Below are 72089 nucleotides of genomic sequence, written 5' to 3'. Positions count from 1 at the left end.
ACACACACCCACACACACACACACACACACACACACACACACACACACTAAAGTACTGGTTTTTTCTTGCTATATTTCAATTTTCTCCCCCCACTTCGGTTCCCCCCCCCCCTATTGGGATTATAGAGCTTTCTTTGCTCTGCCATTATAAATACTTTCCTTATAGTGGGGCTAAGCCCTTGCATAATCGAAGCGTGAACTTATTGATATCATTATACAGGGAAGGCGGCCCTATCTACTCTCTTCCACTCTCTGACTATGGACCTCCCAGGCAATAGCAATTGCGGGCCGAGTGTGGGATTTTCACAGTAAGGGGCGGCCAGGTGCATTCATCTCCACCTCTCTGGAAGCGTGCACACCTACATATGTAAACAAAGGTGAGGGCACACCTTGGCCCTCACTTAGCCTTGGGTAAGGTTTTTTTTTTCCTCTCTGCTTTGTGTCGTTACTGTCTGAACTTGCTGAGCAATGGAGCTTGCTGCTCAAACATCTTCGGTGTCTTGTTTTACCAGTTTTAGTTTTTCGATTATGGTACTATGCATGGTTGGCTTCGATTGGGAGACGGTTGGTATAAACATTGTTAATTGGTCTTGAATTAACCTACTGTGTCGGGGCATGTTTAGCTTGTGCCTTAAGACCTCTTATGGGGATGAGTTGCTGTCAAACACGTGCACATACTGTTTTTTGCTACTGGGTGTTGTATTGGCTCTATTTCAAGCCGTTGCAGGTTTGTAGCTACTGGTTGTGGTTTTTCTGTTGACTATATTAGTGAAGGGAATGATTGCATAAATTGGGGGATCTCTACAGAATGGTATAAGCGGCTCTATTTTTAGCCGCTGCAGGACTTCACCCTTGCAAAGGTTGTTGTATGTATGAGAGTGTGTGTATGTGTGTGTATATGTGTGTGTGAGTATGATGGTTTGGCTTGATAGCATGGCCGTTCTTAACATCTGCTAAATCTAGACACATATACTGATTGATGGGGAACTGGTTTTTTTTGACTATGTAAAGTGAGGCAACATTTGAGGATTGGTTGGGGTTTTTAGCTCCGTTCTAGCCACTGCAAAACAATGCATAAACCAGTATAAAGACTGGCTTTGTCACTGTTTTAACTGGTTTTTCTCATTAGGAAATAAGGTCATTCATTTGGTACCTTTGGTTGGTACACAATATGGAAAAAATGAACTGATACCTTGCACAAACTTGGTCGGATATTACCTTTCTTTGTTTGAAGGGATGCTAATAGCTGGTATAATGAAATCATGGGTCTATTACTTCTAAAGGTAAGTATATAAACAACTACTTTGGGTTCTTGGCATAATAATCGAGCTATGGTTCTTAATCTATTTTTTGATAAACAACATAACATGAGGCATGACTGGCATGATTGAAAACTACTTGTTTAAAACATTCTCTGTTAGAATGTTCCCACACCTGGGCATGCGTACAATATTGTCCTCGAGAGTTCATATGAGGCAAAAGTTTGGGGTATAATTTTTCTCATCTAGTACCTTTTTGTTGTTGAAACAGTAAGGCATCTTAGTCAAACAGGGCCGGACACTACCATTCTTTATGATGCTAATGACTTGTAGGAATCTTGGGATTTTGAAGGTAAGTATATGGATGACACTTTCGGCTTTGTCATAGCCACTGAGCTATGGCTCGTGATATAAGGTCCCTTTTTGTAAAGATGAAGTCTCGCTACTCTGCTGATGACTGGTTATACTGTCTTTTTGCTGGTTGTAAAAAGGGAGGTAATCTATGTACCATTGGTTAATAAACAATAGGATGATTAGGCATCTTACATTGATAAAGTCGGACATGACCTCTCTTTTGTTTAAAGGGAGGCCTATGAAACCTTGGGATTGCTACTTCTGAAGGTAAGTATATGGTTGCTATTGTAAGCTTAAGAATAAATACCGAGCTATGGCCAACAAATAAACTTCACTATTTTAAATTTTCTAAAGAATAAACTCTTGATATTTGGATTCTTGGTGGACTTCACCACTCAAATTAGAAGGTAGATTGAACCACTCATTTTGGAAGTAATTAATAAAGACTGCTAAACATATAAGTTCTAAATAAATGACCTAGCTTGGCTAAAGTAAATTAAATTCTGTAAGATGGACATGGATACAACTGATATGGTCCATTGATACTTGTAAAACACATCCAAGGCTAACTGAATTGTTGTCTTGTTTGGACGGATGCAGGTAAGAACTCTATCCTATCTTGGAGGGTTTTCTTTTCTTTGGCAAGCAACCTTACTTAAATGAAGTACTCACTGAGGAATGGGGAAGTTCTTTTACTATTGGTCTAACTGAAAGAGGATCGCTTTCCTACAATCATTGTACTTAAATAATTCTGATACTGAGTTATTTTTGTACTTATCTGTTCATTGTTCCTTGGCCAGCTGTCTTTTGAATGTAAAAAATCAATTATGTCTTATTAGTTAAGATTTACACAGCTACACACACATCCTATACATAAGGTTTTTCCTTTCTGGGGGAAACCGGGATGCTGGCCTAGGAAATTGTCTTAGGAATGGAGCTCTAATTTGGACCCACAATCTGTAAATCCTTTATTGGTAGATTGGTGTTAGGTGGCCCCTTTTAGACTCTTTTTCTAGTTCCCTGATCGCGGCTACCATAGTCTCTGACTTTGCCAGTTGAAGGTTTGCAGGACCAAGTATACATTACAATTCGGACACTTTGCTAATTTTATGTCACCTCTTTTTCAAGATTGCTCACGCTATAGAATGAGAGCTCGCATGAGTACTAATCACAACCCTGAGAATCATGCAAAGATTCTGGATCAGATTAAGCTTTACATTAAAGACCATAAACCAAAGAATGCCTTGGCTACTAGAACTAGACCTTTCCTTGCTAGGAAGGCCAAATTATGTATTACATACTATGGCAAGAAAATGTAAACCTGACCTCACTTTTTTTGTAGACTCTTGCTCTCTCTCAAGGATATGAACTAACCTCGGAGCCCCTCTCTGTGGCCTCCTCTCTTGTCCTCAGAGGTATTAGCAGCTTGGATGCTTCACAACTTATTTATGATTCGGCACTTGCCTCTGATAAAAAACTATCTGTCTTGCATATGTTGTCATTTAATGATTGGGTTAAAATTCTGGCTACATTGGACAAAGACTCCTTAGAAGGAGTTAATTTTTTGTCCCAATATATTGCCCAACTTCCTGTCCTAGCTTCACAATATTAGCAAGAGCTTGCCCTGTTCTCCTCCTCTGGTGCTGAGCTGTCTAACTTCCTTAGAAAATTATGTGGGCTTAACTCCTCGTTTGTCTGCACACCAAATACCCCCTCCATCCCTCAAATTGGGGGCATCTTCTGTCGAGATAGTGCAGCACTGGAAGCAGTAAAATAATTTCAAAATAATCTTTGCTCCCTCAATGATGTTAACCTCCTTGAGATGGTACCAAAAATCTCTAAAGTTTTTTCGGTCTTACCAGTAAGACAAATCAAAATTGAGTCCCTCGGAGTTGACCATCAACTGTGGGTTCTGCCAAACAAAGCCTTCTTGGCTCCTATTCTTAGTGAAACCTGGGTGTACCTTGCTAACCTTCCTGCCTCAACTGTGGAAGACTGGAAACTCAAGATTCTTAAAGGTGGACAGTTCCTGGACAAAGGGGAGCTGATTAAATCACCTTTCAACCTTCATCTCATCGACCACTTTAAATGCCCTTCAAATGAAAGATTATACATACGCACTAAGGGGAACATGGAATTTGCTAAAAGTAACCCGGATTTCTACACTGAGTCCATCTGGAATATCTTCCGCCCCAGTGTGAAATGTGCTTGTAGATTTCTTGACCCCAAAGCTTCTTGTGATTCAAGCATCATGTGGTTTGATCATGCAATATGGTTCATCCTCAACCATCTGGATTTATTATTCCCAGAGAAACCAATTGACTTTCATCTGTCCCTAATCTGGTCCTGGCTAGGTGGACAAGCTAAGCAGATTGTGATTGCACAAATTGCCTTTAATATCTTCCGGGGTCTTATGCATGATATTTTGAAAGAGCTTAAAGCAGATGAACCCGGTCTATACCTCACCACTTATGCTAACTTCAAAGGGGTCAAGTTCATTACTAGTCTTCTTAAACCTTGTATTGAAGATGATGATTCTCCTGCTCTAAAAAGAGCTAACTCCCTGGCTACTCCCAACTCTTTCACCTCTTTTTTAACACCTAGCTCCTCGTCTAATCAAGGAAAAACTTGTAGCTTTACAAGAGGGAGAGGCAAAGTTCCTGCAATCATAAACTTCCCTAAAATCTAACCCATGAATATATTGCAGGTCTCAACAAACCCATGTGGAAGAAGAATTCTCTGCAGAGAAGATCCGAAATGTGGTGCTATCTACATACACTGTCTCTTTCACAATGTACTTCTCAATTGGATTCAACCAAAAAATATTTTTGTGAGTGCTTTGACTTATTTTTTGGGAATCACAAACTGCTTGACAAGATTCTCATAGGATGGAAATATCATCATCCTATAAAAGGATTAGTTTTAAATAATGTCTTTCTTCGGCAAGAAGCAATCCCTTATTGTACATGCATTCATTTTGCCACATTCTGCAGGAATTTTGAAGGAATTGGTAACCATGTCTGCACCCCGGATCTCAGCATTATGCCACAATACGCAAGCTATTGGCTAAAGGCCTCAATCATATACCTAAGTTTCCAAAAAACCCCTACCTTGCCCTATCAGCTTTACTTAGCTACCTCACTCACCTTGTCAGTGCTCTCCGACCGGAGATGACAGTCCTACCGGACTTAAAGGAATTAGTGAAGGAATGCTTCCTTCACAGAATTTCTCAACTTCCTAGGAAGTGGCTTTCTTCTGATAGCTCTTGGCTTACATCTCAACTAGCTCTTGATTTTCAACTAATCTCGGATAAATGGTTTGTGGTCGGGCTTGACAAAAGCTCCAACTGTCCCACTATTATGTGCAAATATCTGGCTTGGAAAGCCACTCGAGATCGAGTATCCGGTAAAGAATTTGATCATACTGACAATACCCCTCAAAAGATCTCTAACAAGATTTCTAAACATTTAGGACAGCTTGGGTACTTGGTAAGTAACACTAAGTTACTAGTACTATTTCCTACATATAAATTACACAAGCATAAGTTCAGATGGATATCTGATTCCTCCAACTGTATCTTCTCTGATATCACCAAAGATATTAATCTTTGCCTTGACCTTATCCTCACCGAATTTGAGCTCATTTGTGCAGATAGGCAGAGAATCTGCCAGGATTTTCTAAATATCCAATATAATCCCTTCTGGTTAACTAAAAACGTTACAGAAGTCACACTTAACCTTCCTCAACATATCTTCCACATCTTTCCGCTGATATTACACAATGCTACGAAAACATTCCACTTAATGGGGATCTCGGCCTTAAGACAGTTTTAGACAAGGTTATTAATTTAGCCTTTACCAATGCTAAGAAGAGAAAATATCATTTCATTTCCCTATCCAAGAAGCCTAGATGGATTCAAGCATCTCGCTCCGTGCACCCTCTACACTTCAATGAATCAAAACTTTGCTCCTATATTTCTTGGCTGTTGAATAACTGTACTATTATTTCAGGCGGCTGCTGCTTTAACCAATGCTGTGGCATCCCATGGGCTTCTCTTGCTCACCAATTATGTGCAATATCTACCTTGATTTCTTTGAATACAGATTGTGTCTTAAGAACATGAAAATTGACCACAAAAAACTTCCACTATTTAATCATACTTTTAGATACATGGATGACTTGCTTAATATTAACAATAGGGAGTTCTCTAATGAGATTGGTCTAATTTATTCTCACTACCTAAAAATTGAGCCCACTTCCCTCCCAGATAACTCGTCATTTTTTGGGATTTTTGCAAATCTGTCCAATTCCTTAATCTTTCAATATCCCTTCACTCCCCACCTACAGGTGGATATGACCTTAGGTTTATCTGGAGAAAGGATCTTCTTAAGCTACCCCACATGGATTTCATTAAAAGAAATAGCAATAGGCCATACAAAGCCTCTATTTGATCTTGTATTGGTCTTCTTTACTTAATCTGCTACTCTTCATCTACCCCTTCCTTGGCTTGGGAAGAGATATCTGTACTAATTAAGAAATATTGCTATAATGGATTTAATCAGAATAAGATCCGAAACACTATCATACAAACTCTCATTAGGCATAACTGGCCTGAACTATTGTTTCAGAAAGAGAATCTCAACTCTCTTATATGGTAGTAGGCCCTTACACAATGGGCCTACTACCGACCCATTGTGTGTGGTGCCTGGGTTAGGGTGGGTACACACACACACACACACACACACACACACACACACACACACACACACACACACACACACACACTAAAGTATTGGTTTTTTCTTACTATATTTCAATTTTCTCCCTCCACTTTGGTTCCCCCCCCCCCCCCCCCCCCCCCCCCCCCTTTGGGATTGTAGGGATTTCTTTGCTCTACCATTATAAATAATTTCCTTATAGGGGGGCTAAGCCCTTGCATAATCAAAGCGTGAGCTTATTGATATCATTATATGGGGAAGGCGGCCCTGTCTAGTCTCTTCTACTCTCTGACTATGGACCTCCCAGCGATGGAAATCGCGGGCCGAGTGTTGGATTCTCAGAGTAAGGGGCGGCCAGGCATATTCATCTCCACCTCTCTGGAAGCGTGCACACCTACATATTTAAACAGAGGTGAGGGCACACCTTGGCCCTCACTTAGCCTTGGATTAGTTTTTTTTTGTTTTATCTCTGCTTTGTGTTGTTTCTGTCTGAACTTGCTGAGCAATGGAGCTTGCTGCTCAAACATCTCAGGTGTCTTGTTTTACCAGTTTTAGTTTTTCGGTTATGGTACTATACATGGTTGGCTTCGATTGGGAGACGGTTGGTATAAACATTGTTAATTGGTCTTGAATTAAACTAATGTGCCGGGGCATGTTTAGCTTGTGCCTTAAGACATCTTATGGGGCTGAGTTGTTGTCGAACACGTGCACAGACTGTTTTTTGCTATTGGGTGTTGTACTGGCTCTATTTCAAGCCGTTGTAGGTTTGTAGCTACTGGTTGTGGTTTTTCTGTTGACTATATTAGTGAAGGGAATGATTGCATAAATTGGGGGATCGCTACAAAATGGTATAAGCGGCTCTGTTTTTAGCCGCTGCTGCACAAATTCACCCTTGCATAAGTTTTTGTATGTATGAGTGTGTGTGTATGTGTGTATGTGTGTGTGAGTATGATGGTTTGGCTTGATAGCATGGCCGTTATTAACGTCTTCTACATCTGGACACTTATACTGATTGACGGGAAACTGATTTTTTTCCGACTGTGTAAAGTGAGGCAACATTTGAGGATTGGTTGGGATTTTTTAGCTCCATTCTAGCCACTGCAAAACACTGCATAAACTGGCATAAAGACTGACTATGTCACTGTTTTAACTGGTTTTTCTCATTAGGAAGTAGAGTCATTCATTTGGTACCTTTGGTTGGTACACAGTATGGAAAAAATGAAGTGATACCTTGCAAAAACTTGGTCGGATATTACCTTTCTTTGTTTGAAGGGATGCTAATAGCTAGTATAATAAAATCATGGGTCTATTAGTTCTGAAGGTAAGTATATAAACAGCTACTTTGGGTTCTTGGCATAATAACCGAGCTATGGTTCTTAATCTATTTTCTGATAAACAACATAACATGAGGCATGACTGGCATGATTGGAAACTACTTGTTTAAAACATTCTCTGTTAGAATGTTGCCACACCTGGGCATGCGTACAGTATTATCCTCGAGAGTTGGAAAGTTTGGGGTATTATTTATCTCATCTAGTAACCTTTTGTTGTTGAAACAGTAAGGCATCCTAATCAAACAGGGCCGGACACTACCGTTCTTTATGATGCTAATGACTTGTAGAAATCTTGGGATTTTGAAGGTAAGTATATGGATGACACTTTTGGCTTTGGCATAGCCATTGAGCTATGGCTTGTGATATAAGGTCCCTCTTTGTAAAGATGAAGTCTCGCTACTCTGCTGACTGGTTATACTATCTTTTTACTGGTTGTAAAAATGGAGGTATTCACAACCCTAATCTAGGTACCATTGGTTAATGAACAATAGGATAATTAGGCATCTTACACTGATAAAGTCGGACATGACCTCTCTTTTGTTTAAAGGGATGCGTATGAAACCTTGGGATTGCTACTTCTGAAGGTAAGTATATGGTTGCTACTGTAAGCTTAAGAATAGCTACCGAGCTATGGCCAACAAATAAACTTCACTATTTTAAATTTTCTAAAGAATAAACTCTTGATATTTGGATTCTTGGTGGACTTCACCACTCAGATTAGAAGATAGATTGAAGCACTCATTTTGGAAGTAATGAATATGTAAGATCCCCAACCCACCAATACCGAGATCGGGATGGGATCCTTGACAGGTCTCTAAGTCTGATAAAAATCAGAGTCTCTAAACAAGAAAAGTCCAAGGAATAGACCTTTACCATTGACAATGGCTTGGGTCTATAGCCTTAGAAGAAGACCTAGTCCTGTCTCGCAGCGGAAACAGGACAACGTATTCAAACGGCCTACAAAAAAATTCTTATTCCGGCCCTATAACTTCATCATTCAGATTATGGTTTCCTAAGCCAACACTTTTTTCCCCCTAACATATGTGAGGGCACAGCCGTTGGTGGATTCCTCTTCCAAGTGAAGAAGTTTGTAAAACGTTTTAGTGCTCATGGATGGATAGTTACCTGTAATGGGAATGGCCTATGAACTTAGAGAATAGCGGAATTAAGAGAATTAGAGTGAGCAATTTTGAGAGCATAGAGGGTGAACTTAATTGGTAGTAGCAACTCTATCATAACACTTAATTAACTAGGCATGAACAATACTTTTACAAGAGAGAGAGTGTAGAGAATATGACAACAGTTGAGGACCGGATTTATGTGGAGCCGGTCCCCCCTCCAAAAGGCATTTGTATTATAGATTCTCTCATTAAGAGAGACTTGGTACAATATAATCTTTGTGTTCCTTGAGACCTCCTTGGCAATATGGAGATGGAAGGTTCACACACCAAGCTTTTGCATAATTTCAACAATCAATCTTAGCTTGAAAACAATCAAGAACTTGTGAGCATCATTAATCTTTGTGTTCCCTAAATCATTTGAGTGCATGAAGATGTATACTTTTATGCATCAACTTGTGCTTAAAGCAATAATTAATCTACCTTGCAATACAATTAATCTACTTGCATTAAGTAATCAATCTACTTGCAATAAACCATTAGCCTTCTTGCAATAAGCATAACATGCACTTGTAGAAAGCATTAACTATCCCAAGCCTCAATCCCAAGACCTCAAACACCTTCGAAGGTGGAGAGAGCTAGTAGGGAATGAGGGTAGGGAAGAGGAAGAAGAAACATTTCATAGAAGAAAGAATTAGTTCCTCACTTATCATACTCTTGTTGCTAGCATACATAATAGCATAGTAATGGAGAAGAAGAAGATGGCAAGCTTAAGCATTGAAGCATAGCTCTTGGTTGGATTTGCATTCCATAGCCAAGAGAGTTGGTGTAGGCTCTCAACTTCTCAAGGAGCTTCGAGAAGGAGATGGAGCTCTTGCACTTTGCATAGCACACAATGAGAGTGTTTGTGAGTGTGTGTGGGTGAGTATACCCCCTAAGCACCCCCCTAGCTTGCTTGGGTCGACCCCCCCTTGTAGCTCATGATGAAAGCTCATTGGACCCCTCCAGGCCTAGCCAATCACAAGCAGGAGCCATTACAAGCAACAAGGGTAGCCTTGGGACAAGTGTCCCCCTTTCCCCTTTGAGAGAGAGGACTTGATAAATGAAAAATCAATTAATTAAATATCCTAAATTATCATTGGACCCCTTGGGTGGCCAACCAATAGGCTTCAGGCACACCATGAGGGCAACATGAGGAGGAACTTGACAAGTGTCCTTGCTGCCTCTTCAAGCTGGGGTTTCCCTTGTGTGTGTGTGTGTGTGTTCTCTCTCATCCCCCCCCTTGTAGGCTCGCCCCCCTCCTTGTAGGGATCTTTTTGACTTTGGATGAGCAAGCCCCTTAGTCATCAAGCATGACAAAGCACTTGAACTAGGGGGTGTTCCCACAAGCATCTCAAGCAAGCATCTCAAGGCACCTCAAGCACCTTAATCATGTAGCAAGTCAAGCACCTCAAGCATGGAGCCAGTCAAGCACCTCAAGCATCTTAATCAAGCACCTCAAGCATGTCAAGCACCTCGAGCTTAGGCCGGGTTCCCACCTCAAGCTCAGCCCTAGCTTGCCTAAGGTCAAAGGACTTTTACACACATTATTGGAGGTCTTCAATGAAGCTAACCCTAAGGTCTTATGCTCCATTGGTTAGCCTTGCTCTTTGATAGACCATCTCTCATTTGGGCCCCTTAACCATTGGCCCCGTGTTGAGATAGATCTATAAGCACATGTCTATATCTTAACCCTTGTTCCTGTGTATTCTCCCACATCATTAGGAGAAATATGAACCTTGCATGGGGCTTGTAAGGAATCCTAATTTTTAGGGATTAAGGCTAATGGTGTGTAGGGTTAAGGGGACAAGGGCATTCAAGAAGCTAGTTTTGAGTGGGCTTTTCTAGCCTTTTTTTAGACACATGTAGGATGTGGACCTAAGAGGTCACCTTCTCTCTCTAGCTTTTTGAAAGTGAAGGGAGTAAAGAGGTGTGGCCACATCATCAAAAACGTGGATCGCTAAGAGCCAAAATTTGACATTTTTAAAAAAAAGTTATTTTTACTTATTTTTGACTTAAAACTCCCTCCCAACATATATCCATATAAAAAAAGTATTTTTTGACATTTTTTTAAACTTACAAGCACTAAAAGTCCAATTTTTCAAAAAAAAAACTCCCTCGAAAAAAAAAACCTTTCTTCTCTCTTCCTCCTCCCTCCTTTCTCCCTCTCCTCTCCCTCCCTGTCCCTTCTCTCCTCCTCCTCCCCTCTCTCCCTCTCTCCCACTGTCCCCTTCTCTCCTCCCATGTTCCTCCCTCTCCCTCCCTGCCCCCTTCTCTCCTCCTTCTCTACTCTCTCTCTCTCTCTCTCTCTCTCCCCCACTACCCCCTTGTCTTCTCCCATGTTCCTCTCTCTCCCTCCCCCCTCTCTCTTTTCATCCTTTGCTTCCTCATGCAACAACTACCATGGTGCTCAAGGACATCACAAATCGTATGCATACATATTTGCTTGTTCGCAACGTTTGCATCGAAGGCCGCACGTGAGGGTGAGCAGAGGTCATCCCAGGAACGTCGTAGCATCGGTGAGATGAATGTTGAAGATTCTTCAATATCTTGCCAATACCATCACATATTTGAATAAAACACCCCTTTATGCAAGGTAACAATATACTTCTTACTTTTGATTGTGTTCTTCTTATCATAAACTTTGAAGTCTAAGGTGTTGCCTCTACTTGTTTTGTAGTGCTTGGCACAAAGGTTTCTTTTATGCACAAATAGTGAAAGGCTGCAGGTTAGAGAGGCTAAGTGTCACCACTTTTCCTCTAAAACAGTCTTCTTTGTTACATCTTGCAGGTAGGTGCTTCAAATCCATGCTTATTAGGGGTGGTAGTCTCATCCTAATGTATATTTTTATATTGTTTATTCCCAGCTAGATAGAAATACTTGCAAATTTGTACAACATATACTTAACAAGTGTCTTCATTATATAGCTTGCAAATGTTTAATTCATACATGTTTTTGTTACAAGGTGACCTCTTGCTATGCTATTTGAGTGGCGTTGTTTGCAAGAACGGCTCAAGGAACTGGCATAACATGAATCTTTTACGGTGGCACAAAGCTCTCCTCAGCAGCAATGTGGCTCCCACTACACCAAAAATCATTATGCTGACATGAAGAGATCCCTAGTAGGACAATGCAAAAACTTTTCATCAGCAACAACACACTCTTTCCTAACATGAGGGCACTCCTACCAAAGATATTTTTATGTGATAGGTCACCCCAGGAGCATACCATGTCATGGAATGGATGTAAGAACTATGACCACACTACTCCTTGTAAAGTGTTCACAGATGTATGTTTATCAAAGTTAATGAGAAGAAATTTGGACTTTTTTGTTTGTTGATGTGTAAGAGCACTCTAGGTCTACCATATTTTAGATTGTTTGATAAGTTAAATAAATTCTTTTTTGTCATTTAAAGTGTAAGTTTGTTTTTGTTTGGTAAGATTGTACATGAGAAGACATAATAAAGTATAAGAGATCTTGACGGAATAAGCCTCGATTAGATTCCTACCATGCACTTGTGACACCAGACCTCTCCTTGAACCTTTTGATTTCTATCCATTGTGGGAAGTCTAAGGGTGGTCTATTTTCAAATTTTTAGCAATAACTTTTTTTAAAAGGAAATTTTGGTTATTTTAAAGTTTGTACACAGTCTAGGAGTTCATTCTGATTGTTTTCCTTCAGTTTCAATTTTTGATCGAGGGCACTCCTTGGAAGCCACTTTTGAATGTGTTAGGGTGAGATTTTGAGAAAGTTTTGTATGTAGGAAATGCAGTCCTTAACACAATAAAAAACATTGGTTCTCTGAGTATTTTCAGATTCCATGGTTGTAATGCCCGTTAGAGCCCGTAGATTAAGGAAAAAGTAAGAAATGTCTGTTTTACATCATTTTTTAAGAAATTGCCAACTTGCACGTTGATTTTTGGAAAATCCGAGTAGGATATGATTTTTTTGCATCACACGATAGTCGAAGAGCGCGACGAGATGAACAAATTTATGTGAGACAAGCCCAGACAGATTCAGAGCCAATTGAACACTAGAAGCTCTTGAAAACAGCTTAAACGTCCAACACTTAGCACTCAGAACATTTAGCACTAGAAATCAACCAAACAAGGAGCCAATTTTTACTTCCTTGTGTTCACCTCGTGTTCTTGGAAATATTTTGGTTAAGCCATTTCTTTGGTATTTAAAACCACATGTGACCCCTAGTGTTATAGTAGGGCTATATCACTTTAAAAAAAAAAAAAACTTACCACTTGAATTATGACCATGCATAAAAATAAATCCTGTACTTGTCATTTTAGGGCCCCAGGGACCCTCAACATGAGGGGCCACAAGGGCGCGCAAATCAGCCATCCAAAATGTTTTTTGGATGGCTGATTTGCGCGCCCTTGTGGCCCCTCATGTTGAGGGTCCCTGGGGCCCTAAAATGACAAGTACAGGATTTTTTTGATGCATAGCCATGAGATAGAATTGGGCAAATTGATGTATTCATAGCAAACTCCCCCCCCCCCCCCCCCCCCCCCCCACAATGGCAAATAGCTAGACATTGTATCATGCCATGCATAAAAATAAATCTTGTACTTGTCATTTTAGGGCCCCAGGGACCCTCAACATGAGGGGCCACAAGGGTGCACAAATCAGCCATCCAAAACTTGGCCACAAGGGCGCGCAAATTAGCCATCCAAAACTTTTGATGCATAGCCATGAGATAGAGTTGGGTAAATTGATGTATTCATAGCAAACTCCCCCCCCCCCCCCCCCCCCACAATGGCAAATAGCTAAACATTGTATCAGGGCATGCATTAAAAAAAGCTTGTACTTGACATTTTAGGGGCCCAGGGACCCTCAACAAGAGAGGCCACAAGGGCGCGCAAACTGGCCATCCAAAATTTTGGATGGCCAGTTTGCGCGCCCTTGTGGCCTCTCTTGTTGAGGGTCCCTGGGCCCCTAAAATGACAAGTACAAGCTTTTTTTAATGCATGGCCATGAGATAGAACTGGGCACTTTAATGTGTTCATAGCAACCCCTCCCCCCCCCCCAAATGGCAGATACCTAAACCTTGTATCATGCTTATCAAACATTTTTTACTTCCTTGTGTCCATCCCCTGTTCTTGGAAATATCTTGGTCCCTATTTGTGCCTGGATGGGCATTCTACGCGCCGTTGTGGTCCCTCTTGTTGAGGGTCTCTGGGGCTTCAAAATGACAAATAGGGGCATTGTTTTAATATATGGCCATGAGATAGAGTTGTAGTGTTTGATGTCCGGAGTATTCACTATGTCAAATTTTCCTATATCATGTCCGTTCACCACAATGGATTGAAAGTAGCCCTTATAGGCCTTACCTACACATGTTTCTGTAACTTTACAAGAATATAAATTCCCTTCTGTTGAACACATGTGCTATGTTACATATACTTTAGTGAACTCGCAAGGTCAAAGGCCTCACAAATTTTGTGCACTCAGAACATTTAGCACTAGAAATCAACCAAACAAGGAGCCAATTTTTACTTCCTTGTGTTCACCTCGTGTTCTTGGAAATGTTTTGGTTAAGCCATTTCTTTGGTATTTAAAACCACATGTGACCGCTATTGTTATAGTATCCGACCAAAGGTTTCTTGATTAGCAGTTATATAGGTTCGAGTGATACATATCTTCTATGTTAACAATGCATGTATCTATAATTTATGTTTACACTTTCTCTATCCAAATGAGCTACATAGTAAAAATCAAATCCGCAATTCAACAATTAAGTTCACGAGGTGATAGCTATTGGTATGATCTTTAACAATACAAAATAAATAGCTACCAATAGCGAATGAATAGGGATATTTAAGAAGGTTTGATACCAAAAACTTGTCAACACTACTCAAAAAGGTGGAAACTCAAAGGCTTTATAATATATATGATGAAACAAGAATCAATAATAATTCACCCCTATATATCTACACCTCCATCTCAAGTTGTCATTTCTCTAAGTCAAGCTTGGCATAGGAATAGTATGGAAACAATAACATTTTGGAAAGCAAGAATTTAGCTTTCTCAACTTTTGAAATGTTGCTATTGATATATATTCAACATCCCCAAATGAGGACATCTTGACAAAGGTTATGATCCACTTAATAAGAATAACCATTAGTGATTAAACTGAAATCAAAATATTGCATGAATTTCTTCATGGTGGAATGATTAAGACTTGAAACTTCAAACATCTTACAGACAAATCAGAATATCCAAAAAAATCAACAATATTTCTCAAATCTGTATGAAACTCCAGTAATCTAAATAAAATACTCTCACTCAATGCGACACCATTTAACAAAAAGAAATATTTATATTGCATTTATAGAGGAATCCAGCCTCATAAAAATAATTACAAATGGAGACAATGTTGTTGCTGTTAGGCTTCTCTTACAAGTATTTGTCTTTCTCATCTAGAGATTCATATACACGAGTATTTGTGTGTCTATGACACTAGGGAAGATAATAGTACTATAGGGATGGCTTTTCTAAGAGCTCCTAGAGAGTACCTATTGGTTCAAGATTCTACAAAAATCCTACTATTCTTATCAAAATCTTTTAACGCGGTAGTGAAAGGTTCCTCACGGAACAAAAATAGGGTGATTTCCATCTCTGCACATGGTTGCTTGCTCATGTCCTCTCAAAACAAGTTGACTCTGTAAGTAAACAACAGATTATGTGAGCACAAAGTTATAAAGTACAAAATGATATCATTCTAATAATCTAATGACAACTACACAAAGAATAAATTATAAGAAAAATCTTTGATGACTCTCCATAGATAACACAACTTACTTACATTGTGAGACTCAATCACATGCTACAAAACTATAGATGGCGCACCAAAGCCATCAACAAAATAGCACCACCCAATGTTATGAGGTGTGAAGCCTAAACATTGAAAGCCATAAAGAGGTTAATTCCCTCCAGCATGATAAACTTAAAGATGGAGATGATCTTAAGCTCTGAATGTAAGCTACAAGGGTAGTTTTCTCACCATTCTATCTTTATGTTGGAGATGAATCCTTGCAATGCCCATGCACTATTCACACCTCCTGTTCTTGTGGTATGCAAGTCATGTGAGTTGATGCTTTTTCCACCTTCGGGAGTAGAGGTTTCCATGTAGTGCGAGTGAATGAAAGTAGAAGGAGGAGAATCTTGTTTCATGCTGTAATGGAGGTGAGAGAAGGGAGAGGAGCTAGCTTGGTGTGGAACTATGTGGTGGGCAAGGGGAAGAGATGGGGAAGAAGCTTGCTTGGTGCTACAATGGAGATGGGAGAAAGCTAGTAGAGAGATAATGTTGGACTATAGGGGGTGCATGTGGTTGTTGCAGCCATGGAGAGCTTGGAAAAGGGTTTGTAGAGAGAGAAAATCACTTTTAGCTATAGAATAGGTTTGGAAAGACTTTGGAGGGTGGAAAATGATGTTTTGAAATTTTTTGAAAAAAATTTAATTTTTTGGAATTTTTTAGTGCACGTTTTTGACTTTTGGAGGTCAAAAATACTTTTTTGACCATGAAATAGGTTAGTGGACCTTTTAAGGAGGGAAAACTTGAAATTTGAAAATTTTTGAAAATTTGAAATTTTTAGTGTATTTTTAAATCCGGGCGAAAAAGTGGGGCAAAAAAGGTCAAAGTGGTCCCCCCCCCCCCCCCCCCCCCCCTCCCCCCCCTCCCTTTTCCCTAGCCACCTCCCTTACCTTCTCACTAGGTAAGAGGCCATTAAGAGGTGTAAGGCTACATTGTCCCCCTACTTTTTTGAGGGTATAGAGTGTGTCCACCACCCTCTTCCTATTGGCTGGCCTAACCTTAATCCCAAAGGGCCCCTAGAGGATTCATATTTTTCCTAATGTAAGTGATCAGTTTAATATGAGAAAATCATTTGGGTTGGATAGATATTAATTTTTATGACATTACCTCTCTCTTGAAATCATACTCGTCCTCGACTATGAGGTAGAGATGGTAAAGTCTCACCCATTAGTCCATTGGTCTTAGTAGGTAGAGGATCCATTTTTACCCTACGACATCATTCCAGAGTGGATGACTAATCCACTTGGTGCTTGAGAGACATTGTCTGCCGCAAGCATGTCTGCTCTTTTTAGTCCATATTATACTTCCAAAGTAGAGTGACAAGTTCTACTTGGTGTTTGGGAGACGTAGTCACCACAAACATGATCCTAAGTATGCATACTTTAAAATTTGTGCACAAAACATGAAAAGAGAGTCTTATAAGACAAAAACATTGATCATTTAAAATGCATTTCTTTTACATTTGCTTACTCTTTTGTGTCATTGTAAGCATCATTAACAAGGTTCATATTATCCTTAAGCCATGTTCTTTGCATGCATTTAGTATCTTTGAAAGGATAATTAAATAAGATACTGTCAGTAATCTTACCATTTCTTAATACCTTGTCTTCTTGTTGAAGGATGAACTTGGGTTGGAGCTCCTCTGCTTCATCCTCGATCTGTGGCGGGTCTTCATTTATGTGTAATTTGCCTTAGATGAGCCTTGGGAAAATTTAGTAAGACCCAACTTTTTTTTTTATAAAGGATAAGGCTCTTTTGTGCCTAACGGCAGGAGCCTCTTTTGCCCAGCTAATAAATGGATATAGCCTATTTAATCTTGTAAAAAGATTCTTTTTTATCTCGGCTATACTCCTTTGCAATGAAGATCTTCCCAAGTATCTTAAGCTACAAGGGACTTTCGGATCTTATGTCTTTAGCCTTGAAAGGTAGTTTCTTCTTAGAAGTATGTTCACGTTATTAGAGACATATTGTTGTTAAGATAAGTACTTCTCTCATTTTGAGCATTGATCTACTTCGAATCGCAGGCTTTTAGTAGATCAAGGATTATTAGTTTTGTATCTTTTGGCCATCCATTGGAATAGTAGGCCGACATAAGAGGGTTGCTCTAGTTCTGATAGAGATTCTATCAAAAATTAATGGTCATGGTAGGATTTCTTTCCAACACTATTAGATGTTGGCAAGCCATGGTCCTTTTTTCATACTTCATCTTTTGGTATACCATACATTTTGAAACATTCTCTTGTATGTTATTGTTTCTTGGTAAGCCAATACAAGTATGCTTTTACTCCTAGCAGAGCAAATTCGAATTCCTCTTTGCCCCGCTTATGGAAGGAGCATGGGAAGCAAGGAAGATATAGCCTATTGAGGTATGGAAGATAACCATCCTTTTACGTGAGTGGTTCTTTTTCTTCCATTTGTAAGGTTATTATCATATCCCTAAAGCCTGGGTTAGAAGCATATTTAACTATCATAAAACATAGCTCATTGTAAGTTGCTATTGATATCCTATCTACCCTTGGCCATTGGGAAAGTGCATCGGCTACATGATTGTGCTTGCCAGCAATGTGAGCAAAGTAGAATTTAAATTGCAAAAAGAAATTTTCCTACCTGATTTGATTGTCCGAGAGCTTGGTTTGCATCATGAATGGAGTCCGCAAGAAGTAGTTCCATGTGTCTAGAGCATTTAAAACACTTCATAGGTCCTTTTGTATATGACCAACATTCGCTCATTGGAGTTGAGTCTTTGAATCTCGTATGCTACGGTATTCCCTTCTTGAAGCAAAGTTTTGCTCAAAGGCAATCATCCAGGCATTACATTGGACCTCAAATAGCTTGGAGAGATCCCATAAGTTGAGAAATAAGTTTCTCTTTAAACTTTTTAGAAGTATTTTTCTCTCTTTGCGGTCCATGTATACTTAACGTTCTTTTTTTTGTTAAGTTATGTATTGGACCTGCTATAAGCATGGATTTTTTCTATGAAGCATCTTTAGTATGCACTCATACCTTTAGAGCTTTGCAACTCATGTAGATTCCTTGGATTAGGCCATCTTTTATTACCTCTACTTTTTGTGGATCCATAGAAATACCACCTTTAGAGATAATGTGACCTAATTATTGAATCTCTCTCGAAACTTACCAGTCCATGTTATTGCCTTTTTGAACTCCTCTTGTGGAGCTTGTAAAGCTCAATAAGGAGGCTTATTAGGCAATGAGCTTCATGGTAAAAGCTCCATTGTATGGCCATTGTCCCCTCATTGTGGAGATAGCTCACGGGGGTATCATCATTAAAAACATTTTGGAATCCATTTAGGAATTTAGACAATTCTAATTTCTCTTGATTCCCGTTTTTTTTTTAATTTAATAATATTGTTATTGGTTGAAACATTAAATTCATGTATAGACTTTCTAACAGAAATCATGTATATGAAAATATAAATTTTCATTAACTTGTGAAAGCATGCATATTTACAAGGGATAGGATACTACCCGACTCATAAACATGTATGTACATATCTTCTAGCATAGGAAAAACAAAAGCCTTTTTCTATAAGCATCCTCTTTTGGAGTTTCCAACATAGAAACTCAAGGTGGCTTGTTGCGTGCATTTCTTTGGGGACAAGCACGATAGACATGCCCTTGTTGTACACACTTGTAGCATTTGTTATCCTTACGATAACACTCTAGCTCTATTGCAGAGAGTTTATTCTTACCTTTATAGACTCCTTTCTCCTTAGCTTTGTTATCGGTGTTGCTAGAGTTGCCTTTGGAGGAAGTTTGAGCATTAGTCCTCCCTCTAGGTTCATTTTGATCCTTCACTTCTATGGGTTTAGAGTTTTTCTTAACCCCTTGTTGGGAATCGATTTGAGAGGCGACCATAGTATGGTGTATGACCGCCGATATGGTATTAGGCCTTTGTGAGTTAATATACTCGGCCTTCTCTTCAGAAATACCCGCACATAATTGTTGCTCTTGCTCCCCAAAGTCTATCTTTTTGTAGATAGTGGCTTTGAGAAATAAATCCCAAAACTTATCTACATACTTTTGGATAGACTCGTAGGGAGAGAGTTTCAAGTTTTTCCATTCTGTGCGGACATTTTCTTGAGCGTTGCTTGCCAGAAACTGTTTTATGATGGAGTCTCTTAAAGCCTTCCATGTCTTTGGAGCTTTTCTTTGGGCTTGTAGGCTATCCCACCATTGTCGAGTGGAACTTTGGTAATGCATAGATACTTGACGCAGTTTAGAGGACTCTATGAAGCCCTCATCACCAAAGGCCGCATCAAGCTGTTGGATGAAGGCCAAGACCTTGTCCATAGCACCAAAGGTGTCAGCATAGGCAAGGAAAGTGGTGTTCTTCCCTCCCTCTTTGAACTTCTTTAGCTTCTTGGACCTTCTCCATACCGGATAGAGCTTGCGATGGCCTTTCCTCTTGGGCTCTTTGAGAGAAGAGCCGCTACCTTCATTGGAATGTGAGGAAGTTGATGAAGATGGAGAAGAGGGTAACCTCTTTCTCTCCTTTTTCTTTATTTGGTACCTCTCTTCACTTTTGTGATAACGAGGAGGAGGACTTTGTAGTGATCTTTCCCTCTTGGGGGAAGTTGGAGATCGTTGAGGCTGCCGTCTTCTTGGAGCCGTATCTTTGGAAGTATTGGAAGACTCACTTCCTTCTCCTCCTCTTGGTGAAGGCTCTAAAGTAGAGACTTTATCTTTCTTCTTGGATGGAGGTAAGCCCGCTAGTAAACATTTAAGCACTTCGTATGGGTTCTCCTCTTCTCTCACCGTAGAGAGCCCTCTCTTGGAAATCTCATGAAGAGACTTCTCAGGTGCTCTCTCTTTTGGGGGAGTTTGGAGAATCCCATAACTATGAAGTTGTTGGAAAACTTCACCTTGTAGGAATGGGTTTGCCATAGCTTGTTGCAGCTTAGAAACAAGACATTTGATAAACATGGGAGCATCATCATTAGCACTTTCATGTGCAAAATCAAAGTTATCAATGTTCATTCTACTCTCTTGATTATTGTCAGCCATGTTAACAGAATTTATGTATGTACTTAGTGTATGCTTTGGCAATTCAAAACCTTAGTTGCCACTCCTCTTAGCCTTTGAAAATCGGCTCTTAAGTATCTACACCCACGGCTCAAAGTGGTTAATTATAGAGAGTAGAGGAGTAGGTCTAACATAGAAAAATTGCCAAGGGCTAGCTCCTTTCGGACTTCTTATGGCTCAATAATGGTAAAGCCATAGGCAAATCTAAAAAGACTCCATTATTAAGTCCAAAGCTCCCGAGGTGTGCACCATCCCCCACATAGTGGGCTTAACAAAACCGATATTAGATCCCAGTTCCACTTACCCTATTGTAATTAACAATATCAACCATTTATAGGCTACTTAAGGACCCCTCTTCTTAAGCAAGAAAAGAGAAACCAAATGCTCTGATACCAATGTAATGGGAATGGCCTATGAACTTAGAGAATAGCGGAATTAAGAGAATTAGAGTGAGCAATTTTGAGAGCATAGAGGGTGAACTTAATTGGTAGTAGCAACTCTATCATAACACTTAATTAACTAGGCATGAAAAATACTTTTACAAGAGAGAGAGTGTAGAGAATATGACAACAGTTGAGGACCGGATTTATGTGGAGCCGGTCCCCCCTCCAAAAGGCATTTGTATTATAGATTCTCTCATTAAGAGAGACTTGGTACAATATAATCTTTGTGTTCCTTGAGACCTCCTTGGCAATATGGAGATGGAAGGTTCACACACCAAGCTTTTGCATAATTTCAACAATCAATCTTAGCTTGAAAACAATCAAGAACTTGTGAGCATCATTAATCTTTGTGTTCCCTAAATCATTTGAGTGCATGAAGATGTATACTTTTATGCATCAACTTGTGCTTAAAGCAATAATTAATCTACCTTGCAATACAATTAATCTACTTGCATTAAGTAATCAATCTACTTGCAATAAACCATTAGCCTTCTTGCAATAAGCATAACATGCACTTGTAGAAAGCATTAACTATCCCAAGCCTCAATCCCAAGACCTCAAACACCTTCGAAGGTGGAGAGAGCTAGTAGGGAATGAGGGTAGGGAAGAGGAAGAAGAAACATTTCATAGAAGAAAGAATTAGTTCCTCACTTATCATACTCTTGTTGCTAGCATACATAATAGCATAGTAATGGAGAAGAAGAAGATGGCAAGCTTAAGCATTGAAGCATAGCTCTTGGTTGGATTTGCATTCCATAGCCAAGAGAGTTGGTGTAGGCTCTCAACTTCTCAAGGAGCTTCGAGAAGGAGATGGAGCTCTTGCACTTTGCATAGCACACAATGAGAGTGTTTGTGAGTGTGTGTGGGTGAGTATACCCCCTAAGCACCCCCCTAGCTTGCTTGGGTCGACCCCCCCTTGTAGCTCATGATGAAAGCTCATTGGACCCCTCCAGGCCTAGCCAATCACAAGCAGGAGCCATTACAAGCAACAAGGGTAGCCTTGGGACAAGTGTCCCCCTTTCCCCTTTGAGAGAGAGGACTTGATAAATGAAAAATCAATTAATTAAATATCCTAAATTATCATTGGACCCCTTGGGTGGCCAACCAATAGGCTTCAGGCACACCATGAGGGCAACATGAGGAGGAACTTGACAAGTGTCCTTGCTGCCTCTTCAAGCTGGGGTTTCCCTTGTGTGTGTGTGTGTGTGTTCTCTCTCATCCCCCCCCTTGTAGGCTCGCCCCCCTCCTTGTAGGGATCTTTTTGACTTTGGATGAGCAAGCCCCTTAGTCATCAAGCATGACAAAGCACTTGAACTAGGGGGTGTTCCCACAAGCATCTCAAGCAAGCATCTCAAGGCACCTCAAGCACCTTAATCATGTAGCAAGTCAAGCACCTCAAGCATGGAGCCAGTCAAGCACCTCAAGCATCTTAATCAAGCACCTCAAGCATGTCAAGCACCTCGAGCTTAGGCCGGGTTCCCACCTCAAGCTCATCCGTAGCTTGCCTAAGGTCAAAGGACTTTTACACACATTATTGGAGGTCTTCAATGAAGCTAACCCTAAAATCTTATGCTCCATTGGTTAGCCTTGCTCTTCGATAGACCATCTCTCATTTGGGCCCCTTAACCATTGGCCCCGTGTTGAGATAGATCTATAAGCACATGTCTATATCTTAACCCTTGTTCCCGTGTATTCTCCCACATTAAGTGATCAGTTTAATATGAGAAAATCATTTTGGTTGGATAGATATTAATTTTTATGACAGTTACCTGACTAATCAGGTCCACCCTTCCTTGATTGACAACCTTAGTCAATCCCCACTTACCACCCCGCACTCACACATGATTCATTTAATTTCTAATTACTATCACGTTGTTTCAACATTTAAAATAATGGTTTCTTTTACGTTCCGTCACAGTAATTCCTTCAATCACTTATTAAAGACAACATTGAAAGCATTCTTTTAGAAAACAGACATCTTTAAACTTAAGACAGGGTACTGTCAATCAAAACATTGTCCATAATAACCATGACCAGTACTCTTCTTGTCCCAAGACCACCTAAGGGTGAAAAACGGCACCCATTCCTTATTCAAATCCGGAGTGGATAAACCCCCACCCAAGGTTCCGGGTGCCCATACACCAAACCAGTTGCCCATACAACCGGGCGGCTCCCCTAGGATAAAAAACGGTAGCTAACTTATGTAGAAACATCAAGACATGACACGGAGTAGAAACTCAACGTTCATGGGGGTAACCGACTTATCCGTGGCTAGAAAGCCAATCATTATCATCAATTTATACTAAGGAGTCGGAGGTGTCTTGAGACAAGCTGTCTTAAGGATGATCAATCATATCTTTCCTATTTCAACCAGTTTAACCCAAACAATTCTTTCCTACCTTATAAACAATGTACATTGGAAGTTACCTTATGTTTTCAAACAGTTTATCCTTCTTACGTATGCAATGCTAACTTATAAAAGAACTTAAACTAGTTAAAGACTTAATTGAATAATGGGACACCCACCTGGGATTGATTGGCCATCTGCTACTATGCTGGCGCCTGAAGACTCTCCTCCGTAGGCCTACTACTAGGCCCGGCTTCGTCGTCGTGCGACGCTCTAGTTCGTTTTGGAGCTACGTCCTCATCATTAGATATAGGATTTGCTCGGGTTCTTTTTGGTGCCATAACTTTTTATCCTTATAAAAAGGTCGTCTAATCATTAGGTAAATAATTCAAAATCTAGACTTAACCTTTATATTCAACCGTAACCCATCCAAGGTTAAATTTATAGTCTTAATTGATAAATTCTTGACCTAGTAATTTCTTATTTGTCTATATAGGCATGATAACTTTTTCCACCGCTTTCGTAAGGGTTTTCTAAGCTCTCCTAATTTTCTTATAATTTTCTATATCTTTTTTCTAATTTTCCCATCAACTTTTAAGCTAATAATCTACTTATTTTGGGCTTAATATTTATTGTATTTAATTTCTCTTAAATATTTCATTTCCTTAACTTGATATCATAGGTTTACACTTATTGTAATTTTTCTAAAAACTTCTAACCACAAAGTCTATTTATTTTAATTAATCATTTGCTAAAAATAGGACTGTTGGTCAATTATAATTTCCTAACCTCACTAATTAACTATGGTATAATTATCACAAGTAGATAAGAATATTTTTGACCTCTGGAAATTATCTTATGATTTTCCAACTTAGTTATATAATTTCCATCTTCAATTTTAAGCTAAAATTAGAATAATTTGGCTTAAATAAATATTTATACAACTTTTTAAACCTTGAAATATTTATCACGACCTCTTTATTATGTAAGCTAAGTGTGATAAATAGAATGTAATCATATAGCATGATTTACTAATTTCCCCCTTGAGATTGCAACCAAAATTAGTATATTTTAACTTAGATAAATATCTATACTAAGTTTCTAACTTTGACATAATTATCACGGACTTTTCATCATGTAATATAGCTCTGATAAATAGCATGTAATCATATAAGATGATTTACTAATTTTCCTCTTTAGTTTTTAGCTAGAAATAATATCTAAACTACTTTTCTAACCTTGGCATAATTCTCACGGCCTCTTTACCCTATGATACAACTCTGATAAATAGCATGTAATTATAGCACATGATTTACTAATTTCCCTCTTTAATTTTTAGCTAAAAATAGTATAATTTGACTTAGATAAATATCTAAACTACTTTTCTAACCTTGGCATAATTATCACGGCCTCTTTATCCTATAATACAGCTTTGATAAATAGCATGTAATTATAGCACATGATTTATTAATTTTCCTCTTTAGTTTTTAGCTAGAAATATTATAATTTGACTTAGATAAATATCTATACTACTTTTCTAACCTTGGCATAATTATCACGGCCTTTTTACCCTATCATACAGCTCTAATAAATAGCATGTAATTATAACACATGATTTACTAATTTCCCCCTCTAATTTACCCCAAAAAATAATGTAATTCCTATAAGATAATTAGTTAAACTAATTACCTAAGCTTCTCCTAATTATCACAGGTTATTTAACATCTAATTAACCATTGATAAATATCTCACAGCATTTAAAATCATTTTACTAATTTCCCCTATTTAATTTTCTCCAAAAATAGAGTATTTATACTAAAGTAATTATCTAGATTAATTATCTGGGCTTCTCCTAATTATCACGGGTTCCTTAACACCTAATTAACCATTGATAAATATATCACAGTATTTGAATTCAATTGACTAATGTTCCCTATTTAGTTTGCTAAAAAAATAGAGTATTTCTTCTAAAGTAATTAACTAGATTAATTATCTGAGCTTCTCCTAGTTATCACGGGTTCTTTAACACCTAATTAACCACTAATAAATATCTCACAGCATTTGAAAACATTTTACTAATTTCCCTAATTTAAGTTTTTGGTAAAAACAGAGTGTTTCTTCTAAAGTAATTAGCTAGATTAATTTTCTGAGCTTTTCTAGCTTAATGACTGTCTAATGCAACTCTGATAAATACATCAACTTAATCTAAGCTTAATTAATATATTTACCATTAATTCATGGTTTAATTTGGCTAATTTCATTCCGAATATGATAGGATAATTAATTAGCTTAATATTACTAAGCTTAATTACAATAATAAGCAGATATTAATTAATTAGGAGAGGTTTTATGAGTATACATAGGCCTAATCTTTGATTTATTAACAAAATAGCTTAATCTAACCTTGCTAATTAAGAAGGATTAGGCTAATTACCGTTTAGGTTAATCAATTAGAGATTAGTCTCTAATGATTTCTGCATAGCGTTCTCTTTAGATGAGAGAGAGAGTGTCGAGGCTCTGAGTCTGTGTAAAATGTGAAGCTAGGGGTCCTATTTAAAGTTTTCTGGCACTCATAAGCTCTCACCGGCTGAAAACAGCAGTTGCTTGCAGTTCAAGCAGTCCCCTACAGGTCAAAAAACGCCCCCTGAGCTACTAAATGAGTCCCTTGCAGGTTTGTGATGACCCTCCCATTACCTGCCAGCTTTTAAAATGTCAATTTTGCTATAATTTGACCTATTTCTGCATAATTGGTAAATATCTTGTAAATATCTAGGAGGACTTTAATAAAGTCTATGCTTAAATGATTACTGTAACCCTTCAATTTTACCTATTTTACTCGATTCATAGTGTAAACTTCCAGGGGTCATAACTATGCCAGTTTTTATCGGAATTCAATTCTGAAAATTTCTAGCCCGGGGTTTGTTGTGCTTAAGATTCCAAAAATACCAATATTTGCCATGGTCGGACAATTCTACATTGCTTTTTCAATAATCATATCAATTTGATTAAGCTTTATACAACCTTTACGGTTTCAGAAACTGGAAACCTTACAGAATAAAGACTGCTAAACATATAATAAGTTCTAAATAAATGACCTAGCTTGGCTAAAGTAAATTAAATTCTGTAAGATGGACATGGATAACAACTGATATGGTCCATTGATACCTATAAAACACATCCAAGGCTAACTGAATTGTTGTCTTGTTTGGATGGATGTAGGTAAGGACTCTATCTTATCTTGGAGGGTTTTCTTTTGTTTGGCAAGCAGCCTTACTTAAATGAAGTACTCACTGAGGAACGGGGAAGTTCTTTTACTACTGGTCTAACTGAAAGAGGATCTCTTTCCTACAATCATTGTACTTAAATAATTCTGATACTGAGTTATTTTTGTACTTATCTGTTCATTGTTCCTTGGCCAGCTGTCTTTTGAATGTAAAAATTCAATTATGTCTTATAAGTTAAGATTTAAACAGCTACACACACACACACACACACACACACACACACACACACACACACACACACACACACACACACACACACACACACACTTATGACTAGTTTTGGCATGCTTGAGATTTCCTCAATTTTTATTTTGCTAGGATTGTTAGCCGGTGGTGCCCTCGGTGTACTATCGGCTCGGGTTAGTTTTTTTTTTTTTGAGGAACTTATGGTATCATTACCTTGTAAATATGGGGGGGGGGGGGACTTTTGCCCTACTAGGATAAGCTTTAAAAGAAGGGCTTGTATTGACTAAGGTGGGACTGTACTGGTACCTAACCTTGTAGTTAAGTGAGGTTATGTGGGTGTGGCGGGTTTCATGACTCTACATAACTTGGCCTTTTTTGCAATACCATGGTGGCTCCCTCCTCATTCCCCATTCTCTCTCGTGCGCTCTCTTCCTTCTGTGTACAAATGGCATGGTTTAACTCCACATCTAGTGTAGGGGCCTAGTGCTGGTTGTTGGATGCCAGTTGGTCCATAAACCCCTCTTTTCCCCCCCCGTATGCCTCTCTACCGGGTGGCGCACTACTACTCCATTACCCTACTGTGGATGGGCCCACTTTACACCATGAAGAAGATATTACCTGCTCCTTAACCCTATAAAAGGTGAGCTTTTCTAGCTCACTTAGCATTGGTAGTGTATGCGTGTATTCTTGGTGTATTTATTTGCATAGTACCATTTTTTATGAACTGGCCTACTAGTTGGTGCTGTTAAATATTGGATCTATGGCAAAGGGCAAGGAGAAACAAGCCATTGTGGAGTTGGCCGCTCCGACTCAATCTCATGTGAATGTTGGCATTAAAGTGGATTCTTGTCCGACAATATGATGGTGTTTATCTTTGATTGGTTTCTCATGCACATAGAGGACATGTATGGTAACTCATGCTAATTATTTTCAATATTCACTACTGTCCAAATGGTAAGGCTTGATTAAATTGAAGCTATGGTGCTATTCCTCAGACTCGGTTTTTCTAATGTCACTTATGATGAGCCTTTTATGTAAATGGATTGGTCGGTTTATGCTCTTGTAATAAGGCTTTCAATTGTTTGTTAAAACATTGAGGTTTAACACTTTGTTTGCGGCTATTGTGTGTCCCTTTCATAAATACAAGGTTTTCTGTCGTTACACATAATCGATCCTATCCTTGGCTTGGGTAGTTTTAACAGAAGCAGGGGGATTGCAGCCTATTATGCTGGGTGTTTGGAGCCTTATAAAGCTTAATAATAAGGTTGTTGTTCTTCATAACACTTGGTGATGGAAACCATTTGGGAATGTGGACCTACTTGTTTGTTGTGTAACTTCAGCGTGGCATAGTTTGTCACCAACCGGGGGCTTGATTTTTTAATAAGGTTTCCTCTTGCAATATTGGAAGTTATTACCTAGGGCCTTTGTTTAAGTTAAGATATGATTAGTGTTGTCATTAACACATAGGGAAGGAAAATACTTGATGTTGTTGAACCTCTAGAGAGTTGGATACCGTTACCTGTTAGTTTTCTTGTTTTGAATAGATGATGCAACTGATGGTATTCCCTTACAAACATGTTTCTGGGTTGGATGCTGCTCTCACTACACTTGCTCTAATATAGTCGATGATGTCTGAGTATGGGGGTCACTTGAAAAAACTGCTTAAATTTGGCCGCTCTTGGTTGGGGCTTTGTGGCTGATTATGAGCTTACTAGTCTTGCTCTATTAGAACCTTGATGTTTGGGGATTGAGATCCCTTTGATAGCTACTCATGTTGGTTGTATATACTTAGAACTATGGCCTTGACTTATCCCTTCTTGCTCAAATAAGGTTGTAGCTGGATTAGATTAGTAATCCCGTATGTTAATGGTCTACTTGGGCATACATGGTTATATATTTGGTTGGGGGCTGGATCTTAACCATGGCTAATTATGGTGGAGGGTATTGTTGTGTAAAGGTATGGATTACAGATGATAATGGCAATCAGCTGCCCTGTACTATATGTAGTTGGTCTCTACATTAATGGTATGGGCCTTGTGACTAGTCTCCTAGGTGGGGAAGATATTTGATAACACCGAATGTTCCTATTATATGTTGCTTGGATTTAGGATTGTATCTCTTATACCTACTCCCGTATAGGTGCTGCAACAGTATATTCGAATGTGTAGAACTTACTAACTTCTTGTTTTGTAATAGGTGACTCCAAAGTATAGATTGAATTCACATATGAGTACTGTCACTGTCCCTAAAAAAATAGCGGCATTTCATGCCAAACTCCAAAGTCAAAAAACAGAGATATGTGGCTCTCTTTGGGGCTAACTTACCTCATAAAAATTGTCTCTGTCCTTATCTTATGAGAGCTTGCAAAGTAAAAGGAGCCCCAATTGGGTTTAGCGGTGTAAATGATTCCATCTTTGAATAATTGATTAGATTTACATTTTGTATTATTTTCTTTGAAAGCATTTTAGTTGGGTGACATCTATAACATGTGGGATACCCATGCATTACCTGCATACGGTGCCAATGCTAACTAAAATTTGTGTGGTTTCCATGGGTGCAGGTGAGGGTTACCTTCTCAACTATGGTTTTCAAAGTTCCCTAGCTTGAAGATGGTGGACTTAACGCTCTTCTAGATCTTAAATCTCTTAGAATTGTGTATAAAGTCTATTTTGTACTATAAATGGAGTTATACCACCTTGTCATTGACATAGTTATCTAGCGTCTTTTGTAATTTGAAAGAATTCTTTGGTGTTTATGTTATATTGATTACCGGAACACACACACACACACACACACACACACACACACACACACACACACACATACACATGTCACATGAATGTAGTGCTTATTTCACTCCTTTATACATACAACTCAAATTATTAACATGACCATGCTAAAATATTTTTCTATATTAACCTCACCTTAGCTGGGATTAACTAGGAAACCCATACTAAAACCTACTAAACATTTTTTTTATGTACTTTGATTTGATAAGTTCCCTCGAGCTTACTCTCGTACAAAACCCCACCCTAATGAACTCCTAGCGAGTATGGGCAGGGGAACGAAGTCTAGGGTTTTTTTGTCAAGGGGTGTTATTAGCGGGTATATTATTGAATGTGGCCTTTATGAAGATGCTTCTCTTAAACATGATGATCATCAACCTTCAATTCTCTATGGAATTCTCTAATGCCCTCACACTCTCATGCACTCTCTTTAACCTGCACCCTTCCACCATCACTATACACCGGTTTACGAGCTCTAGAGGTACTCACCTTGGATTTCCCTCTTCAAGGGCACTATGCAGATCTTGTGCAAATCTTGTAAGCATATTTAGTGGTGGTCTGTGTCCAACTACCGGTGGTGGCTCCCCTATTTAAAGGTGAGGGTATCTTTTGCCCCTCACTTAGTCTTGATTGGGTAGTGTGTGTATGTGAAAGAGAGGATTGAGGGCGTTTTCGTTCTGTGGGAGTAAAGTGTGTAAATACTTGTATCCATGGAGATGGTCGAGCATGGAAATGCTTCTCAAGTTGGTGCCTAGTCCTGCTTGGTTTTTTTTTACAACTATGAGATGCTCCACCAGTGGGGGTGAACACCATTATGTTAGCTCCTCAGCTAATAAGAGTTGGAAAAAGAGCATCAAAAGGGCCACCAATCATTTTTTACGCCCAATTGATTGTATTAAACCCCTTTGTATTTATCAAGAAATCTCGCAAAGTCCAATTGCATGGTAATATTATTGATTGCCAACAAGTCTAGAGGGGTTGAGAGACTCCAAGAAAACTAGAAAACCAGGCTATGGGATCAAAAACAGTGATAAACATTGGTGAATTGTCCAAAATTTGTAAAACTCAGTGTACAAGCTTGAAATCACATCTAGAATCCACCCCAAGTCACATTAGCCAAAAATATATTGATATAGAGAAGATTTATCTTATGCCTCAAGATAAATCTCCCACCAAAAAAGCAATTTGGTCATTTTGACATGAGGATTAACTTTGGCAAGATGTGGAGATCCCAATTGTGTGATAAAAGTTGAAGTAGACCCCATAGATCTAAGGTGCACCTAAGATAAAACTAAGCAAAATTTCATATTTTTGCACATAGGGTCTAATGGGCACTAGAAAAAGGATTTTTTGTATATTTTGTGACTCAGGATTGACAAATTGTGGAATCACATACGGCTTTAAGTGTTAATGTGTAGGGAATTCTGACTTTGTGAAGGACATGAGAGAAAACAACAGAAGCATTGCGTTTGAAATCAAAGACAACCTTCTAGGTTTGAAGTAGCAGTTCAATTAAGTTGTGTAAATCCATATATGAATACAAGATCTGGTTGAGTTTTGGAAAATTCAACTGAATTAGGAGAGAATAAGAGCAAAGCGTCCACAAAAGAGAGCATAAATCAAGGAAGACCATTAGAAACTATTGCAGAAGAAGTGCCAAACATTTACTCCGATTCAAGCTCAGATATGACTTTTTTTTTCAACTGAATCAGGAACGGGGACCTCTCTCAAGTTCAAGCACATCTTGACTTTCTTCAAGACTAACGAGTACAAAGCACAAATTTATTTGGACCCAAATGAGTATTTTGCAATGAGGATAGACGAACATACCATTGATTTTGAAGAGGAGGTTAGGGCAAAAAAATAGAATGACTTTTATGTAGACCAAATTGGAGTACAATATTACAAGATACAAGACCTTGATTCTGTGGATAAATGGGGATTAAAGGTTGATACTCTAATGCCAGATAAGGCTGTAAACAAGGGACCTTTGGTGTTAGAATTAGAAGGGTGTGAGTTAATAGATGCTAAACCATTGAAACACATTTCCATTGATAACCCAAGACTTGGAGTTTATTGGTGGGAAAAAAACAATATTACGGATTGGGTATGGACTACCCATGCCAAATTAGGACAACTGACGCCCTTGAAAATTGTGTACATTTTCAAAATCAAGGAAAAGAGAGTATTAGAACTTCTTGTTCATTTCTTTAGGGATTGCTACAACACTAATTTTTTCATGATGACTTTGAAGGATATTGAAAAAACCAAGTACCAAGAACACTCGATCCGTGAAGTTATCATGGGAAGCGTACAAGACACCGATTGATATGTGGATCCAAATGCTAGAACTTATGATAGCATGGCCAATCAACAAGGAAGCACATCAAGGAGCAGCCACCTCAATGATGCCAACAGGGAAAGAAAGACAGAAACCACTTATAACATGGGAGGAATGAGTGACATGAAGACAAGAAGAGGTCCACGTGCGTCACACTTACCAAATAGATGGTTTGAGGGATTAATGGGAGAAACACCAGCTAGAAGGGAGAGAGTGGACGCTGAACACAATTGTAGAGTTAGACCCAAATATTTTTAAAAGTGGGTTAAAATATATAGTGGGATAGGGGACCCATATGACCATTTGGCTAGCTTCAAACATTTTGAGATCTCAACGCAAAACCGATTTCCATACATAGTTTGAGGGATTTGGGATGACCTTGGAGGGCAAAGCCTTAACGTGGTTCCAGACCATACCTCTTGGATTGATAACCAACTTTCCAACTTTGGCCATGATATTTATTGCTACTTTTTCTAAAATGGGAATGAAGCATTATACAGTGGCACAAATCTATAGTTTCTAACAAAAACAAGGAGAAACTGTTAGAGATAGTGTAAGTCAAATGAGGCAGTACATTGACAGATGCCCGGAGTTGGAGATTCCAATCGAGGAAAGACTAGTCTCACAGTTTCTAGAGAGGCTATTAAACAAAGATTTGCATGCTATTTTGTATAGCAAAAAACACATGACTTGGGAAGTGTGCAGTCTAGATGCGATCGACTTGGGTGATAATTGCGAGATCTTCAATGAGAAAAGAAAATCTAAAGATATGTAGAGTGAGTGAAACACATCCACTATGCCAGCACAAGTAGGATCGATTGATGCAGCTCTTGCCAATGCGATAGAAGACATGCTTAAATGCATGAACGATATGATGATCAACATGCAAAGGATGCCAATGCAAGGCCCAGTGCAAAGACCAAATCAGGGACAACCTATGGAAACCTCCTAGATGAAACAAAGGAAATTTTCTTAAATGGAGAGCTCTATATAGACATATGGAGTTATGTTGAGTTATGCGAGGATGACAGAGAGACCTCTTAAAGTCATAGACATTGTATTTGAGAAAACTTTTCCCCTCTTATCTCTGCACTAAACTTGTGAAACTTAAATTGTGAATTAAATTATAACCAGTTCAAATTTCCTTCTCCTTTTATCATTAACATGTTTTAACTTCAAATGTGTGTTTTTTTAATGCAGGCATGGATCCATATGAGTTTTATGCTTCCTTGGACCGTGACCAGAGGAGGTGGTACGGCATCCACCACGACACCGGATCACATGCACATTGTTCCAATCCTTTGAAGTCTCCATCTAGTTTAGAGCAATCACCGTGCTCCAAGAGATCAATGTCAACTAGACTGAATACACACTCCTCTAGGCACTGACGCTCTAGTGGTGGCTACTATGGAGGAGGTTCCTTGATGCTTCCACATTGCCTCATAATTGTCAAGGCTCATTACCTCCCCCTTCTTTGCCCGCCACCACACCGGACATAATGTTTCCCTCTACTATGGCTTTTGTGTGACTATTCATTAGGAAAAATATGAACCCTCTAGGGGCCCTTTGGGATTAAGGTTAATTAGAGGCCAGCCAATAGGAAGAGGGTGGTGGACACACTCTATACCCTAAAAAAAGTAGGGGGACAATGTAGCCTTACACCTCTTAATGGCCTCTTACCTAGTGAGAAGGTAAGGGAGGTGGCTAGGGAAAAGGGAGGGGGAGGGGGGGGGGGGGAGGGACCACTTTGACCTATTTTCCCCCACTTTTTGGCCCGGATTTAAAAATAAACTAAAAATTTCAAATTTTCAAAAAATTTCAAATTTCAAGCTTTCCCTCCTTAAAAGGTTCCCTAACCTATTTCATGGTCAAAAAAGTATTTTTGACCTCCAAAAGTAAAAAACGTGCACTAAAAAATTCCAAAAAATTAAATTCTTTCAAAAAAATTCAAAACATCATTTTCCACCCTCCAAAGTCTTTCCAAACCTATTCTATAGCTAAAAGTGATTTTCTCTCTCTACAAACCCTTTTCCAAGCTCTCCATGGCTGCAACAACCACATGCACCCTCTATAGTCCAACATTATCTCTCTACTAGCTTTCTCCCATCTCCATTGTAGCACCAAGCAAGCTTCTTCCCCATCTCTTCCCCTTGCCCACCACATAGTTCCACACCAAGCTAGCTCCTCTCCCTTCTCTCACCTCCATTACAACATGAAACAAGATTCTCCTCCTTCTACTTTCATTCACTCGCACTACATGGAAACCTCTACTCCCGAAGGTGGAAAAAGCATCAACTCACATGACTTGCATACCACAAGAACAGGAGGTGTGAATAGTGCATGGGCATTGCAAGGATTCATCTCCAACATAAAGATAGAATGGTGAGAAAACTACCCTTGTAGCTTACATTCAGAGCTTAAGATCATCTCCATCTTTAAGTTTATCATGCTGGAGGGAATTAACCTCTTTATGGCTTTCAATGTTTAGGCTTCACACCTCATAACATTGGGTGGTGCTATTTTGTTGATGGCTTTGGTGCGCCATCTATAGTTTTGTAGCATGTGATTGAGTCTCACAATGTAAGTAAGTTGTGTTATCTATGGAGAGTCATCAAAGATTTTTCTTATAATTTATTCTTTGTGTAGTTGTCATTAGATTATTAGAATGATATCATTTTGTACTTTATAACTTTGTGCTCACATAATCTGTTGTTTACTTACAGAGTCAACTTGTTTTGAGAGGACATGAGCAAGCAACCATGTGCAGAGATGGAAATCACCCTATTTTTGTTCCGTGAGGAACCTTTCACTACCGTGTTAAAAGATTTTGATAAGAATAGTAGGATTTTTGTAGAATCTTGAACCAATAGGTACTCTCTAGGAGCTCTTAGAAAAGCCATCCCTATAGTACTACTATCTTCCCTAGTGTCATAGACACACAAATACTCGTGTATATGAATCTCTAGATGAGAAAGACAAATACTTGTAAGAGAAGCCTAACAGCAACAACATTGTCTCCATTTGTAATTATTTTTATGAGGCTGGATTCCTCTATAAATGCAATATAAATATTTCTTTTTGTTAAATGGTGTCGCATTGAGTGAGAGTATTTTATTTAGATTACTGGAGTTTCATACAGATTTGAGAAATATTGTTGATTTTTTTGGATATTCTGATTTGTCTGTAAGATGTTTGAAGTTTCAAGTCTTAATCATTCCACCATGAAGAAATTCATGCAATATTTTGATTTCAGTTTAATCACTAATGGTTATTCTTATTAAGTGGATCATAACCTTTGTCAAGATGTCCTCATTTGGGGATGTTGAATATATATCAATAGCAACATTTCAAAAGTTGAGAAAGCTAAATTCTTGCTTTCCAAAATGTTATTGTTTCCATACTATTCCTATGCCAAGCTTGACTTAGAGAAATGACAACTTGAGATGGAGGTGTAGATATATAGGGGTGAATTATTATTGATTCTTGTTTCATCATATATATTATAAGGCCTTGGATGGCTGATTTGCACCCCCTTGTGGCCAAATTTTGGATGGCTGATTTGTGCGCCCTTGTGGCCCCTCATGTTGAGGGTCCCTCGGGCCCTAAAATGACAAGTACAAGATTTATTTTTATGCATGGCATAAAACAATGTTTAGCTATTTGCCATTGTGGGGGGGGGGGGGGGGGGGGGGAGTATGCTATGAATACATCAATTTGCCCAATTCTATCTCATGGCTATGCATCAAAAAAATCCTCTACTTGTCATTTTAAGGCCCCAGGGACCCTCAACATGAGGGGCCACAGGGGCGCGCAAATCAGCCATCCAAATTTTTTTTGGATGGCTGATTTGCGCGCCCTTGTGGCCCGTCATGTTGAGGGTCCCTGGGGCCCTAAAATGACAAGTACAGGATTTATTTTTATGCATGTTCATAATTCAAGTGGTAAGTTTTTTTTTATTAAAAAAAAGTGATATAGCCCTACTATAACACTAGGGGTCACATGTGGTTTTAAATACCAAAGAAATGGCTTAACCAAAATATTTCCAAGAACACGAGGTGAGCACAATGAAGTAAAAATTGGCTCCTTGTTTGGTTGATTTCTAGTGCTAAATGTTCTGAGTGCACAAAATTTGTGAGGCCTTTGACCTTGCGACTTCACTAAAGTATATGTAACATAGCACATGTGTTCAATAAAAGGGAATTTATATTCTTGTAAAGTTACAGAAACATGTGTAGGTAAGGCCTATAAAGGCTACTTTCAATCCATTGTGGTGAACGGACATGATATAGGAAAATTTGACATAGTGAATACTCCGGACATCAAACACTACAACTCTATCTCATGGCCATACATTAAAACAAAGCCCCTATTTGTCATTTTGAAGCCCCAAAGACCCTCAACAAGAGGAACCACAACGGCGTGTAGAATGTCCATCCAGGCACAAATAGGGACCAAGATATTTCCAAGAATAGGGGATGGACACAAGGAAGTAAAAAATGGTTGATAAGCATGATACAAGGTTTAGGTATCTGCCATTTGGGGGGGGGAGGGGTTGCTATGAACACATTAAACTGCCCAGTTCTATTTCATGGACATGCAGTAAAAAAAGCTTGTACTTGTCATTTTAGGGGCCCAGGGACCCTCAACAAGAGGGGCCACAAGGGCGCGCAAACTGGCCATCCAAAATTTTTGGATGGCCAGTTTGCGCGCCCTTGTGGCCCCTCTTGTTGAGGGTCCCTGGGCCCCTAAAATGACAAGTACAAGCTTTTTTTAATGCATGGCATGATACAATGTTTAGCTATTTTCCATTGTGGGGGGGGGGGGGGGGAGTTTTCCATGAATACATCAATTTACCGAACTCTATCTCATGGCTATGCATCAAAATTTTTGGATGGCTGATTTGCGCGCCCTTGTGGCCAAATTTTGGATGGCTGATTTGTGCGCCCTTGTGGCCCCTCATGTTGAGGGTCCCTGGGGCCCTAAAATGACAAGTACAAGATTTATTTTTATGCATGTCATGATACAATGTTTAGCTATTTGCCATTGTGGGGGGGGGGAGTTTGCTATGAATACATCAATTTGCCCAATTCTATTTCATGGCTATGCATCAAAAAAATCATGTACTTGTCATTTTAGGGCCCCAGGGACCCTCAACATGAGGGGCCACAAGGGCGCGCAAATCTGCCATCCAAAAAATTTTTGGATGGCTGATTTGCACGCCCTTGTGGCCCGTCATGTTGAGGGTCCCTGGGGCCCTGAAATGACAAGTACAGGATTTATTTTTATGCATGGTCATAAATCAAGTGGTAAGTTTTTTTTTCTTTTTAAAGTGATATAAGCCTACTATAACACTAGGGGTCACATGTGGTTTTAAATACCAAAGAAATGGCTTAACCAAAATATTTCGAAGAACACGAGGTGAACACAAGAAAGTGAAAATTGGCTCCTTGTTTGGTTGATTTCTAGTGCTAAATGTTCTGAGTGCACAAAATTTGCGAGGCCTTTGACCTTGCGAGTTCACTAAAGTATATGTAACATAGCACATGTGTTCAATAGAAGGGAATTTATATTCTTGTAAAGTTACAGAAATATGTGTAGGTAAGGCCTATAAGGGCTACTTTCAATCCATTGTGGTGAACGGACATGATATAGGAAAATTTGACATAGTGAATACTCCGGACATCAAACACTACAACTTTATCACATGGCCATACATTAAAACAAAGCCCCTATTTGTCATTTTGAAGCCCCAGAGACCCTCAACAAGAGGGACCACAACGGCGCGTAGAATGCCCATCCAGGCACAAATAGGGACCAAGATATTTCCAAGAACAGGGGATGGACACAAGGAAGTAAAAAATGGTTGATAAGCATGATACAAGGTTTAGGTATCTGCCATTTGGGGGGGGGAGGGGTTGCTATGAACACATTAAACTGTCCAGTTCTATCTCATGGACATGCAGTAAAAAAAGCTTGTTCTTGTCATTTTAGGGGCACAGGGACCCTCAACAAGAGGGGCCACAAGGGCGCGCAAACTGGCCATCCAAAATTTTTGGATGGCCAGTTTGCGCGCCCTTGTGGCCCCTCTTGTTGAGGGTCCCTGGGCCCCTAAAATGACAAGTACAAGCTTGTTTTAATGCATGGCATGGTACAATGTTTAGCTATTTGCCATTGTGGGGGGGGGGGGGGGGAGTTTGCTATGAATACATCAATTTGCCGAACTCTATCTCATGGCTATGCATCAAAATTTTTGGATGGCTGATTTGCGCGCCCTTGTGGCCAAATTTTGGATGGCTGATTTGTGCGCCCTTGTGGCCCCTCATGTTGAGGGTCCCTGGGGCCCTAAAATGACAAGTAGAAGATTTATTTTTATGCATGGCATGATACAATGTTTAGCTATTTGCCATTGTGGGGGGGGGGGGAGTTTGCTATGAATACATCAATTTGCCCAATTCTATCTCATGGCTATGCATCAAAAAAATCCTGTACTTGTCATTTTAGGGCCCCAGGGACCCTCAACATGAGGGGCCACAAGGGCGTGCAAATCAGCCATCCACCCTCGGCATTAGAATGCATATGATGACAATTGATCAACTGAAGCACATTAAAACTTTTCAAGAGAAACCATGCCCAACAAAAAGTCAATCATACCAAACATATTGCACTCATAATCATGACTAGCAATAGGCCTTGCCTCTGCATCAAAATGTAACTTGCCAGAATCCATGTCTAGACTTTTGTAAAATAAATTCATACATGGATTAAGAAACCCACATGAATGAAATAACATACCCAATGACCATGTTGATATTGGAACACCCAATGAAATTCCTTTCATATGGTCATAGTCTTGATTTCATTATCAAAACCATGAGAACTACTCCAGACTCATTCCCCTCATTGGTGTAGCCTTGCTACATTTCTTTTATTTGTGCCAGAATTGGCAAACCTATTGACTCTTATCTTTAGTGGTTGTCAACCATACTTACACCTTGACAATTTCTCCTCGGCCTTCGTCACCTTGCCGATTGCTTTGTACGGCCTTTGCATGAGGAATAAATTATCATCTTTGATTACTGTGCTCCACCATGACCACAATCTTGTGACATCTTTTATTTACTACCTTAGAGATTTGAGGCTCAAAGCAAGTTTGAGGCTACAAGAACCCATCATGAGTATACCTTTTGTAATAGTAATTTTGATTTCAAGAGAGAGGTAATGTCATTTCCAACCCAAATGATTTTCTCATATTAAACTGATCACTTAACATTAGGAAAAATATGAATCCTCTAGGGGCCCTTTGGGATTAAGGTTAATTAGAGGCCAGCCAATAGGAAGAGGGTGGTGGACACACTCTATACCCTCAAGAAAGTAGGGGGACAAGGTAGCCTTACACCTCTTAATGGCCTCTTACCTAGTGAGAAGGTAAGGGAGCTGGTTAGGGGAAAGGGAGGGGGGGGGGGGGGGGGGGGGGGGGGGGGGGGACCACTTTGACCTTTTTCCCCCACTTTTTGGCCCGGATTTAAAAATACACTAAAAATTTCAAAATTTCAAATTTCAAGTTTTCCCTCCTTAAAAGGTCCCCTAACCTATTTCATGGTCAAAAAAGTATTTTTGACCTCCAAAAGTAAAAAACGTGCACTAAAAAATTCCAAAAAATTAAATTCTTTCAAAAAAATTCAAAACATCATTTTCCGCCCTCCAAAGTCTTTCCAAACCTATTCTATAGCTAAAAGTGATTTTCTCTCTCTACAAACCCTTTTCCAAGCTCTCCATGGCTGCAACAACCACATGCACCCCCTATAGTCCAACATTATCTCTCTACTAGCTTTCTCCCATCTCCATTGTAGCACCAAGCAAGCTTCTTCCCCATCTCTTCCCCTTGCCCACCACATAGTTCCACACCAAGCTAGCTCCTCTCCCTTCTCTCACCTCCATTACAACATGAAACAAGATTCTCCTCCTTCTACTTTCATTCACTCGCACTACATGGAAACCTCTACTCCCGAAGGTGGAAAAAGCATCAACTCACATGACTTGCATACCACAAGAACAGGAGGTGTGAATAGTGCATGGGCATTGCAAGGATTCATCTCCAACATAAAGATAGAATGGTGAGAAAACTACCCTTGTAGCTTACATTCAGAGCTTAAGATCATCTCCATCTTTAAGTTTATCATGTTGGAGGGAATTAACCTCTTTATGGCTTTCAATGTTTAGGCTTCACACCTCATAACATTGGGTGGTGCTATTTTGTTGATGGCTTTGGTGCGCCATCTATAGTTTTGTAGCATGTGATTGAGTCTCACAATGTAAGTAAGTTGTGTTATCTATGGAGAGTCATCAAAGATTTTTCTTATAATTTATTCTTTGTGTAGTTGTCATTAGATTATTAGAATGATATCATTTTGTACTTTATAACTTTGTGCTCACATAATCTGTTGTTTACTTACAGAGTCAACTTGTTTTGAGAGGACATGAGCAAGCAACCATGTGCAGAGATGGAAATCACCCTATTTTTGTTCCGTGAGGAACCTTTCACTACCGTGTTAAAAGATTTTGATAAGAATAGTAGGATTTTTGTAGAATCTTGAACCAATAGGTACTCTCTAGGAGCTCTTAGAAAAGCCATCCCTATAGTACTACTATCTTCCCTAGTGTCATAGACACACAAATACTCGTGTATATGAATCTCGAGATGAGAAAGACAAATACTTGTAAGAGAAGCCTAACAGCAACAACATTGTCTCCATTTGTAATTATTTTTATGAGGCTGGATTCCTCTATAAATGCAATATAAATATTTCTTTTTGTTAAATGGTGTCGCATTGAGTGAGAGTATTTTATTTAGATTACTGGAGTTTCATACAGATTTGAGAAATATTGTTGATTTTTTTGGATATTCTGATTTGTCTGTAAGATGTTTGAAGTTTCAAGTCTTAATCATTCCACCATGAAGAAATTCATGCAATATTTTGATTTCAGTTTAATCACTAATGGTTATTCTTATTAAGTGGATCATAACCTTTGTCAAGATGTCCTCATTTGGGGATGTTGAATATATATCAATAGCAACATTTCAAAAGTTGAGAAAGCTAAATTCTTGCTTTCCAAAATGTTATTGTTTCCATACTATTCCTATGCCAAGCTTGACTTAGAGAAATGACAACTTGAGATGGAGGTGTAGATATATAGGGGTGAATTATTATTGATTCTTGTTTCATCATATATATTATAAGGCCTTTATTCCTATGCCAAGCTTGACTTAGAGAAATGACAACTTGAGATGGAGGTGTAGATATATAGGGGTGAATTATTATTGATTCTTGTTTCATCATATATATTATAAAGCCTTTGAGTTTCCACCTTTTTGAGTAGTGTTGACAAGTTTTTGGTATCAAACCTTCTTAAATATCCCTATTCATTCGCTATTGGTAGCTATTTATTTGGTATTGTTAAAGATCATACCAATAGCTATCACCTCGTGAACTTAATTGTTGAATTGCGGATTTGATTTTTACTATGTAGCTCATTTGGATAGAGAAAGTGTAAACATAAATTATAGATACATGCATTATTAACATAGAAGATATGTATCACTCGAACCTATATAACTGCTAATCAAGAAACCTTTGGTCGGATACTATAACACTAGGGGTCACATGTGGTTTTAAATACCAAAGAAATGGCTTAACCAAAACATTTCCAAGAACACGAGGTGAACACAAGGAAGTAAAAATTGGCTCCTTGTTTGGTTGATTTCTAGTGCTAAATGTTCTGAGTGCACAAAATTTGCGAGGCCTTTGACCTTGCAAGTTCACTAAAGTATATGTAACATAGCACATGTGTTCAATAGAAGGGAGTTTATATTCTTGTAAAGTTACAGAAACATGTGTAGGTAAGGCCTATAAGGGCTACTTTCAATCCATTGTGGTGAACGGACATGATATAGGAAAATTTGACATAGTGAATACTCCGGACATCAAACACTACAACTCTATCTCATGGCCATATATTAAAAGAAAGCCCCTATCTGTCATTTTGAAGCCCCAGAGACCCTCAACAAGAGGGACCACAACGGCGCGTAGAATACCCATCCAGGCACAAATAGGGACCAAGATATTTCCAAGAACAGGGGATGGACACAAGGAAGTAAAAAATGGTTGATAAGCATGATACAAGGTTTAGGTATCTGCCATTTGGGGGGGGGGGGGGGGGGAGGGGTTGCTATGAACACATTAAACTGCCCAGTTCTATCTCATGGCCATGCATTAAAAAAAGCTTGTACTTGTCATTTTAGGGGCCCAGGGACCCTCAACAAGAGGGGCCACAAGGGCGCGCAAACTGGCCATCCAAAATTTTGGATGGCCAGTTTGCGCGCCCTTGTGGCCCCTCTTGTTGAGGGTCCCTGGGCCCCTAAAATGACAAGTACAAGGTTTTTTTAATGCATGGCATGATACAATGTTTAGCTATTTGCCATTATGGTGGGGCGGGGGGGGGGGGGAGTTTGCTATGAATACATCAATTTGCCCAACTCTATCTCATGGCTATGCATCAAAATTTTTGGATGGCTAATTTGCGCGCCCTTGTGGCCAAATTTTGGATGGCTGATTTGTGCGCCCTTGTGGCCCCTCATGTTGAGGGTCCCTGGGGCCCTAAAATGACAAGTATAAGATTTATTTTTATGCATGGCATGATACAATGTTTAGCTATTTGCCATTGTGGGGGGGGGGGGGGGGGGGGGAGTTTGCTATGAATACATCAATTTGTCCAATTCTATCTCATGGCTATGCATCAAAAAAATCCTGTACTTGTCATTTTAGGGCCCCAAGGACCCTCAACATGAGGGGCCACAAGGGCGCGCAAATTAGCCATCCAAAAATTTTGGATAGCTGATTTGCGCGCCCTTGTGGCCCTCATGTTGAGGGTCCCTTGGGCCCTAAAATGACAAGTACAAGATTTATTTTTATGCATGGCATGATACAATGTTTAGCTATTTTCCATTGTGGGGGGGGGGGGGGGGGGATTTTGCTATGAATACATCAATTTGCCCAATTCTATCTCATGGCTATGCATCAAAAAAATCCTGTACTTGTCATTTTAGGGCCCCAGGGACCCTCAACATGATGGGCCACAAGGGCGCGCAAATCAGCCATCCAAAATTTTTTGGATGGCTGATTTGCGCGCCCTTGTGGCCCATCATGTTGAGGGTCCCTGGGGCCCTAAAATGACAAGTACAGGATTTGTTTTTATGCATGGTCATAATTCAAGTGGTAAGTTTTTTTTATAAAAAAAAGTGATATAGCCCTACTATAACACTAGGGGTCACATGTGGTTTTAAATACCAAAGAAATGGCTTAACCAAATTATTTCCAAGAACACGAGGTGAACACAAGGAAGTAAAAATTGGCTCCTTGTTTGGTTGATTTCTAGTGCTAAATGTTCTGAGTGCTAAGTGTTGGACTTTTAGGCTGTTTTCAAGAGCTTCTAGTGTTCAATTGGCTCTGAATCTGTCAGGGCTTGTCTCACATAAATTTGTTCATCTCGTCGCGCTCTTCGACTATCGTGTGATGCAAAAAAATCATATCCTACTCGGATTTTCCAAAAATCAACGTGCAAGTTGGCAATTTCTTAAAAAATGATGTAAAACAGACATTTCTTACTTTATCCTTAATCTACGGGCTGTAACGGGCATTAAAACCATGGAATCTGAAAATACTCAGAGAACCAATGTTTTTTATTGTGTTAACACTAGGTTGGTAACCTAACAGGACATAAAAGTGTCCTTTCAGGGTTTTGGAAAAAACCTCCAAAACCATAGTAGATCCACTCATTTTGTAAAATCCTTTCATGAGGTTATAGTTCAAGGCCTACTAAACATGGAAAAAATAAGAAACTTGTAAAATTTCTCATCTTTTGGTCACACCAAGCCTCCAAAGTTGATGGACCAGTGAATTTTCATCAAAACAGTCATTTCTTACGTTTTGTTGCATAAAAATAAGATTAGGGATTTTTGAGGACTTGAGATAAATTCCCTAGTTAACTTCAATGGGTTGGTGATCAGAACATATGATTGCTTCTCACTCACTATTTTTTGTTTTGCCAAAATAAATAGGTACAAAAAAGTTGAATTTTTACCATTCTGCAAACCTATCATCAAAGTTTCTATAGCCACGCTCAATACAAATAATATATGCATGTTTTCTTAGTTCCCTATTGTCCTTTATGTTCATAAGGAGCCATGGAGCATGTCAAAAGAATAATACATCTCTTACCAAGGGGAATCTTGGGGACAAAGATGAAGTGTTAAATACAGCAAACATGAAAAAACTGGGTTGAACATTATGAGTTGTAGAATCCCATAGAAACTATTCAATATCTAGCCAAATTTGATCCTTATGACTAGATATGGTTACTACCTACAAAATGCATGTAGTTTTCACAAGAAACTAACAATATTGAAAAAGCTATACTTGATATACTAGAATGTTTCGTTTTCTTCCATAATTGAAAAAATCAACCATCGTTGTGTACTATGAAAAATAGGGTATTAGGTGCCCCAAAACTCAAGGAATGTTAGCTTTATGTTACAATATGCGACATAGAAAATAAAAAATGAATTTGGATATCATGAAATCCACCAAAAAAATCATTGAAGAGCTAAAATTGGCTAAAAAACAGGATTTTACAATTTTTGTAATTTGGTTATAACTTACAACTTTAATATTTATTTCTCCCTAGAAGCATCAGGACATGTTGAGGACTACTAAAGATAGTTCTCTAGCATTATAGACCTCACAAACATGAATTCTAGAGTGGTATAGTTGCAAAAAGTTTAAAAAAGCAAAAAACAGGACCCGTTTTTTCACACAGTTTAGGTTGTGAAATGTTGTGCAAGGACAATGTTAAAGATGGAATTGATATTCCAAAAAAATGTCGAGTTTTTTTCAGCTCATGAGACAACTTTCTAGATAGATAGCACCTCAAAATCCATTTTGAAACTCTTGACATAATTCAAGGAAAATGGTCACTTCACAGGACATAAAAGTGTCCTAGGACATAAAAGTGTCCCATTACCAACCTAGTGTTAATGACTGCATTTCCTACATACAATACTTTCTCAAAATCTCACCCGAACACCTTCAAAAGTGGCTTCCAAGCAGTGTCCTCGATCAAAAATTGAAACTGAAGGAAAACAATCAGAATGAACTCCTAGACTGTGTACAAACTTTAAAATAACCAAAATTTCCTTTAAAAAAAAGTTATTGCTAAAAATTTGAAAATAGACCACCCTTAGACTTCCCACAATGATAGAAATCAAAAGGTTCAAGGAGAGGTCTGGTGTCACAAGTGCATGGTAGGAATCTAATCGAGGCTTATTCCGTCAAGATCTCTTATACTTTATTATGTCTTCTCATGTACAATCTTACCAAACAAAAACAAACTTACACTTTAAATGACAAAAAAAAATTTATTTAACTTATCAAACAATCTAAAATATGGTAGACCTAGAGTGCCGTTACACATCAACAAACAAAAAAGTCCAAATTTCTTCTCATTAACTTTGATAAACATACATCTGTGAACACTTTACAAGGAGTAGTGTGGTCATAGTTCTTACATCCATTCCATGACATGGTATGCTCCTGGGGTGACCTATCACATAAAAATATCTTTGGTAGGAGTGCCCTCATGTTAGGAAAGAGTGTGTTGCTGCTGATGAAAAGTTTTTGCATTGTCCTACTAGGGATCTCTTCATGTCAGCATAATGATTTTTGGTGTAGTGGGAGCCACATTGCCGCTGAGGAGAGCTTTGTGCCATCGGAAAAGCTTCATGTTATGCCAGTTCCTTGAGCCGTTCTTGCAAACAACGCCACTCAACTAGCATAGCAAGAGGTCACCTTGTAACAAAAACATGTATGAATTCAACATTTGCAAGCTATATAATGAAGACACTTGTTAAGTATATGTTGTACAAATTTGCAAGTATTTTTATCTAGCTGGGAATAAACAATATAAAAATATACATTAGGATGAGACTACCACCCCTAATAAGCATGGATTTGAAGCACCTACCTGCAAGATGTAACAAAGAAGACTGTTTTAGAGGAAAAGTGGTGACAGTTGGCCTCTCTAACCTGCAGCCTTTCACTATTTGTGCATAAAAGCAACCTTTGTGCTAAGCACCACAAAACCAATAGAGGCAACACCTTAGACTTCAAAGTTTATGATAAGAAGAACACAATCAAAAGTAAGAAGTATATTGTTACCTTGCATAAAGGGGTGTTTTATTCAAATATGTGATGGTATTGGCAAGATATTGAAGAATCGTCAACATTCATCTCACCGATGCTACGACGTTCCTGGGATGACCTCTGCTCACCCTCACGTGCGGCCTTCGATGCAAACGTTGCGAACAAGCAAATATGTATGCATACGATTTGTGATGTCCTTGAGCACCATGGTAGTTGTTGCATGAGGAAGCAAAGGATGAAAAGAGAGAGGGGGGAGGGAGAGAGAGGAACATGGGAGAAGACAAGGGGGTAGTGGGGGAGAGAGAGAGAGAGAGAGTGGAGAAGGAGGAGAGAAGGGGGCAGGGAGGGAGAGGGAGGAACATGGGAGGAGAGAAGGGGACAGTGGGAGAGAGGGAGAGAGGGGAGGAGGAGGAGAGAAGGGGCAGGGAGGGAGAGGAGAGGGAGAAAGGAGGGAGGAGGAAGAGAGAAGAAAGGTTTTTTTTTTTGGGGGGGAGTTTTGTTTTTGAAAAATTGGACTTTTAGTGCTTGTAAGTTTAAAAAATGTCAAAAAATACTTTTTTGATATGGATATATGTTGGGGGGGAGTTTTAAGTCAAAAATAAGTAAAAATAACTTTTTTTCAAAAAAGTCAAATTTTGGCTCTTAGTGATCCACGTTTTTGATGATGTGGCCACATCTCTTTACTCCCTTCACTTTCAAAAATCTAGAGAGAGAAGGTGACCTCTTAGGTCCACATCCTACATGTGTCTAAAAAAAAGGCTAGAAAAGCCTACTCAAAACTAGCTTCTTGAATGCCCTTGTCCCCTTAACCCTACACACCATTATCCTTAATCCCTAAAAATTAGGATTCCTTACAAGGCCCATGCAAGGTTCATATTTCTCTTAATGTGGCCACTCCTGGCTACACACCACTCGCTAATCCTCGAATACTCACCCCACTCCACACTGCTCGTGTTGGAGTCCAAACTCCCACAGAGACACCTGCAATTGCAACCCCTATAGAGATGCCACTCAAGACCTCTCTTGCAACACTTGCAGAGTGACACTTAAATTCAACCGCAATAGGTGAGAGGGCTTTTCATACTCGATCGACATCAGTGGAAACTTGATCTTGGATGAGGACGACAAGAGGGTGATTTTACGCATGCATGACCTATGCTCTCAGGTTTTTTGGCACTACATATTAAATAACTAGAATGAAGTACCCAATGGATTGAAAGACAGAGTCGTCAGTATTCTCCATGATGAGTTTTTCATGTCAAATTGGGAAGAGCGCTTCAATGAAGACTTAATGAGGCTGCAAATGCACAAGTACTACCAAAACATAGTTTAGTAGGAGCTTTAATGAAATCCATAAGAACATCTTGATTTACCACATTTTTGTCCCTTTGCAACCATTTTGTGTAATTGCAATATATCCAACATAGTATGTAAACTCTATTTATAGCTCACTAGAGTATGCTGAGCGAGTTATCACAACTAAGGCTTTACATCGGGTAAGCAAACTCTAACTAGAGAGATAACCTTTCTAATTGGATTGCTTAGCACATATTTTAGCACAAGTTTAACAGTTGTTATCGACCTATCCTGTCTAGATGGCTGGCAGTATTGAGGTGTTTTTCTCCACTGTTTACAAATAGTTGTGACTAGTAAACTGGGATCACAACTCCTTGCAACACTGCCGAGTATTCAAAAATGTTACATGAAAAACCAACCTAGTTAACATTAGAGATTGAAAAAGGAAACTAGATAAACTTTACAAAGTTTAAGTAGTCTATTTACAATCACCCACATCAAGCCATGATATTTGATGGCAATTGGTAGACCAATAATTAATCTCATAGAGATATTTCATAGAAAGTGTAGAATGCTTCATAAGCTATTACTTCCATGAATTTTCATGCCATTCAAAACTAGACTTTGCTAGAAACTAGGGCCCATAACACCTGGTGTGCATGCATTTAGCAAAACCAAATCCAAACCTGCAGTTCCATGACCATTCTTGCCAAAACTTATGGCTACCGTTATGTTCATAGCCCATGTGGAACTTGAACTAAATACTTGCCCTTGTAATTATGTGAACATGCTAGCTTAGTTGGACCATAATAGAATGTGAAAATTAATTAGCTACCAGCAATACAACATGTTGATGAATAGAACATGGCTTTGCTACATGTGTAAACAACCATGCGTTAAAGTTGTTAATAACATGTAACCTTAACAAGTTTTAGTAGGTATCTGACAATTTTTGGCCATTGAATTTGTTCTTGATATGATGTGCTCAAAATGGCCTAGTAAATGGATCTGAAGGCGATAAATAATTGAAATAACAAGCACCATATTGAGTTTTAGAGACTCATATTCACTACATAGGGAATATGTCTCATATAAGGATGTCCAAAAAATGACATATTCCTTCAAGTATGAGATATACTTGTGTGTGGAGGTACATGTAAGCACTCAATGACATAAGAGAGGGACTCTCTTAAATGTTTCTCCATTGGCAAACTAGTGTCTCAAAATGCTTTGCTCCTACATGACCTTGTCATGTGTCCAAAGAGCAAAATGGACGAAATCATTCTAGCATAGACATCCTACTTAGAAAACTCAATCAAAGCATATATAGAAATGAAACGAAACAAAATCATAGGGATACCTGGAGGTCAAAATTATCGTCCACTTATGCGGAGTCAAGTGCACTATCTAAAAACCTAAAAGGTACATTAACCAAAAAATGTCCAACCTCAAAAGGTTCAATTTGTCTTTGACTTGTTAAAAATTATATTAGACACTAGTGGAATCTAAATAATATTAAGCTACTAACCATAGGTGCTACCTTGTCAGTCACAACCCCTTGATTAAATTCTATAATTCTAAACCCTTTGGTTAGATTCTGCATGAAAAATGATTAAACTAGAAATAAATGGTGACCAAGGTAGCCTACTATGTCCAATAATGATTGTAATAAACTTGTAAAGTTGAGTTATCCAAGATTTTGTCCTTGAGAGTACCACTATGAAGAGATCAATTAATGACCATCAACACTTATGAAATAAGTTGGCATTAGTAGCTGGGTCATGTCCCTGAAGATACAATTTCTATAGCTACACGTAGTGCTGTAAATTAAAACCAGATCCTCTCAACTTGGAATCTTATTCACAACAAGATCTTGAAATAATATTATCCTTCTATGAAAAGAAGAGAAATATTCCAAACACCCCAAAATAGGTAGTCATACTTGATTTTCTTGGGTGTGCAAGCGAGATAGTACCTGCTTTGAGGCTCTATTGGTCTATTCATGTCATCCCATGAATTAGTTTTTTGATAGTATGGCCAGGGCTACTTGCTACCTACCAAAAGCAGCATCGGTATTGGCTGCACCTTGTGCATAGAGCCAACATTGTAAATGCTCATTGTTGTAGACATTTACAATGGTCACAAGAAAATCTATGAGTCTCAATTCATCCTAAATAGGGCAGCTGATGTCGTAGTGGAAGCGTCAACAATGATTCAATGGAAAGAATCTTACTATACTAGCATACTATGCATGCATAAAAAAAATAAAATGATAAGCCCTCGGCTTCAACGACAATCTCAAAAGCTTGAGCTGATACCATACACGCCTTGCACAATCTCTAATGGTATATATACATCATATTTTGACATTTCAAAACATAAAATGTGATCTTATATCCGTATAGTGCATGTCAATTCTCTCAACCTTTGTGTTCCATTACCCTTGATCTAAGTTATTGGATAGTGCTTAGCGTAGGGTAGAAGCCTTGATTCTCCTTAAGTCTATCAAAGCACTTTGCTTTTCACCACAAGGAAATATTTTCCAAATTGAAGGTTAAAACACAAACAATAAGAAGAATTTGAAACTGTCTAACCTTTAACCTTGTTGCCCCTCTGAGATTTGTTGCCTTCACCCAAATGATTATAGCCACACGTATGCTGAGAAATTTAAAGCTGTCAAATGTACCATGTATGCCCTCATGGCTTGGTTCATACTGGCCTCCACTAAAAAATCATTTGACCTATTGTATGTTGGTAGCATATTCCAAACTTTGGAAGCCTCAATGCAATTTGCCATAACTTGAAGCCTTGCTTCATTTAAATACATAAAAAAAGATCAAATAAGTTGCAACAAAAACAAAATCAACCTTGTCAAGATTTAGTAAAGAATTAACCTTGTCGCATCATGCATTGTGTGGAGAATCCTTATATTGTCTAAGATTAAAAGAGAAAGCTCAAGAAGTGTAGCTATCAAATTCCATCTAATTGCCAAAATCTGCTTGACCAAAGAAACATTTGTTTGTCAGGTTAGCATGGTAAAAAGATTCTGTAGGATTGAATAAGTTCAAAATTTGAAATTTAAATTTAGCATACTTATCAATTTTTTGTAATCTCCACCCTCGGCATTAGAATGCATATGATGACAATTGATCAACTGAAGCACATTAAAACTTTTCAAGAGAAACCATGCCCAACAAAAAGTCAATCATACCAAACATATTGCACTCATAATCATGACTAGCAATAGGCCTTGCCTCTGCATCAAAATTTAACTTTCCAGAATCCATCTCTAGACTTTTGTAAAATAAATTCATACATGGATTAAGAAACCCACATGAATGAAATAACATACCCAATGACCATGTTGATATTGGAACACCCAATGAAATTCCTTTCATATGGTCATAGTCTTGATTTCATTATCAAAACCATGAGAACTACTCCAGACTCATTCCCCTCATTGGTGTAGCCTTGCTACATTTCTTTTATTTGTGCCAGAATTGGCAAACCTATTGACTCTTATCTTTAGTGGTTGTCAACCATACTTACACCTTGACAATTTCTCCTCGGCCTTCGTCACCTTGCCGATTGCGTTGTACGGCCTTTGCATGAGGAATAAATTATCATCTTTGATTACTGTGCTCCACCATGACCACAATCTTGTGACATCTTTTATTTACTACCTTAGAGATTTGAGGCTCAAAGCAAGTTTGAGGCTATAAGAACCCATCATGAGTACACCTTTTGTAATAGTAATGGGATGAACATGTTCACGGATCTCAAGTTTTGGTTGTCAATTACCATTCTATCAAGGCTCCCCAAGATCATCAAGACCTTTGGTTTGCTCCAAGACCATCTCCTTTGAAAGTGGTAATTGCTAGGCTTGCAGAAATAGTGGAAAGCAATCTCCTCAAGAGATCTAAGATCTAATGACTGCACGCCTGCCACAAAAAGATTTACAAGTTGTGAGTGTTACATGGATTTTCTCTTAAAAGGACTTTTTGGTTTGTGATTGATTGCTACCTGTTGGTTTTTCCTTTGCAGATTGCATGCTTTTGCCTCGGCCTTGATAGGGGGTCTAGCAAACCTTTATCCCTCTTGCTTGGTCCATTTCCGATGTTATGGGAGAGACCCCTTGGGTTGCCCCTTGTGCACCCTTCTATGCCCAAGTTAAATTGTATGGTATAAAAAAGTTAAAAAACTCCCTAACCTAGTGGATGATAGCATTGCTACATTTGCACAGGGCCAATTAGAGGAGACAACCTGCTCTAGGTTTCTCGTCTCACTACCACAATAAAAAGCTTTTGATCCTCATGCCATCACACATCTACAAGACCAATATCATCCAATCTGATGTAGGTTAGGTTGAGTGTGTCTACCACCTCAAGCTGCCATTTCCATAGCCATCTGTTAGCCTCATCAAGGGAGGCCACCGTTTTCAATCCCGCCATTATCAAAAAGGGGAGAGAGAGAGAGAGAGAGAGAGAGAGAGAGAGAGAGAGAGAGAGAGAGAGAGAGAGAGAGAGAGAGAGAGAGAGAGAGAGAGAGAGAGAGAGAGAGAGAGAGAGAGAGAGAGAGAGAGAGAGAGAGAGAGAGAGAGAGAGAGAGAGAGAGAGAGAGAGAGAGAGAGAGAGAGAGAGCATGCTTCCATGCTGCTTTACCGCTCCTCCATGGACCTTATCCCTTGAGATCCACTACCAATATGAGGGACTGGGGATTAGCCCTTGGGATACTAAATATAGGTGCCCCTCTACCGCCGCAGGTGTATCTAGGCCCTTTCTCTTGGCTCATCTTACCCTAGGCCTGACAAGTCAAGTTTTAGATAGTCATTCAAGGTTATGACAACAATGTAGGTTTTGAAAATACAAGAAAGCTTCAAGGTTTGTAATCTACTAGTAAATATCTAAGTGTATGTGTTTTCTTTGTTGACACAGCAAGTCTATGTTGGGCCCTTTGCTTGCGAAGCCAACTATCTTGTTGTAGCAATAGCAAGAACCACAAACATAAATGTCATACCATGGGATGGAATCAACCCAACTAGTGCATGGAGGGTACGAGAGTTTGTGAGTCTCTCAAAAAACAGACTCAACCCTTACCTAACTCAAAACCACACTCAACTCCATACTAGGTAGAAAATGATAACTGCAACACCACAAGCAAATCTTGCAGATTCACCAAACAAATGAAGTCCAAACGAGACACAAGTGAACTTGTTGTAGGAGGAGTCTTAACACAGGAAGGCCGACCAATCTCCTAAGCTTCCAAAAAATCAAGGCTTCATGAGTTGTACACAACTCATGACCTAGAATTAGTAGCTATTATTCATGCCCTCAAGATATGGAGACATTATCTATTGGGATGCCAGTTTAAGATTTTCATTGATCACCAGAGTCTAAAATAGATCTTTTCCCAACCAACTCTTAACATGAGGACAAAGAAGCTGGGTATAACTTCTTCAGGAAATTATTTTCAAATAAAGTACAGACCCGGAAAGGAAAACGTGGTTGCTATTGATTCCCTTAGCAGAAAATCCTTCCTTGGAGCCATCTCCATGGCCAACAATCTAATATTGGATAAGGTGAGGAATGCTCACAGAAAGATGAAGCCTATCTTCTAATCATTCAAATTCTTAGCCATGTAGATGGAACGAAAAAATAAAAGGCCCTAGCTAAGGACCATTCTATCGAGGATGGCCTTCTTTATTACAGAAATTGACTTTACATTCCTAAGGATACCTCCCTAAGGCAGCTAATTCTTCATGAAAGTCATGATGTCACAGTAGCAGGACACCTCGGATATGCAAAAACTCTTAATACCTTGTGGAAAAGCTACTTCTGGATCAGAATGAAGGGGAATGTACTTCAATACATCAGCTAATGCATTTCTTGTCAAAGAAACAAGGTTGAACAAGTGATGGTGCCAGGAAAGTTGCAACCCTTAGACATACCTCAAATGAAGTGGGAATTTATTAGCATGGATTTCTTCATGACCCTTCTAGGGTTTAGGGAGGGTATGACTCTCTAATGGTAGTTGTGGATATGATCATCAAAGCATATCGCCTAATACGAGTAAAAACCACTTACACTGCATTAGATATAAGGAAGATCTTTGTTAAGAGATCTTTAGACTACATGGTATTCCAAAGAGAATTATTAGTAATAGGGATGTAAAGTTCACTTCCAAGTTTTGGAAGGCTCTATTTGAAGCTTTAGGAACTCAACTATGCTTTAGCTTGGCATATCATCCTCAGATGGACAGATAGACAGAACGTGTAAACCAAGTAATTGAAGATATCCTTCGAGGTTATTGCAGTAGAGAGCCCTGCAAGTGGATTCAATTTCTTTCCTTGGTATAATTTTCCTATAACTCCTCTTTCCATAAAAGCATTCGAGTTTCACCTTTGAATGCTTAATATGAGCATGAATGCATATCACCATTGAATTTTTCTGACCCTACCTTAAGGGCAGAGGCCTCATAAAAAATGCTGGAAGAAATGGAAGCCCAAACCAAAGCCATATGACAAGATATTCAGGCCGCTAAGGATCACCAAAGACATTATGTGGACCAAAAACGATCCGATCAAATCTTCAAGCAAGGATACAAGGTCTTTCTTTGAGTGCGTCCAAAAATAAGCAACCTATCCTTGGTAAAATTCAAAAAGCTTAGTCCCAGGTATTGAGGTCCTTATGAAATAATCAAGGTCCTCTATGATCAAGCCTACAGATTGAAGTTTCCTGAACATATCAAAGTTCAAAATGTATTTCACATCAGCCTACTAAAACCCTACATCCCAAATCCCAATCATGCATTGGATGAGGAGCAGATTGTAATGCAACAACAAAGAGCACTTGAACTTCAGCCAAATTGTATCCTTGAAACTAGAGAAGAACTCTTAGAAATGGAGTTATTAGGGAGCATTTGGTAAAGTGGAAAGATTATCCCACCGAAGATGCCACTTGAGAAGATGAAACCTCTCTTCTCAAAGACTTTCCCAATTTTGGTTGAGATGAGGGCATTTCAAATTCTTAAGTTGGGGTGATTGTAAGGTTTCCACCTTTCTAGCAACAAGGAAATGAATTCAAATCTTTAGGCGAAGCATTGGACGTACAAACAGGTAAAGCACTATCTCAAAAGCAGTTAAAATTGGTATTTTAAAAATCTTAAGCACGACAAACCTATGGTTAGGAACTCTCAAAACTAAATTGAGGTAGAAAATGACACCACTATCCTCTCTGGAAGATTCAATACCACTTTAAATTGCAAAAAATAAATAGACAATTCTTAGTAATAATTAAAGCTTAGGAATTTCATTATACCGCTTAGATATTTTTCCATATATTTATCGAAATAGAAAAAAATAGCACAAAAAAATAGCAAGGTTGATTTTCAAAGTAGGCAAGTACTAAGAGAGAGTATCCGGACTTGCCCAGGCTAGATTTAGTAGCAGATGACACCTTCTTGAGCTACAAGCAGGTGCCAGTTTCAACCTAGCCTATGAGTGCCCAGAAAAACTATAAATAGGACCTGTTACCTCACAAATCTGTCAGATTCAAAGTCTTGGCCAAATAACTCTTGTGCAAGAGAGATACTTCATAAAAATCACTAAGATAGAAAAGTATAAGTGATTAAGCAAGGTAATTATTCTAATATCAATTAATTAGCAATTTATATCTAGTTTTTCTAGTTAATCTATTAGGTAAAGAAAAGCAGACCATCCTCTACAATCAATCTCTCTTTTATACATTATTAATTTATTGATTACTTAATCTTAATCAAGAGTAATAATCTACTTAATTATTAATCCTAACTAGGACAAAAATTGATTAATTTTAGCTTTAATTAATAAGAATTATATTGAACAAGCTTAGTTAACTCTAAGATAGTTATCACAGCTTAATAGTATTATAAGAAATATAAGAAAATTATATCATAATTTTTAAATTATTTTTTATAATTAATTAGATAGAAACTAGCTATTTTTAATTGTAAAACTAATGAAAAACTTAGTAAACAAGCTTAACAAATCACAAGATAATCATCATAGTTAGAAAAAATTGTTAAAAACATGGAGAATTTATCTCATTAACAAGAAATTAGTTTATCTATTTAATTAAGCTAAAACTGAATGATTTTAGCTATACATTAAAGAGGGAAACTAGTTAACTACAGGGTAATTATCAAAGTTAGGAAACATTAAATATCTAGCTGTACTAATTATACATTAACAAAAAATTTGTTAATCTATTTAATCAAGATAAAAATGATTGATTTTAGCTGTAAGCTAAAAGGGAAATTAGCTAACTAGCTTGGATAAATACAATATAAATATTAGAGCTAGGAAAAATTATTAAGTAGTTGAGATAATTCTCTCAAAAAGAGAAAATCACTTTAGATATTTAATTAAGCTAAAATTAAATAATTTTAGCTATAAACTAAAGGGAAAAACAAATAAATAACTTGAATAATTTCAAGATAGCTATCAAAGTTAGGAATCATCATTAACTAGCTAGGATAATTAGCTCATTAACAAAAAATTACTTTAGCTATTTAATTAAGTAAAAACTGATTGATTTTTGCTATAAATCAAAGGGGAAAATTAGTTAACTAACTTTGATAATTATAAGGTAACTACTAGAGCTAGGAAACATCATTGGCTAACCGTGAAAATTATCTCATCAACAAAAAATTAACTTAGATTTTTAATTAAGTCAAAATTGATTGATTTTAGTTATAAATTAAAGGGAGAAATTAGCTAATTAGCTTAAATAACTATAAGGTAATTATTAGAGCTAGTAGATATTATTAGTAAGCTATGATAATTATTTCATGACCAAAAATTATTTTTGCTAGTTTCTTAAGCAAAACGTTTTTGATTTTAGCTATAAATCAAAGAAGGAAATTAGTTAATTAACTTAAGTAATGACAAGATAATTATTAGCATTAGGAAACATTATTAGCAAGTCAAGATAATTATACCATAATTAGTTAATTAGTTTAAATAATTGTAATAGATCAAAAAACTTATTTTTATCTTTGAATTTAATTAAAATTATAGTTAAAAGTTTCTATTAAAATTATTGGAAGTATAAACCATTGATAGAAAGCTAAGGAAATTCATTCTATAGGAGATAATGAATCTAATACAAATTAAGCAAAAAATAAGAAAATTTCAAGCTCAATAAAGATTTTTTTTAAAAAGAGAAAAGGTGTAAAAATTTCTAAGATAATTAGAGAGGCTTCAAATATCCAAAAGAAATCTAGGATACAGATGTCTTGGCTATGTGGGTAGTTAGAAGAATCTTTTACTAAGAATCTTCTATTTTCTAGTACAACTTGAAAAAAAAACCAATAGGGAAGTTATAAAAGCTAATCAAGGGATTCCCTAGACAATACTAAGGTATAAGTATTACAAAAAAGACATTGAAAACCTGAGAATTTTTTGTACACAATTAAACTACCCTAGGATCTAAGCAATTATGCTAAGAGATGAAAATATGTTATAGAATGGGAAGGATCAGTATTTGTTATAATTTACCTAATAAATAGACATACTTTTTATAAGGATAGAATTCATGGCTCCAAAGAGGACCCGATCAAACCCTCAGTCTGATGAGGAAGGAAACATTCCCAAGAGGGCTAGAGCATCACACAACCACGAGACCGGGCCTAGTAGTAGGCCTAAAAATGAAAGCATTCAGGCCCCGACACTGCAGCAAAGGCCCAACGAGTGTCCCAAGTGGATCTTTATTATAATTTAAGATGAATAATGCAAGTACTTCCCTAAGCATTAACATTACATACGTAAAAGAGGGTGTAAGGAATTAGGAAAAGTGAAACTGGCTAAAAAGGAAAGACATCTTCCAAGAAAATAACGTGCATTTGTTTGAAAATTAGAAAATAATTATTTGGGTTAAGGTTGGTGGTTGACTTAGGAAAGAATGATCGGTCATCCTTAAGATAGCTTGTCTCAAAACACCTCTGGTTCCTTGAAATATTTTAGCTTCAGATGATGAGTAATGATGTCTTGTCACCCATGGATGAGTTGGTTGCCCCCATGTACATGGAGTCTTTACCTCCTACACGTGTATGTTTGTGGCCCGGGGGATTCACCATGGAAAACTTACCGCACCATGTAAGTGCAGGGGAGGGGTTTTTTTGTACAAATTACATATTCGTATAAGTTAGGGGTAGGCCCCCAATAATTTATCTCGCAAGCTTAAAAATAAGGGAGGGGGTATCATATTTATGGGCGGGGGGGGGGAGGAGAAAATGAGACAAATTTTTTGTGTTTCAAAATCAAAATCATAGCTTCCCAAAAGAGTAAAAATTGTGAGTCAATAGCTACAAAGATACATGCAAGAACTAATACTGCTTTGTATCAATTGCTTGTTTTGTGATTATAATTCATTTGTTTAGGAATGAAAGCCATAAAGAGCTTGTATAGATGCAAATTTACACGGAGAACCTAACACAACCTTATAACCATGTTTTTTGTGTGATTTAGATGGGTCCAAAATGGACAAGTAGCTAGAGTGCAGGCTGAATGGGCACATAGTTTGAAAGTCAAACTAAGACACATTGAGGGTACATCTAGTTACCAACAAAAGTGGTTCCTTTGTACATTGCTAATCACTATGCTACATGCTGTTTGACTAGTTTTACTCAATTTGATCATGTAACACCTAAATTTTATATGTAAGATAGGGGTATGATAGTTTTCTGCATTGATTATTGTATAAGCGTAGAAAGGGGGGTCATATTCCCTAATAAAAGCCGTATATAGGGGGTTTATCAAAGTTGTCTGCTCGTTGCAGGTGGCATCCCATTTTGTATATAGAGTGAATCCCCCGGGGTTTGTGATACTACTTAGGATACCGTTGTGAGCGAGATGAAAACACACACAACGCCTCTATAACGACCCGACACACACTCTTGGAATGATACACACACACACACACACACTATGGGGCACCACTCGGCTTACACAACACACCTGCCCGAGACAGGGAACACACCTCTGGAGTGAGAGGAGAGAGACTATCCACTTGCCCACTCCACACACACACACACACACACACACACACCCAAAAACTCAGCTCAAAAGAGGATAATTTCTGATGTTTAGATACAATTGAGCTTGGGCCAACACCAATGGGGCAAATAGCTCACACAATATGGGTAAAAGATACCACATACAATCACAAATTGGAGCGGAAGCTTCGCTCATAGGAGAAACTTACACAGCAAAAACAACAGAAAAAGAGTGAGGAATTTGGCAAAATGGACAGCGCCATCGCGTTCGGAATGGCCAAAAACCCTAGTCTACAATGTCAAAGTGCTCAAATCCGACCTCGGATGAGCAGTTTACGGCCAAAACAGGCTCCAAAATGAGCAAAAACACACCTGCGGCTGTTCCTCCTTTCTTCTCCACTTTTTTTTCTGGTCTTCTTTTTTTTTTTCAGTTCCCACACTTAGCTTTATTAGTTGGGCACCCTTGGCCTTTTAGATGACCTCAAACGAACCCTGAACAGGCCAAAAGCTGACCTCGCAGTACATAGTTGTCACCTTTTTGCATCATCCACACACCCGGCACTCAGCTTTTTCCAATAATGCATCTCGCAACCACGTGAAGTGGCCCCAAAAAGTGGTCCTCATGATGACCTCTCTACATAATTAGCACAAGAAAACACCCACGTCGTGTCTGTACTTATCCACGTGCAAGTATTGACCCCGTTCGGCCTCCTGACACCACTAGATGCCATCTGACGCACCTGCTTACCTCATGTCGTCGGCCCGCGGATAGATTTCTGGAGAAGTTTTAAGTGCTACCAACTCCTCATTATTGTAGAAGAAACACACTGGTACTGGTAATAGTGAAAATCGATGCACTATGTACATGGTGTCCTACCTGTACACATGTGGGCCCCACGTAACCACCTGGCTCTGGAAAATGGGCAATTCTTTATTTGATGCACCATGCATGTGTACGTACATATGCGTAATTCCTTGCTCCAAAAAACTCCTGACACCGTTTTAATCCTAGGAGAACCTCCCGGTTGTATGGGCAACTGGTTTGGCGTATGGGCGCCCCGAACTTTGGGTGATGGGTCTCTACACCCGGATTATGAATAAGGAAGGGTGCTATTTTTTCCACCTATGTATAGGTGTGCTTGAGACAAGTGAAGTACATATCAGGGTTGTCAATAGATATTATAAGTGACTGTACCTTGTCTTAAGTCTAAAGATGTTTATTATTGAAAGACTATCTTTACTACTGATTTTCATGACTTATCTTAACAAATTACTTTACGGGAAAGCTAAAAAGAAAACCATTATTTTAAATGTCAAAAGAATGATGTAGTAATTAGGAAACAAAACAATCATGTGTGAGTGCGGGGTGTTAAGTGGGTTTTGACTAAGGTTGTCAATCATGGATTGGTGGACCTGATTAGTCAGGTAACTATCCATCTCTGCACGCTAGAAACATTTAGAAAACATCTTCACTTGGAAGAGGAGTCCACAAACGGTTGTGCCCTCACATCTATTAGGGGGAAAAAGGTGTTGGTTGAGGATACATTAGCCCAGTGTGTGGAAGTTATAGGGTTGAAAGAGTTTTGGACTTTTAGGATGTTGTTCCATTTGCACTGTGAGACAAGACTAGGTCTTCTTCTAGAAGACTATACCCAAGCCATTGTCAACGGTAACAATCTATTCCTTGGACCCTTCTTACTTAGAGACTTTGAATTTTGATAGGCCTAGAGACTTGTCAAGGACCCCATCTCGACTTTGGTGTCGGCGGTGTGAACGGGATGGAAACACACAAAATGCCTCTACAATCACCCGACACACAATCTTGGGATCATATACACACACACACACACACACACACACACACACACACACACACACTATGGGGCACCACTTGGCCTACACAATCCACCTGGTAGAGACAGGGACCACATCGATGGAGTGAGAGGAGAGAGACTATCCCTTTGCACACTCAACACAGACACACAGACACACAGACACACACACACACACACACACATACACACACAAATCAGCTCAAAGGAGGAAGATTTCTGATGCTTAGATACAATTGAGCTTGGACTGACACCAATGGGGCAAATAGCTCACATGATATGGATGAAATATGCCAGATGCAATCACAAATTTGAGGAGAGGCTTCACTCCACAGGAGAAACTTACATAGTCAAAACAATAAAAAATAGTGAGGAATTTGGAAAACTGGACAGTGCAATTGCATTCGGAACAGCCAAAAGCCCCAGTCTACAATATCAAAGTGCTCAAATCCGAGCTCGGATGAGCAGTTTATGGCCAAAATAGGCTCCAAAAATAGCAAAAAATGAGTTGCAGCTGCTCCTCCTATTCTCTCCACGTTTTTCCTGGTTTTTTCTCAGGTTTTTTAGTTTTCACACTTCACTTTATCCCTTGGGCACCTTTGGTCTTTTGATTGACCTCAAACGGACCCCGAACAGGCCAAAAAATGGCCACGCAGTCGTTTTTGTTACCCTTCTACATCCATCCGCACACCTGGATTTCAACTTTTTCCAACAATGCATCCCGTGATCAAGTGAAGTGCCCCCCAAATACAGTTCTCATGATGACCTTTCTGCATAATCATCACAAAAAAACATTCCTGTTGTGTCCTCGCTTACCACGTGCAAGTATTGACCCCATTCGACTTCCTGATGACCTCACGGAGTCGGCCCGCTGATACCTTCCTCGAGAAGTTTTATGCTCCACCAAGTCCTCATTATTATAGAAAAACACACTGATACTGGTGACGATGAAAATTGATGTACTATGTACACGCTGTCCTACCTGTACACTTGTGGGCCCCACGTAACCACCTAGCTATGGAAAATGGGCAATTCTTTATTCGATGCACCATGCATGTGTATGGACATATGCACAATCACTTCTTCCAAAAAACTCCTAACATAATTTGCCCATCCCCTAGCTTGTCAGATCATTCATGTTTCTTGATACCCTTACTTTTGACCTTTTAATTTATCTTTGCTAACGCTTTATCTTGCATCTGCCCATAATGTTCCAATGCACTCATCCTATCCAGTTGAACCTCTTGTAATTGTAAGAGCCTCTCTTTGAATGCATCACTAGACCGCCCAAGAAACTTTTCTAGCATCTTGACCGCAGGCAACTCTACTTCCACAAGCAATAGTGCTTCCTTTCCATATACCAAATGAAATGGAGTAAACCTTGTACATGCCTTCCAAAGTACGGTAAGCCCATAATGCACTAGGCAATTCCAAATCCCAATTATTTCCTTGGTTCTCTGTCACTTTCGAAAGAATTTGTACCAACTCACCATTGAATCTTTCATTTAAGCCATTACATTGTGGATAATAAGGAGTGGTATGCTGGTGCTTAATCTTCATCTTCGTGCATAAAAAGTCTAATAGTTTAGCTCTAAATCCTGGCCCCTTGTCCAAAAGTAGCTCCAGTGGAACCCCATACTTGCAACATATTTCATCATACACAAATTTTGCCACATCCTTTGTAGTGATTTATTTTATTGCTCTTTCCTTTGCCCATCTAGAGAGATAGTCCACTGTAGTCAAAATATAGCTTTTACCCCTGCTTATGATAGGTAACGGGCCTATTGCATCAATCCCCCACTTTTTAAACACATCAAATGCCAAAATTGTTTTTGTAGCTCTGGCTTTAACACTCTCTTTCCAAATGCTTGACACCTATTGCAAGACCTAAACCAATGGTGAACATCCTTGTGCAAACTAGGCCATACATACCCCTCTTGCAAGATCTTATGCAAGGTGATCTTTAGAGAAAAATGTCCACCACATGCACCTTCATGATTCTTTTCCAACAATCTATAAAGCTCCTCCGGTCAAGGTACACGTCTCAACACGAGATCAACCCCTTTCATGTATAAGACATCACCAATCAATTTGTACTTGGATGCTCTACGCACAAAACTATATTTCTTAGACTTGTGAATGTCCTTCGAAATGATTTCTGTTAGCAAAAACTCCTCTTCTTGAGACAAACTTTTCCAGCCATGATAAAGAGGTAAATTGGTCCTCAACACAAATAGCTCCCCAATCATGCTTTGAGCTGTTTCATGTGCCTCTCCATTTAGAGTATGTTCAATGTGTCTGATGCTCCATGCTTCAAACTTTTTAAACAGACCTTTAATTTTGAAACACATTTCCTTCAATGAGGTGCTCTTGCTCTTCCACACACCCAAAACTTGCTTCACAACTAACAAGGCATCACATTTTATGCTCAACCTTCTAATCCCATGCTTCAAACAAATGTGTAATCCGGCTTTCAAAGTAGCATATTTAGCCTCATTGTTACTATGAGCATCCAATTTTGAACCCTCTCTTGCATACTAGCTTCCCCTTTGGATCATAAAGTGCTATACCCCTTGAATCCGCATCATGGCTCTTTTTGTATGAGCCATCAAAGAACAACACATGTGCATTGCTGATCTGTGGCACTTCTTCAACTACTCTTCTCATCCCTCTTCCTTAACAAGAAGGGGATACTCCTTGTAAGTCAACAAATCAGCTAGGGTAGCTCTTGTATTGTCTTCCACTAAAAAAGAGAACAAACTCTTGCAACTCAATTACCCATTTCTTGACCACATTTAACATGTTAGTGCCATTAACTAACTGTGGCAAAAAGGCGTAGCTCATTAAGAAAACAAAAGGTCGTGGTAGCAAGTAATGACAAAATTGTTGGAAAATATTACACTCGCCATCATTAGCTCTACTTCCAACAATTTTCTTTCTGCTACCAACTTCACTGGGCTTGCACAATATATTGGCCTCATAATGGTGACCTTCCCCTTTTGCAATAGCATGGCTCCAATGGCATCCTCCCCTACTGATGGATTTACATAAAACACTTGCCCCCAATCAGGAGCCTGCATGGAAGATAGCCCCCCTAACACCTCTTTCACCTCTTGAAACACTTCTCTTCACACTTGTCATCGCATTGCAATGGATCATGATTTGACACTTGTTGTAACGGATAAAGGAGCTACGAAGACAATGGAATAAATCACGGCATGTACTTCACTTTGTGTATAAAGGTTGCCAATTGCTTTGTACTCTTAGGCGATGGAAGAAGAATAATAGAATTAACCTTGTCTGGATCAGCCTCAATGCCATTTTTTGACACCATATGGCCCAATAACTTCAATCTTGGCTGTGCTAGATGATATTTCTTTGGATTTAGTTGTCCTCCACATTCATCATATCGAGCCAATACCACCTGCAGCTTCTTATGGTGTTCAACCCTACTGCTGTAGACATAGAAGTTGCCCATAAAAGCATTAACACAACTACCAATGAATGGTGACAATACCCAATTTGCTCTCTCTTGATAGAAAGATGGTCCATTTGACAACCCAAATGGAAATCCCGTGTAGCAATAACAACCCCATGGTGTAATGAAAGTTGTCTTTGTTCGGTCTTTAAGAGAAATATTCAATTGAAAATAGCTTGAGAAACCATCACACACACACTGTACCTCTCATAACCTGCCATTGATTGATGAATGGAAGAGGATATGTGTTCTTCTTAGTGGCTGCATTTAAGGGTTTAAAATCTACACAAATCTTTCACTTTCCATTCTTCTTTGGTCTAACTACTATTGGACTCACCCACTCTGTGGTCTCCACCGGAACTATGAACCCTGCCTTCAATAACTTGTCCACCTCTTCCTGCAAGGCTTCCATCTGCTTTTGACCCATCCTTCTTAGCCTTTGCCACACTGGCTTAGCACCTTCCTTTATCTCTATATGCATCTCTTCTCCTTTGAACCCTCTAATCTCTTCATATGAAGTAATGAACAAATCAGGAAAACTAGCCAGCATGTGCAAATATATCTCCTTCTCCATAGCTGGGAGGTCTCCACTAATCATTTGTGTCATCAATCCCTGCTTCTTTGACAATTCAACCTTGGTTTGCATCAGCCCTTCAATCACTTCATAAGGCCCTTCACTTTCATCTTTAATCTTATTTGCAAATGCAACTAAACCAGACTCATGGATAATGAAACATTAACATCCTCATCATTGCTAGTAGAACTATCACTGTTCAAACACTGTGGAATAGTCTTTATCACTAGACGCATCCTCATCTTCATACAATTCCTCCAATAGTTTCCTTGCGTCCATATTATATAGCTTCTTGGCACCTGTATTTCCATAGAGGCTAATCGTACCACGTCTCCAATCTTGAATAGCTCCCATTGCACGTAACCATGGTCTACCTAGTATAATAGGATATGCTCCCAGCCCTGTTGGCATCACATGAAAATCAACCACCACCTTTGCATCATACGCCTCCACTTATAAGCTCTTTACAACACCCAAACAAACCTAAGGATGTGATCCTTGTCTCACCTACACCAGTAATCCCACCTACACCACGAGAAAATAGAGCCAGATCCTAGTCATGAGCACATACCAAAGCTCAAGGACCCAGTGCAAGAACAAAGGATAGTGCTAAATACCATCAATAACTATTTTGAGGGATTTTGCGTAGCTGTACTAGAGGGTTTTAGAGAAATAGATGGTCTTGACAAATTTTGGAAACAAGTCAGAGAGGTCAATGAAGCAAATGAGCTAAGTACAAGAGTAAACTAGATGTTACGAGAGCGAATCACACCACCCATAAAGTGCATGCAACACAACCTAGATCAATATAATGGCAATATAGGACACAGATGACACGATAGGCACACAAAGGAAATCTCTTTAGCTTGTCAAGCTGAGACCATCCTACACATACAACACTTTGGAAGCCCAAATAAACCACAATCTAGAATTTCACTACTAGGCACATGTAGGAAATCTCTTTAGCTTGTCAGGCTGAGACCATCCTATACATACAACACTCTGGAAGCCCAACTAAACCACAATCTAGAATCTCAACTACACCACCTACCCACATACACACAAATGGAAGGAAACTCACTAAACCATACCAGAACTATACAAAACTTAAGGAACACCATCCCCTCACTAGGATACACCTATCCCAAAGCCTCTACACTCAAAATCCTAGCTCTAAACCCATTTGAAAAAAACACGTATAAAGATAGAGCAAAAAACGCGTATAAAGATAGAGCCAAATTTTGAAAGTGCCCAAAATTGAAATCTATGAGTACCTATGCGTAGCTTATGTCATTATGATTCTAACAACTACTTGCACACAGAAAACAGACATCATTGGATACACTTAGGACCACAAATAGCTCATAGATGCATCAACACATGTGCTCCCATCCGCGAGGAATGCTTGGTGTTGTCGTGTAGCTCTTGCCGAGGCTAGCACAATGGTGCAGTTGGATCTACAATGTGATGAAAAAATAGGGAATAGCACCAAGATGAAGCTCACGCTCTCTCTCTTTCTCTCTCACATATAGTAGATGGCATCGCTAAAACTATGATTATGATACAGGTTCTTACAAAAGTAACCTAGGTACCTTATATACTAAGGCTACCTTAGGTTAACCAAAAATAGAGTATGAGGGTCAAATGGATTAGTATTTACAATCTAGAAATTCCATTGTACCCCGGCTTCTACAACTAGACTACCTACTTATTACAAATGATTTGTATAACCATTATTCTCAGCATTTCATAACTCTCAGAGTTATGAAATTGAGTTATGTCGTGTTGTTGACCCAGATCGTCAACATTCCCCCCCTCCACATTCATGTCATCCCTGACATGACCTGGTTGTCAATGCTGGTGCGGTCTTTGTTGTCGCTTTGCTAATGCAAAGAAGGTATAGGCTGTAGCTTTTTCATGAGCCGTCCTATTCGTCCAATCCTACATACATAGTCTTCACATGATTTAGGAAAATCATAATTGATGACGATCATTTGCCAATTTTGTGTCTTTGTCATGTCAAAAATAACTTCTAAAATCTGTATAACGGAATGATTGGCTTTCAGATCTTGTGAGCCAATGACAACTTTTGTAAGGATTCTGTAGAAATTGTCTGGCTAAACCTTCAACTTCTTTAGCCCACGTTGCACTTCAATGCAAAGTTTGTCTGTTAGGTCAAAGTTGGGAGATAATTGTTTTGATTTGAGGTTCAAGACCCATGTCCAACATTCAATTCACCTCATCAAGGAAAATATTTTGAGATTTTCTAATTACTTCTATGTCTACTCTTCTTCATTGAGGATTTCTTTATTCTTGCATCAAGGTGATCAAAGTTTGATACATGACTTAATTAAAGCCTGAAAACCCCCAGTTAATCCCCCAAGTTAGTAGCTTGCATCAAAAGGGCCTTATCCAACATCATTCACGATAGATGACCATCTAGGAGATATCATGGTCCATTTGTCCCAAAAGCTCATATACATTGTGTATAGGGTATGTAGATGGATAGCATGGCTTCAAATTTGAAAAAAAATGCATCTTTGGTTAGCTAGGGGTTAGAGATCTTTTTTTTAATTAAAAAAACTCTTAGCTTGTATTCTCTATTCATAGCCTCCTGAAAAAGTTTAACTTGATTTGGACTTGTATTTGGCACTTTTTGGATTTTAGTCTCAAAAATGACTAATGGGCATCTCTGGCACCTTTTGGATGCCAAACACATGTAGAACCATGATGATGATCATAATTTGTCTTGACTCCTGGTTGCTCCTACAGACGTCTATCACAATAGATGACTAACTATCATTTCTGTCCCTTTTGTTTGTCATTCAAGTTAGTCCCTTCTGTTTGTGAGGATTTATTAAGTCACATACAAGATAGAAGATTATTGTATAAAGATCTACTTCTTGTATACGGCCTTACTGTCGCATGGAGTTTTTGATAGGCAACTTTACACTTGATGGGTGCTTTCGTTTAGTTGCATCACCAACTTGCTTTGTCCTTGTACGCCATCCTAGAGTTTGATGACCATTCTCAGTCATGTTTGGCCTCATGTTGTTGTTGAAGGCTGATCAACATTCTTTTCTTACCTCTAACATCATAGCCTTGTGAAGATGACTTTTGAGGCATACCTCATGAAGTTTCATCATTTTCCTGTACTTGCTTCTCTTTGTACTACTCGACATCTCTTCAGTCTTTTCTTCATTTGGATTATGGTTGTTTTTATTTTCTCAAAAAAATTCTCAAAAAACGACTAAATGAAACCAAAAATCAACTCAACTCAAAAAGAAAAATCACGTAAATTGAAATCTAAATGCTATGTACATTGTACACAGGTCCCTAGGGGCTCATATATGGTTTTTTGTCCCCGTACTCCTCTTGTAAATCTACTATGAGGGCATATACTTTGAATTTGTCAAAAAATGTGACAATCAACACAAAAAATCAATACAACTCACAAAACATTGCCCTCTAATATTTATATAATAGGTCCGCATTTAGAATGCCTCCCCCTCCTATTGGGAGTCCTCCTTGATGATAGGGTATCACCAAGGGTATGTGTTGTGCTTAGGCAATGAAAAATTGTGCCTATGCAGACCTTGTAACGTAGCCCTATTATGCATACACAATCAATGCATGGAAAAGATTTATGATGTGCAAGATGTGGGTATAAGAAATTTTCTTATTGGCATTTGTTGGTGAGGCTTCCTATTCTAAGCAAGATGATTTTTTTTGAAGCTCATGTGTCGTTTGCTTGATGGAAGGTTGTAGAGAATTTTCAAAGGCTCGCGTATCGGTTTGGTGCTACTTTGGGATCCATTTTAGCCTTGTGGTTAGTTGTCGTATTTAGAATTGTTTCTTAGAGTGGGTTCTCTTCTAACTGTACTGTAATCGTAGGAGGAATTGAAAGAATTCATGCAGCGGTGCAGTGACAGTAGCTTTATTGGTTACCTTTGGGACCAACTTCTTTGTGATTATTGGTTGTTTTGTTGATGTTGCTCATTTGGGAGCCCATACTTGTCCCTGATTCTTTTGTGTTGGAAAAGACTTCTTTGGGATCCACCTTGTCTTTGTATTGGTCTTCAATGATCTTTGCTTCAGCTCTTGTACACTTGGTTCATGACGAGATTTAGACTTTGGGAGTTGATACTTTGAAAGTTGACAATTTAACCATTTTGGAATCCAAATGAACACCTCACCTCTTTGTGCTTGAGTCAACTTCTTTGAAACCCAAATCTGATCCGGAGAAGCTTGCAACTTTGTGACTTTCTTTGCCATTCTTGCAGGCTTTGATTGTTTTTCTGATGGCGTTGGATCTTGTGATTTTTCATCATAGATCTTTGTTTTCTTGATGCATACTTGTTTTTGGCCAATCTGGCTCTTTGGTATCCAGAATTTTTGGTTATGACTTGTTGTTCTTTTCTTTTGTCCTTATTTTCTTGTGATGGAAGGTGCTAGTGGTGGTGATGACCTGAGTTTTGGTAAGGAATTTCATAAGAATCATCACTATCACTACTATCCGCAACAAGGTTACATTCTAGAACTTTTCCTTTGTGATTTGGTTGTTTATGGAAAATTATTGCTTGCTTGCTCTTTGTTTGTTGTTTTTGGGATGACTTTGGTATCAACTTTTGATGCACTTTATTCTTGTAGCGGTGACATTGGTTCTTGGGTCTTTGATATGGACAGTCATAAAACTGTGCATTTGTTAAAGTTTTGTTTATGTCACCTGTTGTGTCTCACGGATTTTTTTAATTTGCATCTTCTTGAAGCTCCAAGTGTTCTACAGAGTCATAGAGCTGGTCTTCCTCTTCATCTTTGCATTCTTGGATTGCACTCACTGCAAAATAAGGAACAACATCATAGCCATTTTCATCACAAAACTTTGTTGTTGGATCGTCTTGAATAGGGCACACATCTAGAGTAGCCAAGATGTGTTCCCATTTATATGGATCTAATTCTTGTTCCTTATTTTGCACTCACTGCAAAATAAGGAACAACATCATAGCCATTGTCATCACAAAACTTTGTTGTTGGATCGTCTTGAATAGGGCACACATCTAGAGTAGCCAAGATGTGTTCCCATTTATATGGATCTAATTCTTCCTCAAGAAAGGGTTTTGGAATATAATCCTTATCTTCAATTTCCCTTTCTAAGATGTCTTCCTCTAGCTTTAAGCTTCTTGCTTTAAGCTTCCACACATCCACAGTTCGTTATGCTTACCCAACCATGCTAGAAGTTTTGATCCTGCTACAGTAGTGGAATCAAACTCTTGAATTTGGTGTTCTCCTCACATCCCTTTGGCTATGGTCTTTCAAGTTTATCTTTGTCGTGGTTTCCATATGTCTCAAGTAGATATGGTCATAACCCCAAACTTGGACCATTTTTAGTTGTCTTATGAATGGTCTTCCTAGAATGATATCATAGTTGTTCTTCTTGCCAAAATCAACAGTAGCAAAGGTTTGCTCATATTCAATGCCACAAGAAGTAAAAACTACTTTTTCTAGCAATCCTATGAGCCTTTCCATGTGTCCATCTGCAAGATGAAATTTCATCCTTGTAGCCCTCACTGTTGGTTTTCCCCATGTTTTCTAGACCTCTTTTACGATGGCATCACCAGCTCCACAGTTAAGGATTGCCATGGTTTTTACACCTTGGAATTCCACAGGAAGAATGGTGCTCCATCTTCTCCCTCATAATACTCACCTACCTTGTATAGAGGCATTGACCTAGTGTTTAGCTAAGGCATTTCTAGCTCTCTGATCCCTTCCTCAATTTGAGTCATTGGGTTTTTAATGCCAAATTTGTCTAGGAATTTTCCCACAATAGCCCACATGTTTGGTGGTATTTTGAAAAACTCGGCTAATGTTATCATACAAGTGACTAGTGTCAACAAAATGTCTATTAGCCCTTTCAAATCAATGACCTTGTTGGGAGATAGTCTCTGTGATGGGACTGCAATAACATTTGACTTGGCCTCATACTCTCCCGTATAGGATGGTAGTGTTCTTAGCAAATGGGGTTGAATGTCCATAGAATGTACAAATCCTTTGTCTCCCCAATACAATTCCACTTCTAGATTCATTTGAGATCCAGCTTCAAATTCCTCTATTGTTGAAAGAGACACTCCTCTTCCATCACCCATCTAGTTTAATCGTCTAATTATCTCACTTGCTTCATTCGCCTCTCTGACTTGTTTCCACAATTCATCAAGACCATCTATTTCTTTACAACTATCATGTATAGCTATGTGAAATCCCTCAAAAGAGTTATCCGTGGTATTCAACACTATCCTTGGCTGTAATGCTGGGTCCTTGAGCTTTTTACCATGCTAGTGACTAGAATTTGGCTCTTTTTGTTCCTCGCTTGGTGGGATTACCGGTATAGGTGGGACAAGGATCACACCTTTAGGTTTTCCAACTTGTGGTTCTAGTAAAACTTGGGTTGTTTTAATCATTTTCTTGCACATTTTTAGCCTGTCCTTTTCTAGTTCCACATATGGATATGTCATCCACCTCTGTTCTTGGGTTTGGTTGTTTTTGATCTGTGTTTCATAGGATTTCAAGAGGGCGTCTAAATGCTGATTAATCTTCTCTACCAACAATGATCCTCGTGAACTAGCACTTCTTGGTTTCTCATCTATGGATGGTTCTTCTGGAGGTTGAGGTGTTTGCGTAAGAGAAGGTGCAACCATTTTCTCATGTTGTCTTATCTTCTCTTCAGCTTGGTAAGCTTCTCAGCCAGGGATTTCTTCTCTTATTCCCATCGTGCTTTCATCCTAGCCTTTTGAGATTTCCAGCTGTTCCATTTGCTCTTGCTTTTTTGACTAGGTGCATCATTATTTGGCTCACCTATCTTTCAGTTTGTGTTTTCTTTGTCTTTGGGTTCTCAACTTCTTTTTGAGCTTGCACTCTCATAACTACTTGAACTGGTACGACATTTTCATTTTTCAAGCTACTAGGTAGTTGAACAATTCCTGAGACATTCGTTGTCTGCTTTCTAACTTGGTTTGGGTTTTTTGGATAGTCGGGGATCAGGTGAATGAAACCACAATCAAGACAATAGGCATTCACTTGTGTGATCTCCGTCTAAGGACATTGTTTGACCAAGTGGTTGTCACAGCTTCTGGGAAAATCTATCTCTTGTTGAGGAGCTTCTTCTTGCAATTCCTCTTGGCTGTAAACAGGCTTTGACCTTGCTAAGCCTCTATTAGCAATGAGCTGCAATGTCCTTTCGTCCATCTTGTATCTTCTTTCTTCAGGTTGAAACGTAGGAATTGGAGGTTGTACAGGCCTCAGCACTCCATGTGTTTCTCTCATCTTTTGTCGCTTCAAAGGGTAGTACCCGGTTTGGTTGTTATAATACATTGTAGTTGGTACTATTGCTTATTTATTGGATTGTTTCATCATCTATGTATATCTCATGTCTATAGGCATTCTAGCACCTAGTAGTGGAGGTTGTTGTCCTAAGACATGCTGTGGCTTTGAAACTCCTACTGGACCTAGCGTATTCCCCATAGCATATCTAGGTGGAGGAGGTGCTACTG

The sequence above is a fragment of the Adiantum capillus-veneris genome, chromosome 26 (genome assembly GCF_014529385.1).
Source record: "Adiantum capillus-veneris isolate H3 chromosome 26, ASM1452938v2, whole genome shotgun sequence".
NCBI classification, from domain to species: Eukaryota; Viridiplantae; Streptophyta; class Polypodiopsida; order Polypodiales; family Pteridaceae; genus Adiantum; species Adiantum capillus-veneris.
Note: the sequence above shows the minus strand (reverse complement) of the source record.